At 43.3% G+C, this 72,089-nt stretch overlaps 3 protein-coding genes across 3 annotated transcripts in view; 2 read left to right on the top strand and 1 right to left on the bottom strand.

Annotated features, from left to right (window-relative positions):
* Positions 1-14,886: 14,886 nt before the first annotated feature.
* LOC142099221 (peroxiredoxin-6-like) lies at positions 14,887-29,322 on the top strand. Its single transcript, XM_075182446.1, has 5 exons — positions 14,887-15,017; positions 16,601-16,757; positions 19,947-20,093; positions 22,050-22,196; positions 28,881-29,322. The coding sequence occupies exons 1-5, from the start codon at positions 14,932-14,934 to the stop codon at positions 29,022-29,024; spliced, it is 681 nt and encodes a 226-aa protein (XP_075038547.1). The 5' UTR covers positions 14,887-14,931; the 3' UTR covers positions 29,025-29,322.
* Positions 29,323-60,684: 31,362 nt separating this feature from the next.
* Positions 60,685-67,960, top strand: LOC142099220 (peroxiredoxin-6-like). Its single transcript, XM_075182445.1, has 5 exons — positions 60,685-60,819; positions 64,172-64,328; positions 65,901-66,047; positions 66,147-66,293; positions 67,291-67,960. The coding sequence occupies exons 1-5, from the start codon at positions 60,728-60,730 to the stop codon at positions 67,420-67,422; spliced, it is 675 nt and encodes a 224-aa protein (XP_075038546.1). The 5' UTR covers positions 60,685-60,727; the 3' UTR covers positions 67,423-67,960.
* A 1,426-nt stretch (positions 67,961-69,386) lies between these two features.
* The window catches only part of ANKRD45 (ankyrin repeat domain 45), a 66,694-nt gene continuing 63,991 nt past the window's right edge, over positions 69,387-72,089 (bottom strand). The window contains exons 5-6 of the mRNA XM_075182444.1: positions 70,676-70,814; positions 69,387-69,593 (exon numbers count right to left, since the gene is read on the bottom strand). Of these exons, the coding sequence (XP_075038545.1) occupies positions 69,565-69,593; positions 70,676-70,814 (168 nt within the window). The 3' untranslated portion in view covers positions 69,387-69,564. The remainder of the gene's footprint in view (positions 69,594-70,675; positions 70,815-72,089) is intronic.

The following is a 72,089-nucleotide window of genomic DNA, read 5'->3' as shown; positions in this document are numbered from 1 at the left end:
ACGGCCACCATACAGTACGGGAAAGGATTTCCACTGTTTTGAAGACTCCAGGATGTCCACCAGTCTGATTATTGTGTGCTTCAGCAAGGACCGCCTTCCTTAGATGAACTGGGACAAACAAGCATCCTACCGGAGTATTATCAGGAGCTAATCTCTGAAACCTTTGTAAGGTACAGCTCAGACATTTTTAGAACCTGGACGGAAGGTGATTATAAAGCTAAAACGGGTGAAGAACAGTGACCAACGAGCCTGTCGAGGGTTTAATTGTTTGGCCGACTGTATATACTGCAGATTCTTATGATCCGTAATAACGGAGATCTGGTATGCAGCGCCTTCCAACCAATGTCGCCATTCCTCAAAGGCCCATTTAATTGCTAACAGTTCTCGATTTCCAACATAGTTGGTTTCCGCTGAAGAGAACTGACGGGAAAAATAGGCACATGAATGTAAGCGGTGAGTATGGGGATCTTTTTGTGACAAGATGGCCCCGGCACCGACGTCAGAGGAAATGTATCAAGCTGCGATTTTGACACTCATGTTCAAAATCGCTGGTCATCTCTGGCGATTTTGGGCGATGTAAACACTCCCGAGGTTAGCTAACTCTCCTGTGTTTGGCAAACTCTCCTGTGTTGTAACAGTGAGTTGTCAACACATCACTGTTACACTGCCCTGTCATACAGCTGCCGGAGCTCCGGGAGCTGTCAAAATGTAAAAGAATAGATAAAAGTTTAAAAAAAAAAAAAGCGTGAGGTCCCCCCACTATTTATGCTTAACCCTAGTGCTGCCTGACTAGTGCTGGTCCCGTGAAAATCGGGGAAGAATTTTGCGTGGGGTCCCCCCGATTTTCACTTTACCAGCGCTAGGCAAACCAGCCAGGGTTGACGGCACTATAGCAGGGGGACGCGCGGCAGGGGTCCCCTGCCATAATGACTAACCAACCCTAGACTGTTCAGCGCTGGGCTGGATTCCCTAGGGAGTGGGTCCGCTGAAAAAAACGAGCGGGCCCCCCCCCCTAGAAAGAACCAGCCCAGTGCTGATAGCACTAGGGCTCTTCCTACTACCCCTGGGCTGTGGGTAGTAGGGTAATACGGCGATAAAGTATAAAAAAAACAAACGGACGCCATTTTTTTGTGGAACTACAAGTCCCAGCCAGCCAGGTTGCCCAAAACAGTGTGGCCATGCTGTTGCTTTCATAACTACAAGCACCAGCATACCCACGGCAGCCAGGGCATGTTGGCACTTGGAGAACCACAAGTGCTGACATCCCTGACTTGCTGGGACCTCTAGTTCCCCCCAAAAAAAGTTAAAAAAACAACAACACCCTAGTAAAAACCACATCTATTTATTAAAAATAAAAACCCCACAATAAATACACTAACCACGCTCATTTTAACCACATCTATTTAATAAAATAAAAAAAAAAACCTCACCAAAGATGTCTTCTTTCTTCTTCCAAAGTGTCCTTGCTTGCCCCAGTCCCTTAATATTTATACCTCCAATAGTCCATGCTTGCCCCAGTCCCAGCAAATGTGTACTTCCAAAATGGCTTGAAGAAATTCAGCATCACTTCGGCCAGAAGGGCCCCATATTTGTAACATCTCGACTCTGTGTTCTTGATTGTAGTAAAATAAAACAAATCTTGAGGCGCCGCAAACACCTCCTATTAGGTAGAAGTTCCGAACCGCAATGAACTTACGTTCATTGCGTAAGCTATAACTACAGTATAATGTGATTTTCCCACGCTAGTGGGGGAATCACCTAATACTGTACCTAGAGCTTACGCAAGTAACGTAGCTCATTGCGCATGCGCTATGTTACTTGCATTAGCTGTAATACAGTAAATACAGCTTAGTTCTGTTTCGGATATGGCATAAATCTAGCCAAACAGGCCTAGGGACCTAGGTTATAGCTCATATAGTCTATGTGGAGGCAATTGTTTAGCCTGACATTTAATAAAGAGGTCTACAAATTCATGATAAGCTAATGGAAGCTCCAGTGGAGCCTGGTTGGTGGCAGAAGGCTTTCTGGAAACATACATTTCTACACACAGTAAAGTTTATTTGTCTGGTTTCCCAGTTGATGCTGGGTTTATATGGAGAATGTACTATGTTGAAGACAAGAATCCTCTGATAGTTTTTAGCAGTGGTGCTGTGTCTCAGTAGTTACTGCTCCTGATGTGATGGGAGACCAATCAATAGTCTATAATTGAACAGAAGATGACTTTTGAATAATGGGAATCTTTTCTGCTTGGCAAAGGATTTCTCCATAAAATTTACCTCTGACCGCTGACCAGGGGCGGGCTGGGATGCCCCCGGGGCCGCTCAGAATCACGGCTGTTAGGGCCGCCCGCCCCCCCCCGGAAGTAATATAAATGTGACGTCCGTCGGCCCGCGCCTGCCGCTGACCGACTTTGCTGTGTGATTGAATCATAAAGCCCACTAAGCACTTTTTACCTTTGCAATCTGGCTGCACCAATATGCAACATGTAGCACTTAAGCTCAAGTATAAAGCTCCCATTGTCCTATAGATTGTAAGCTTGTGAACAGGGCATTTTTGCCTCTCTATCTGTCTGTATTACCCAGTATTGGTTAATTACTGTGTTTGTTTCCAATTGTCAAGCACTATGGAAAATGTTGGTGCTATATAAACTTAGGTTGATGATGAATCCATAATAGCTGGTTACATAATGATATTGTCCTGGACTTTAACCTGAAGAGACTGAGAAACATAGCACATTGGAATGCTAGGAAGATATTGTAGATCAAGAATTAATAAAGGAAAAGATCTAATAGGGGCATTTGGCAAAACAATGTTCCGCACTTGCACTGTTCAAACAGAAATTCTATCTACACACCTTCAGCATTCTGGGGTTTATTTCAGTATGGATGTGAAAGTAGCTTATGATGTAGCACAACTGTGAGGATCATCAAAGACTGCAGCACAGGCCTTATGGAAGTGGGGTAGTGAAGTTAGAATAGCATCTTCACATTCCAGATAGTGGACTGCTGTCACAAACTGATTCAGCCTTGGTGTCATCTGAAGCGGTAAACAACAGATGTTGGTCTGATTGTATTTAATTACAGTTGGATGGAAAATGCGACATTTGCATCTATTAATAAAATTACTAAACAGAAATAAATATAAACCAGGCACTAATAGATATAACTAATGAATGGTGCTGTTGGATCTAAACTGTCTGTTCACCTGTAAGTGTCAGTTTATCAGTTTATGAGCTCATCAGCCGGAGAGTGTAAAAGACACTACGTGTGCAATTAGCTCTGATTTATTAGTTACAAGTTCATATCTATATAGCACAAAATCACGTATTTCAGAAAACTACGCCCCAAAAGGTTTTAACCACTCATGCTTCCTTTACACAGATCTTGCTTCATTCTCACATTTTCACACAGAAATCCCCCCCAGGGAGGTTGGTATATCTCCCGTCTGCCATATCGAAGGTCATGGGCATAGTTTTTTGCAAACAGCGAGATAATAATGAATAACTCCTACAAACTAGTTGTATAAAGCTGTCTTTGAGCTATAAGAGAATAAAATGGCTATAAGGCAACAAGATGGCATCAGTTTAACAAAATCACATTTCTCAGTGCCTAACAAATCTGCAGCTCTCTGAATAACAGGCACTGTAGCCTGTTACTGATATCCAAAAAATGAAAAATAATAAAGATATGAGAGTGCTGACAAATGAATAAAAACAACAATAAATGATTTACCTCTAAAGAAACCACCTACTGAAAGGCACAGAAAAAAATGTCAGCTGACACCAGCATACTCAATAAAATCATACCTCCCGTACGTTCACCATAGATCCTCTAGAGTTATTCTAACACCAAACGGCTTTGCCAATACATTCAACTACTACAGACATAGTTCCCGCTTTTGCATCGGGATGTTACTTTTCGGAGCTGTATTAACAGGAGCGTGACAATACGCTGCAGATACGGAGGTCCACATCACATTTCAATTATGCTGGGGATCTGTCCCTTTATCAGTGGAGGAATCAAATTGCAGCTAAGTACCACTGTTACCATCATGTTCAAATTGGGAAACATTTTTATAAAACTGTTTTCACCCACCATCTGATTGCCTTAGTGCTAATTTATATGAACTAATTATCCCAGAATTGGACAGACTGTGGACAATAGGCTTATTTATATACTGTATACATGCAAATTATTGATGTTTATATGCTTTTAAAGAGTTATTTATCAATTGTCGGGTGTTATATGATGTTATACACAATATGAACAATATGAATTATTGATTTTATTATTATTTTAATAAATCTGTTATTTTCATTCATTTGTCAGTGCTCTCATAACTTTATTATTTTTATTAATAAAATTGACAATGCCCTAGTCTCTCTGGTGTATAAGACACTTCATTATATTATATTATGCACAAATAGAGTAATGTGACTTTTGCATTTATAACTAACACTGTCAAGTCACATCACTTCACTATCGTAAGGCCAGGGTTAGAACAGTGCATCTCTGTGCCCCATTGCAACATTTATGTAGGGTCCCAGCAATGGTGATCCAGCCTCCTCTCAATAGAGAAGAATGTGGGCCTCTTATGAGCATGCTTGGCCCAGTCTATTGAAAGCAGTGCAGGAGCATCATGTCAAAGGGTAGCAGAAGGGATGCGCGTTGCTGCGCAGCGGCGGCCCCATCAAAAGTGGCGTGGCCACATGGTGGTGGGGCCAACATGGGCTGTGGCTGTGCTTCATTACACATGACATTATGGGGGGAATTCAATTAGCTGCGAAATGTCTCTGGAACATCCGTTAGACACTTCATGGCGGAGATTTCGTCAGAAAATTCTACAGCAATTGAAGGCAATGTGTGCAGTGCGTTGTCTGCGCACCACATTGCCGGCAATTGAATTCCACACAATATATTAAAATAGTGTTGCTCTCACCTACCTGTTATTCCAGCTTTCATAACCTGTTACTGGATTCTTGTATGTATCCTGGAATGTTGGGACCTGTTTAGAAAATTTCATGAAATATGGAAAATAATTAGTGAACACAGAACATAGCACAGATCACGCAGTATATAATTTTATAACAAGCAAAATATGTGTGCTAAAAATAATCACAGATATCTATATGTTAGGAAATGGTCAGATAATAAAACACAATTGTAGCTGTATAAGCGAAATGGTTACCTCTAGGGGCTCCGCTCCCCTAAACAAAGATAAATACACAATAAAAATTAAGAGGCACTCAAAAACCCTTAAACATAAATTCAATAATGATAAGAAAAAATTACCTAAAATTTTAAACTTCAAACTGATTTATTCATAAATTACAAATATGGGAGAGATTCAATTGCCGGTGATGTGGCACGTGGACATTGGACTGCGCACACTGCCGGCAGTTACATCTCCACTGCGAAGTGTCCCGTGGATGTTCCTGATACAACTAATTGAATCTCCCCCATTTGCAAATATATTGAAAGCCACCCGCCACTTCACAGCGCTTACCAAGAGGTACCCCATGTACAAATAGAAATAGCAACTTATCTGCTGGTTATAGCAGTGTGCTGGGGGATTTTTCTCTCTATTTGTTCCTTGTTGGATAACCCCACCCTTTCAAGCACCTGCTATGAACCTATAAATTGATTGAGCAACTTCCACTTCTGTATTGTTTGTTTGAGAGGCATGCCATGGTGTCAGTAGCTGATGGGGAGTGCTGGTGCTATATTGCCATTTGGAGAAGTTTGGGGTACCTCTTGGTAAGGTAGCTCTCAATTTAAAAACACATATATGTATAGCTAAAAAATAGGGACTCTCATTGTTTAGCGTTAGGAACACCCTATTAGCCGAACACCGTGAAGTGGCGGGTGGCTTGCCATACATTTGCAAATGTGTGCAAGTGAGATTTCTGCATTTTTATGTGCAAATAAAAATAGCAACTCCTTTGCTGTTTATAGCAGTGTGCTGCCATGTGCATAATAATGTCATTATTTATGTGTCTAGACAAAGCAAAATTTCAATTAGTTGAAATGATTTAGTAAGTGAGGAAATGTATAAAATAGCCGCTTTGTAAAACAGATCTATAGCATTTTTCTGTAGTTTTTTTGCTGATTTCAAAACCACTAGATTTATCAGAACGAAACCACTTAAAGTTTTACAAATTTCCACGTTACAAATCAATATCCAGATTTTTTGTATGTAAAAATACAAAGAGGACATATCTATGTGTGGGGGCTTGATACTACATAGCATACAGGGAATGGAGGTGTTTTATTTTTAGTAATTAGTGATGTTTACCCTAAACCAAATGTGATATAGGAGTTTCAAAACCGCCTCAGATCAATGCACATTGCCAGTGGTGTGAGCTTACACCTTCCAAACCGCTGAATAGTAAATCTAGTGGCTTGGATGGAAAAATTACCGGCGATATGCGGCAGCTGTGAACCTGCCACAAAACCTGCACAATGATAATTCTCCCCCAAGTAGTCATTAATGCCGTATCTGAGGTTGAGTTAACACATAGGTCATTTATGCATACTTGCCAACTCTCCCGGAATGTCCGGGAGACTCCCGCATTTCGCGAGAGTCTCACGGACTCCCGCATCTGCCCACTTCCTAGTGAAGTGGGCAGAATTAGGTCCAAAATGCCGCAATTCACCGGGAATCGCGGCGTTTGCGTCATTACGTCACAGGGGGGTCCAAAATGACGCGAATGTTGGAGCCCTGCCCCCCATCACGCCCACCTCTGGCAGGCTCCCGGAAGCCAACTTTCCAAAGTTGGTAAGTATGCGTTTATGCAGCTAAAAATCTGCACCACACTGCAAAGTCAAAAAATGGTTTTAAAAAATATATATAAATCTTCCCCTTAAATTATTTTAATATCTGGGGGTAAATGTATTAAGCTCCGGGTTCTTCAACACCCGCGAGTTCGGCATCTTCGGCGTTTAAATTTAAAGCAGCGCTGCCTTGTAAAGGGAAGTTTCCCCTTACAAGGCAGCGCCGCTTTAAATTTAAACGGCGAAGACGCCGAACTCGCGGGTGTTGAAGAACCCGGAGCTTAATACATTTACCCCCTGATGTTTCACAAATTGCTTTTCTTAGTCTCATTTCATGGCATGATCTTTAGGACTGTGTCATCTTTCACCCCTCCACCAACACACAAATTTGTTCATATTGCACCTGCATTACTCCACTCACCTCTATTTAACACCCATGAACTGTTATCCTATTTATTATCTCTAACAAGTACAGCCTCCACCTGTCGCCAGAAAATAAAAGGCCACACATCTTACAATCCCCTTGCCTATCTTTCTCTCACTCTGCTTCTATTAGCTGGTGATATATCACCTAATCCAGGTCCCCCACACTCCTCACACACACATACATCAGAACACTACCGTTCTATAGCAAACCTCAAACACATCACCTGTCTCCCCTCTCTTCCCAAGTCCTTTAAATGTGCCCTTTGGAATGCACGCTCTGTATGTAACAAACTTACCTCCGTTCATGATCTCTTCCTCTCAAAAAACCTCAACCTTCTGGCAATAACAGAAACATGGCTCATGCAATCAGACACTGCCTCACCTGCAGCACTTTCACATGGTGGCCTCCATCTCACCCACACCTCCAGACCTGAAGGCAGACAAGGAGGTGGGGTTGGACTACTTCTCTCCCCACAGTGCACATACACAGTTCTACCAAATGTCCCATCACTCACGTTCACATCTTTTGAAGTACATGCTATTCGCATTTTTAATCCACTCTCTCTACGTGTTGCGGTGATCTATCGTCCCCCTGGAACACACCAACAATTTATTGAGGATTTCTCTGCATGGCTCCCTCACTTCTTATCTTCAGACATCCCCACCATCATCATGGGTGATTTCAACATCCCCATTGATAACCCACCTTCCAAAGCTGCTTCCAAACTACTCTCTCTAACATCCTCACTTGACCTCTCCCAGTGGATTGAATCATCTACTCATAAGGATGGCCACTGCCTTGATCTTGTTTTTTCTAGACTATGCTCAGTTTCTAATTTTATTAATACACCCTTCCCCCTCTCGGATCATCACCTTATCAGCTACACTCTCACCCCCACTGCTCTAACCTCTCTACTGTCTAACTCAACCAAGCCTCCTCATACTCGTAGAAATCTTAATTCTATTAATCTTCAACAATTTTCCACCTCTCTCCAACACCTTCTCTCCCCTATCTCTACATTCTCATCCCCTGAGATGGCAGTACCTCATTTTCACCTAACCTTAGCAACGGCCCTTGATCAAGTGGCTCCAGCGACACTTCATACTACACGTCGACTTCGATGTCAACCGTGGCACACCAAAGCAACACGAAATCTTCAAAAACTGTCCCGTAAAGCAGAACGTCACTGGCGTAAATCTCGAAGCTCTAATGACTTCTTCACATATACTTCTGTCTACCACTCCTATCAAAATGCTCTGGACACTGCAAAACAAACATACTTCCAATCTCTTATCTATGCTCAGGCTTCTAACCCCAAACGCCTTTTCAATACATTTAATCATCTTCTCAATCCTCCCACCCCGAAACCTCCATCTACTATCAGTGCTCAGGATCTTGCTTCCTACTTCAAGGACAAGATTGACAAGATCAGACTAGAAATGGTATCTTCTTCCTCAACAAGCCATCAGCTCATTTCCTTCCCACTACCCTCTGACACCCTTTCTTCATTTGACCCCACAAATGAAGAGGAAATTTCTACGCTCTTCTTATCTTCCTACTCTACCTCCTGTCCTCTTGATCCTATTCCCTCGCAAATTGGTAGATCCCTGTCTTCTGTGCTCATTTCACCTCTAACTCAAATCTGTAATCTCTCACTCTCTACTGGCATCTTTCCATCACTATACAAGCATGCAGTGATTACTCCTATTCTAAAAAAACAAAACTCCGACCCAAACTCTCTCTCAAATTACCGTCCCATCTCTCAGCTCCCTTGCCCCTCCAAGCTTCTAGAGAGACTTGCCTACACTCGCCTCACACGCTTTCTTTCCGCAAACAACCTGTTGGATCCTCTTCAGTCTGGCTTTCGTTCTCAACACTCCACAGAGACTGCGCTGACCAAGGTTGTTAATGATCTGATCACTGCCAAGACTGAACGCCATTACTCTCTCCTAATTCTCCTTGATCTCTCGGCTGCATTTGACACCGTTGACCACTCTCTTCTCATACAAACGCTGCAATCCCTAGGTCTTCAAGACACAGTTCTATCCTGGTTCTCATCTTACCTCTCTAATCGCTCTTTCACTGTTAATTTCTCTGGAGCCACCTCTGCTCCGCTTCCCCTATCAGTTGGAGTACCACAAGGCTCGGTGCTAGGTCCTCTGCTGTTCTCTATCTATACCGCTTCTCTTGGAAATCTAATAAGTTCCTTTGGCTTTCAGTATCATCTCTATGCGGATGATACCCAAATCTATCTATCCTCTCCTGATATCTCGACATCTGTGTTTTTCCGTGTAACTGACTGTCTTTCTGCCATTTCATCTTGGATGTCCTCTCGTCAACTCAAACTTAATCTTTCTAAAACAGAGTTAATAATATTCCCACCCGCCAACAAGAGCATACCTGACATTTCTATCTCTGTTGATAACATGACCATAAATCCCACCCCACAAGCTCGCTGCCTAGGTGTAATCCTTGATTCACGCCTATCCTTTGTTCCCCACATTGACTCTATATCTAAATCATGTTACATACATCTAAAGAACATTTCCAGAATCCGCACATATCTCACACAAGACACTGCTAAAACCTTAATTCATGCACTAATCATCTCCCGCATTGACTATTGCAATTCCCTCCTTACTGGTCTTCCCAAAAACAGACTCAAACCCCTAAAATCTATTTTGCATGCTTCGGCAAGACTGATTTTCCTTGCAAATAGCTATTCCTCTGTTGAATCACTCTGTATGTCTCTACACTGGCTGCCTGTCTTCTACCGAATCCAATATAAAATACTTTTACTAACCTACAAGGCCATCAACAAAGCTGCACCAACATACATCTCCTCTCTTGTCTCAAAATATCTCCCAATTCGGCAACTCCGTTCTGCAAAAGATCTGCGTCTCTCATCCACCCTCATTACATCCTCCCATTCCCGGTTACAGGACTTTTTTCGGGCTGCACCCACTCTATGGAACTCTCTCCCTCACACAATAAGACTCTCCTCTGTTCTACAAACTTTCAAGCGTTCTCTGAAAACCTACCTATTCAGACAAGCTTATAATATTCCTCAACCACCATCTTAACCTCACTACCTTTAGCCTGTTACACAATTTCACACAAGACAACTACCCCCGGACCAACATTGTTGTGTGACAGGATCATTTAGCTTATGAGTCATCTTACCTTTGCAGTCTGGCTGGGCCAAGATGCAAAAGGTATACTTAACCTCATGTGTCAATCTCCCATTGTCCCAAAGATTGTAAGCTTGCGAGCAGGGCCGTCTCACCTCTTTGTCTGTTTTACCCAGTTTGTTTATTAGTTTATTACGTTTGTCCCCAATTGTAAAGCGCTACGGAATATGTTGGCGCTATATATATAAATTGATGATGATGATGATGATGTGCAAAGCAAAATCTAATTATATGAATCTGGTTCTTAATCTGACACATAATTGTGATTATATTGCTACCCATGAGCCATGGGCCTCTCTTCTCAGCTACAACCATCAAAAAAATTAGCTCTTATTTAAAAAACATAATTTCGCTACACAAATAAAAATAAAAAAAAATAATTGTGTACCGCCACAACAGCTTTTACTTGACTGTACTATACTATACATTCATAGATGTTCGTTTTATAATGTTTCTCTTTCAGAAAATAGGTATACAGTATATTCACTTGTCAGAACATGTTTGTTTTCGGGTGTGTTTTATATTTAAAATATTACTCCTATGCTTTTTTTTTTAATAAATTTATCGTCTGCAATATCTGTAAGGTGTTGGGTGTTTCTTTAACACCCTTTGCTAATTTATTATATATCTGGATTTAATTATGTCAATTATTCTAATCCTGTGTGTGAAAGCATATTGACATGTCGTCATTTTTATTGTTCATTGAGGTAATCAAACTAAAGATAACATAAATCAGATGCTATATTTTGGATTTTTTCACCAATCCAGTCAATAACTCTGGTCGGATTCTGCAGTTCAAAATCATGTGGATTCTGATACAGCCTGATAGACTCCACCATCCAGTCCTCACACTTCTCACTGTCCATGATTTTGAACTGCAGAATCCGACCAGAGTTAATGAGTGGATTGGTGAAAAAAGTATCTTTGTAGCGTGATATAATGGTACCAAGACTGATGAAATTCTCGAGCTGCTCTTCCCACAAAAGTTACACGTAAAAGAAAACCAGATCACGAATGGAGAGAAACAACCAGGATATATAAGGAAGCTGTATCCATGTCCAGAGTACAGTCATCAGGATCGGTGACAGATTGTCACGGTTCTGCAGATTAGATTCTTGATCTGCCCAATTTAGCACTACTCCTAGCAAGGCACGGAGTCTAACGAACGGACGGTGATCACCAGGAACCGCCGCAAGGTAGTTTGGTCTTAGCTGCGTCCTACTAGGAGTATCAGGCGAGATCTTATAGGAGAATGTGAAGGGAGGAACTTAGCAGATAACAGGTAACGGCAGGAGAGACGAAGCTCAAGCTCTGTAGACAATTGGGAAACTAGGAACGGGGAAGTGTGAGCTCTGTAGACAAGCGGTACAGCGGGGTGATGGAGCGTAAGCTCTGTAGACGAGCAGTACAGTGGAGTGATGGAGTGTGAGCTCTGTAGACAAGCAGTACAGTGGAGTGGTGGAGCGTGAGCTCTGCAGACAAGTAGTACAGCAGAGTGGTGGAGTGTGAGAGCTCTGTAGACAAGCAATACAGCGGAGTGCTGGAGCGTGAGCTCTGTAGACAAGCAGTACAGCGGAGTGGTGGAGCGTGAGCTCTGAAGACCAATGGAATGCGGGGGAGGAAATGGAGCCACATCTGATACCAGACAGGTAACACGATCAACAGGCACTGAGCTGCAGGGGGAAGTGCCTTTTAAAGTTTGGAGCCGAGATTGGTTGTCCAATAGGAAGCATGCAGAGGACATAGAGGATCGAGTCCACACATGTGCAGACCCGAGAACAGGACACCGACGGCCGGAGCAGGAGGTCAGCGGGAAGCAGGTAAGTGTGTCGGACCACGGTTGTACAAACCGAAGGTCCGCCGTGTGACACAGATAAGCTTCTCATATTCTGATTGTTGGCACGCTCAACACCTGTCACTCACCGGACCGTGAGTGCCTCTTCTCCCGTTATTAGGAACCGTGGACGTCCGCCATCCTGATGGTCTGCGCATGCGCAGCCTCTATGAACCCTTCAGACCTGTTGCTTTTAGTTAATTGGCTGATCAGGTAACACTCCCTATTTAAAGCACCTGTGGTCATTACCTCGTTGCCTGATCTTGGAGTCTCATTCCCTGTGAGTCTCTGAAGGTGTTCCTGTGTTTCTCCTCGTGTCTTCAGTTCCAGCTGATTCCTCGCTATTGCATTGCCGGTTTCCAGACCGCTTCAACTCTCCTGTGTTTCATCGTGTCTTCAGTTCCAGCTGATACCTCGCTATTGCATTGCTGGTTTCCAGACCTCTTCAACTCTCCTGTGTTTCATCGTGTCTTCAGTTCCAGCTGATTCCTCGCTATTGCATTGCCGGTTTCCAGACCGCTTCAACTCTCCTGTGTTTCATCGTGTCTTCAGTTCCAGCTGATTCCTGACTATTGCATTGCCGGTTTCCAGACCGCTTCAACTCTCCTGTGTTTCATCGTGTCTTCAGTCCCAGCTGATTCCTGACTATTGCATTGCCGGTTTCCAGACCGCTTCAACTCTCCTGTGTTTCATCGTGTCTTCGGTTCCTGCTGATTTCCGCAAGAATCATCATTGCTCCACTCGTGTCAAGTTCTCTGCCTGTGTGCTACACAGACACGGATTACCGCTACCACTCTCCTGTGGTCTCTACTCATGTCGGCGTTCAGCCGCTCAGCTATCCCTGTGTTTCTCTTGTGACAGCCTGCTCAACTGAATTGCGGTATGCTTACCTTCTATTGACTTTACTAGTTTATTGCATATCCGCTTGGACTGTGTCCTGCTCATCTACGGAGTCCTCTATCTTGAGAAGATATAGATGCTATTTGTCTCATTTGGCCTGGATCTCAGTAGTGACTTTGTATCTCTCAAGCAGCGCTTGTCATTTGCTATTGTATTGGATATACCATTTGGGATCAAGTTCCTTGTGCTCTCCGTGTTACCTTCAATGTTCCACTCATCTACACTAGTGCCTATCCTCACCTATAGCAGTGGTACAACTTGCTGAACGCAGACCACTGACTCCCAGTTTCCTATTGGCACCAGTTACAAGTTTCCTCACTATAAGCAGTGGTACAACTTGCTGTACGCAGACCACTGACTTCCCCGTTACCTACTTGCACCTGGAACCAGTCCCATCACTACAAGCAGTGGTACAACTTGCTGTACGCAGACCACTGACTTCACTACCTCCTATCTATTCCTGGACAACTCCTCTCACTATAGCAGTGGTACAACTTGCTGTACGCAGACCACTGACTTTCCTCACGTCTTTACGTCCATCAAGATCCTCGTGTTCATATTGTCTAATCCATAACCAGTTGCTGCTAGTCATAGACTTTACTTTAGCATCCTCTCACCATCTGCTGATTCTCCTGTTCCGCTAGTCACACACACACACATATATATATATATATATATATATATATATATGTGTGTGTGTGTGTGTGTGTGTGTGTGTGTGTATATATATATATATATGTATAGAGTAGGTAAGGTACAGGATTAGGTGCACAGTAGTGTAATATTTGGATAAATAACCCAAGTTCAGTGGAAATATATATAGTCCAAAGTAGTTCAAAATTCTGGACGGTCCTCTAGGACCACAGGCATGAATCCAGTGAAGGAGAGATATGGTGTTAGCAGTATGCTGCTGATGTATGACTGGAGAACAGGCATGCAGATTTGCTGATTGCACTACTCTTTTGGAGAGAATGCTGGCTATGTATTACTGAGAGAACAGCCGTACAGTTAAGCCGTGTTCCAGTTTCTGTATAAGATATATCTATGCAGATAAGCAATATTTTATTTTTCTGGTGTGTATTTGTACGGTGATGGGCTATCACTAACACACTACTTTTACTGATCTCCTGCTCGTTTTCTGTCTTTTCATGTCTACAAAACTGGATTAATTCCTATGGTCCTAGAGGACCGTCCAGAATATTGAACTACTTTGGACTATATATATTTCCACTGACCTTTGGTTATTTATCCAAATATCACACCACTGTGCGCCTAATCCTGTACCTTACCTACTCTATTATCTTGGACTTACCTACCATTTCTAAGGAAGGCTGCCTCCATACGTGGAAGAGGTGTTTAATGTGGACTTTTTTCTGTATATCATACTTATAGAATACTGTTGTGACCGCCACTGTTTATTACCTATATTGCTATATATATGTATATATATATATATATATATATATATATATATATATATATATATATATAATGATGTAGTGTGCTCGTATCAAGCTACTTAGAGATGTCACCGAAGCAGGCTGTATGTACTGTGATGTTTTAATCAGTTAGCAATTCATGCTAAGATGGCAGACTGCCAGTTTTTTATAACCCAATTTCCACACACTCCAATTAAATAACTAATGTCACAACTTTAAATTGTATATCTGTGAATTAATATGGCACACCTGGTTCCTCCTCTTCTATTCACCAGTTATAATAAGCTGCAAACTAATACTTATACTCTATCCATATCTTACTGCACCTAAAATAGTTACCTAGCTGTTGGCTGAGACATCATTCAACATGCTGATGCTGGGAGACGAGGTTCCTGACTTTAAAGCTGATACAACAGAAGGCATCATTAATTTCCATGAATACACTAAAGACAGGTAAACTATTTACCGTGAAAAATGTATTATTTTAAATTTGGTTTACTTTTTCAATTCTGTGGGAAATTGTTGTTACTTAATCAGTTTGAGTTGGTTATACTGCTATATTTTTAAAACAGAATCCCTTGTGGCAGGATGCATAATCAGTTAATAAAGGTCTATCTTCACTTAGTTTTGGTAACAAACAGGAAAGTTGTAGGAATTGGTTCCTGCTTATTGTATTAACTCAATCTGGAACTGTATATGCGTAAAATAAAAATTTTAATTTAAAGATTACCATAAGAATTTTAAAGGTTCTGAAGGGTAGATTTACTAAGCTGTAGTTTTTGCGGTTTTCAGTCTCAAACTACAGGATTTACTATCATTTGTTTAGGAGACAGAAGACTAAAACTGCACCTGATATGTGGTGGGTTACAAACACCTAAACCACATGCAGTGGTTTAGTGCTAAGCAACACGACACCCGGACCGAACAGGCTGCTATGGAGCGTTCAGGGACAACGCTTGACACATTTAACTATTTGTTACGCCAACACCCACTGGCAGGTTTATTTTCCTATGGGAGGGGGCCCACATTTTTTTCCCTAGGGAAATGTGCCCTGTGCAGAACAGGCTATGGCTGTGTGACAGTATACATGTAAACAGAACACATATTTTAAACACAGATTTAACATAAATACATAAAGTGGAAGTGATAAATGTAAACATAGCAACCAAGCATGTGTATTTCCACACACCTCTATACATCAGTCTTCAAAAAGCCTTAAAAACGGATAGTTTGGGAAGTAAACACAGAGCCCACAAATTATATCTTATTAATCACTACTTCTCTATTGACATCCTTGCCTAAAGACCATTCTCTTCTGAAAAATTATTATGTGACCCTCTAAAAGTGCTGTATTCAATGTTGATCACCAAATAGCCTATTGAAAGCAAAGGAAAAACGTTTCTCATAAATGGGTCCACTGAGCCCTCCCCTTTTGTGGGATTTATATTTCAATATTTATCCAAACCTCCTGCCATACCTTTAGGACCTTAATTATAAGCTCATGGTTAAATCATTAACTTTAAACACAATTAAAATTACACTTTTGAAGTAACATATTTTCACAAATTACACATATTCTTTTGTATTTAAATATCCTTTTGGCTCTCAACTCTCCCACCCTTGAGATGTAAGGATTTTATTATTATTATTATATTATTATTTCTTGCGCCTCTGTAAGTCTTGTCTATATAAGCATGCTTAGGGAATCCTAAATTCAATCCTGGGCTTTCCTTCAGAAGGATGCAGTGGTGCGTAGCTAGCAATATGATTACAGTTTTCGACTTGACGTGCTTGTGTAGGGAGCCCCGGGTGATCCCTGTTTTAAAATCTTACATATTTGGAAAACATGTTTTATTTAAATGAAAAAGCTTTATCTTCTTCTTATAAAGAATTGCACATGTAAAAACAATCAGGCTCAGTAATTCAAAAATTAGAGGTTTCTCAACGGGAAAAAGCACATATATATCAAAGCTATACATGATATAAAATAACCAAATAAAATATAATAAAAACCTATTAATTTATTTAATTTTTAGCTGGAAAGTTATCTTGTCTCATCCTGGTGTCTTTACTCCTGTGTGTACCACCGAGCTTGCATATGTGGCCAAGAATATTGCACAGTATAATGAGAGGAAGGTGAAGGTTATTGCAATTTCCTTTGATACTATAGAGAGATACAAGGAATGGCTTCAGGTAAGTTAAAAATAAATATCACTGAATTGTTAAAAAAGAAACAATTGAGGGAGCGTTTTGTGGTTCAGGTTTGTGACTGGTATCTAACGTCCGTAACTTATCCAGGAAACAAATTAGAAGCTATATCAGGACAGTATGTGTGACTAAGCCTCCATCCAGTGCCATGCCAGTAACATCTATATCAGTGCTGCTGTATTCCTCCCCTATGTTCTCAATTCCAGTCAGTGTGACTCTGATTATGCCAATAGGGATGGAATATGCCTGTGGGAACCCAATGTACATCCATCAGACCACTTACAGAACACACAAACTTTATCAGATCATTATGTGATGTGCCACAAACACATGTACATATGTACACTTTGTCATCACCTTCACATCACCCAACTTCTGATAAAGTATATATATCAATTATATATACATATATATATATATATATATATATATATATATATATATATATATATATATTTGGTATCTAATATATATAAGCCTAGCGGCATGTGTTAGTCTGTGTGTGAAAAAAAAAAACAACAAGCTGCAGCGCCACCTGCTGGGCGGAGTTATACACTGACCTACTAAATTCTTAGCATTATCTAATATATAAAAGTAAAAGCCTAGCGGCGTGTGTTAGTGTGTGTGTGTGTGGAAGAAACTATTTTCTCAGAAAGGGCTCATCCAATTGACCTAAAATTTGGTATACTGACATTATTTGATAAAAAAATTAGAATAGTGAAGTCAGTTAACTTCCATCATCTCCTCTTCCCCCCGTGGGAGGGGTAGTAAAGGCTAAATTTACGAGTTGAGGGCTCAAACTCATTTTCGTGAGGTAATTTTACCTCATGAACACACATTAAAAAGGGCGCTTGCGTCGGGAAGTAACGCTCTTCCCCTGAGGAGGCCTGGGCTAGGCCCAAATGCATGACAAGAACCTTTTTAAGACCTTAAGTAGCTTGATTTGACTAGAATGCATGAGTATCATGCACGGGTTAACTTGTAAATATATATGTTAGAAGCTGGCAAATAAATTCTATGGGTTTAGATGTTGGCTAGTGCAAATTCTGTGAAAAAAACACAGAGAAGAATACTAAACCAAAATCTGAATAAAAAGAGTAATTAATGAGTTGTTCCTATTGTAACCACCAGATGTGCTTACATTGTCACAAACCTATGGGAGAAAAACAAGTTTAAACGACATAGAGGTGTACCACCACCAATTATGTGAAATAAATGGTGGGCACATTCAGAACCAATACCTAATTTATGTATCCTCTTTCTAACATATAGGTTTAATACACTATTGTATTTCATAGCTAAATGCACCTTTACATGATTGATAGCAGGAAAAGTTTACTGAACCAGTGCCAGCACTTTAGTATGTGCTAAAGAGTAGTAATCAATGGCAGATGGACCCTTTTACAAACCAGGTATGGTCTGTATGCTGTTCAGCTTCTGAATCTTGCAGGGAATGTAATTAATAAATAAAATAGCTTATAGTGCTGGAGGGTTGTGATGCAGGGCCTGCTTGAGTGGTCTTACTGGCTGTGTGGGGATGAGGTAGTGCTAACATCCCATGCTTTTAGAGGTGGTCTTCTTGGCCATATCTACAGTAGTGGGGGCAAAGAAATTGAACAGCCATAAGCAATTTATGTCTCTTAACTGTTAAGTCTACACTTCTTAACCCAAAGATTGCAACTTAATAACTTCAATGCTGACAAACTCCTGTATATAAAATAAATGTTGGTTCAGACAACAAAGTGGCTGCCTTCGCTGCTTATAGACAACAGGGGGTAAATGTATCAAGCTGCGATTTTGCAACTCCAGCGATTTTCTCGGGAGAGTTGAAACTCGCCGATGTATGAAGCTGAGTTTTCATACAAAATCGCCAGAGTTCTGCTTCTGTCAAAATCGCTACTTGCAAAATCGCCAGAGATCAAACTCACCACTGTTTGCCACTGCAGCTATACAAGTCTCCAATGTATGAAGCTGCGAGTTAGCAAACTCAGGAGAGTTTGCTTCAAAACACGCCAGATACAACACGCTGCTTGATAGCAGCGTGTTGTATCAACACATCACTGTTACACTGCCCTGGCAGTGTTAAAAAGTGAATGAACAGATAACAGTAAAAAAAAAAAAAAGCGTGAGGTCCCCCCACTATTTATGCTTAAAAAGAGGGTGGTTAGTGTCTTTATTGGGGGGTTTTTATTTTTAATAAATATGTGTGGTTTGTATGAGGGTGTTGTTGTTTTGTTAACTTTTTTCTTTGTGGAACTACAGGGCCCAGCAAGCTAGGAATGTCAGGGCATGTTGGCACTTGTGGTTCTCCAAGTGCCAACATGCCCTGGCTGCCGTGGGTATGCTGGTGCTTGTAGTTATACAAGCAGCAGCATGGCCACAGTTTTTAGGGCAACCTGGCTGGCTGGGACTTGTAGTTCCACAAACAAAATTGGTGTCAGTTTATTTTTTTCTACTATTTACCGCCGTAATATCCTACTACCCACAGCCCAGGGGTAGTAGGAAGAGCCCTAGTGCTATCAGCGCTGGGCTGGTTCTTTCTAGGGGGGGGGGCCCGCTCGTTTTTTCAGCGGACCCCACTCCCTAGGGAATCCAGCCCAGCGCTGAACAGTCTAGGGTTGGTTAGTCATTATGGCAGGGGGACCCCTGCCGCGTGTCCCCCTGCTATAGTGCCGCCAACCCTGGCTGGTTTGCCTAGTGCTGGTAAAGTGAAAATCGGGGGGACCCCACGCAAAATGTTTCCCCGATTTTCACGGGACCAGCACTACTCAGGCAGCACTAGGGTTAAGCATAAATAACGGGGGGACCCCACGCTTTTTTTAAAAAAAACTTTTATCTATTCTTTTACTTTTTACCAGGGCCAGTGTAACAGTGATGTGTTGACAGCTCACTGTTACAACACAGGCGAGTTTACCAAACACAGGAGAGTTTGCTAAACTCGTCAGTGTTTACATCGCTCAAAATCGCCAGAGATGACCAGCGATTTTGAACATGAGTCTCAAAATCGCAGCTTGATACATTTCCAGTTTTTTTTAAAAAAAATTGCGGGAAAACACCCGCGATTTGCCACGATTTCAACACGCTGGCAAACTCGCAGTTTGATACATTTACCCCTAGGTGTACTTTTAAGGTTATGTTTTCTGACATTTTATTAAATATTTTATTTCCATAAAGGACATTAATGTACTCAATAAAGAAGATCCTTCAAAACCCCTGCCTTTTCTTTCAATTGCTGATAAATCTCGGGATATTGGAGTAATGCTTGGCTTGATCAGAGCAAGTGAGAAGACTCAGCAAGGATTAGCACTCACTGCTCGTCATGTAAGTAGTTCTTTTAAACCACAAGAGACTCCTGTTAAGCATTATGTAGAATGACTGCAAAGTTTATACCTAATGCGTTGGCAGAATGAATGAACCCTTATGTAATTTGTATTTAATATACAACCTGTAGGGCAAGGACAAGTTCAGAACATCTACGGGAACCGACTAATGTATTTTAGATACCTTATAAAATGGTTCACATAATAATTTTCATTATGTACAATGTTTTATTTAATTCAACCTTTAGGGAAACATGGCATAATTTGTGAATATATCTGCTCAAACTCTAGTGATTACTTAACATGAATGCAGCAAACTAGCTGAAGTAACTAATTAACACTCTATATAGTGTTGTTTTCTTAGCTGGTTTTAAAATGACTGATGCGATGAAACAAAACAACAAACATTGAAAACTTTGTGCAACAGCTTTGTCATGGACATTGTGTATCTTTAAAACCATTAGAATGATTTAATAAAATGTTGCTACAGCATGTTCACAAAAGTGCTGTAACTTATAGATACCAATAAATCATCTTTTATTTTCTATTGTGCCTTCAAAGAGGATCAACAGGAATCTGATTGGTTGTAATGGGTTACATCACTTTTGTAAAACATGTACACTTTTAGTAAATAGATCCCTATTATTGAAAGCATAAGGATGACTTGTCCCAGGGGCAGTGTTATACTGGGAAATATTTCCAGCCAGAAAAAGAGTGATAGAATTTCTAGTGAAATGTTCCATGTTCCATGTGTAGCATTTCTGATTTGTTAGGTTTACCCCAAAACCCCTTCCCTCTCCTGGAGAGAGCACTGAATTACCAGCACCCGTTAACCGCCTCACTGCTGTGGGACATAAATCCCAACATTCCAGCAGTTGGGTCAGAATGGGGAATGTCCAGATTAAATCATGTAGAGAGGTATGTCATAGCATTTGCTACAAAATTAAATATTTTTAACTACACCTTTTTAATTTTTTAATGTTCTGTTTTTTTTACTAGTAAATATTATGACATTTATATTCATATTCTCTAAGCCCAAAAGAACATTTTTTCCACTGGACATAGATTCTTAAGTAAATCAAATGAAATTATATCATGATGTCTTTATATTACTGACATGTATTTACAAATTTTAAAAATATACCTAACTGATCTTGTTAATCATATAATTGCAAATTTAATTGTAAAAAATTACTGTGAATCATGTTAAAATATAAATATTTGAGCAATCCATGTTTAAAATCTAATTATGTGATTGTAACATATATTTTTATTGAAAATACTGTGAATTGATGTTGTTGGTTAATGTTCTACTATGTTTACTCTTTAGTTCCTGGCTATGACGTCCATGGCACATCACACACTTTCATGTGTCTCACATGATGCACATTTGTCTTCTTAGCATTGCAGGCATATGTTATCACGTGGATGAATTTCATAGTCCTACGCCATGGACGTTGTTTTTGTCACTATGTTAGGCTATGTTGTGATGACGTGCTGGCACAGCATGTGCCGTGACAACATTTAGCGGGAACATTTTTTATAAATAGTGGACTTGAATGTATACATGTTTATGACATCATTTGTTCTGAAATGTTGACTTCTAATGGGATATCTGTCCCATTAAATAAAGAAAAAAAATTGCATTTATTTTTTTACACTGATTTCTACTTTTAAGTGAGAAAAATGTATTTTAGTTCTACCAAACCTTTTGTATTGTTGTAAATGAGAGTGTAGCATCATAGAAGCATTAAAGACATCCAAACATAGATAAGCTTAAATAGAAAATATAGGCAGTGCAGACCCGCATTCTTTGTGATTTGTTATTGAGTGCCCTTAGTGGCCAAATTTCTTAATGTGGGTAACAGTAAATTAATTCCTTATTCCATCACATTGCATAGATCAGATAGTACTTTAAAGCTAATTGCATAACAATTTGGCATTCCCTGTTCTGTAGGTTTTCATTATCGGACCAGATAACAAGCTGAAGTGCTGTCTTATATATCCAGCTGCAACAGGAAGGGACATGGATGAGATTATAAGAGCTATTGACTCTATTCAGCTTACCTATAACATGGGCGTATCAACCGCAGCAAACTGGAAGGTAATTACTGATATTTAGCACTTGGAAGACTTTATATCATAATAGACCACTAAAATAAAGAAATGCATGCACATTTTGAGTTTGTTTATAAAACACCACTGTACAACAAAACATTTTGTTAAACAGAAACTACAATATATCTAGAATAATGTTCTTTATTTTCATCAGTGATCTAGAGGAATATTGAGTTACATAATATTTTTACATAGGAGCAGGGAGATGTAAAAAACCCATAGTGTATACACTGTCTACTGCATTACATTATCAGATCACCAGTGCCACATGTTTATACGTTCATTAGTTCATTGTTATTATTATTATCTTTTATTTATAAACATATTATGCAGAGCACAACCTTGAGGGGACCATGATACAAATTAATTACATACAATGAAACAGAAGGTAAAGATGGCCCTTTCCAAATGAGCTTACAATCTTAAAGTAGTTCATAATGTATAAAATAAATGTTTTTTTATAAATTATTATTATTACCATTTATTTATATAGCGTCACTAATTCCGCAGCGCTGTACAGAGAACTCACTCATAGCAGTCCCTGCCCCATTGTGGCTTACAGTCTAAATTCCCTAACATACACACACAGACAGACAGACACAGACACACAGACTAGGGTCAATTTGTTGGCAGCCAATTAACCTAGCAGTATGTTTTAGGAGTGTGGGAGGAAACCGGAGCACCCAGAGGAAACCCACGCAACGGGGAGAACATACAAACTCCTCACAGATAAGGCCATGGTCGGGAATTGAACTCATGACCCCAGTGGTGTAAGGCAGAAGTGCTAACCACTTAGCCATTGTGCTATATATGTTTGCAAGTTGGATGAAAGTGTCTGACAGATGTGTCTGTTGTCAAGTGAACATATCTGCGACACATTCAGAAATGGACGCGTCTTTAACTCTGAATACTGCGTACATATGCATACATCTTGCATCTTTTTCATTTACAAGTTAAGCTTACACTCTGCTTCTGGATCAGAGTGTTTATGCTTAAATAAGGCTGCTTAGCTAGATAACTGAATAACTGGGTTTCAAAGGGGTTGAATGTTTTTCCATCCAATGTGTTTTGACATGATGGTGTGTCACCATTACTGACTGGATGGGGCATATTCAATTGAAGGCGTTACATGTAAAAGTAACGAGGCGTGTGCACTATTACCATCATTACAGTAATTGTGCACACAAATACCGTTATTACGGTACCTTTAACGCTGGATTTCAGCTCGCAGCTCAGGGAGAAATCCAGTTTAGATTTACCGTTATAACGGTAATATATTTAATGCCGTGGGAAACGGCAACAATTGAATTTGCCCCGATGTGTCACAGTAATTTATGTGTTATAGGTGACAAAGAAAATATAGTCACTTTGAGACATTTAAAATATTGTATGATCAAAGTTCCTTTTCTTATATTACAACTAAATTAATTAGAGAGCAATCTGCATTCCGTGTAGATATACCGCACCCCGAGCCTATAATATGATATACATGTAGGCTTTATAACAGAGCTATATATCTTTACGAGGACATGTTGAAATGCATACAACATTCTTAATCTTTAGTCTACATTGTAAAAATAGGTATGTGTAGTACATGATAAAATCTGCTTGCACTACAAATACAAAGACGCATAATTAAGAAAACGATATATAGAGAACAAAGGCCTGTGGATGTATATTTCTCACACATTACGGACTCTTGGCACTACAGAACATTTAGTGTAACATCGCGAGAACCAAGGTCAAAGTAATGTATAGCTGTGTTTTTGTTACCCACAAACATACTTATTTTTATTGCATTGTGAGGACCCATGTCTGGAACATGGCATATAGAGACACCCCTTTTCTAATGCCCTGTCGACAGAACAATCATAGGGGTATGTGTAAGAGCAGTTTGTCACCAGAGTTACCACATGAGACTTTGCATAATTTACTGACATGGACTGCAGGATGGGGAAAGTGTCATGCATTTTCACTGTCTAAGGACATCCACATTTCTGCATACAAAAATTAATAAATAATACCAATGGTAGGGAAAGTTTAGTGTTTTCTGGCCGTCTGAGGACATCCACATGCCCGCTTACACCTTGCCATGGAGGTTACAGCCCTGTTCCACCACTGCGCATCATTTCAACAAGTTTGATCCTTCTTTAAAGCTGTTATGCAGTTCTTTATGTAGAATTTCACCGCCGACCAGTTCTGATCTTTCAGTATGGATGGTTCAGCCATGAGGCACGCAACACAGTCTCGCTTTCCGGGCGCCTGGTATTTCTGTATAAACCTCATCAGGGGGTAAATGTATCAATCTGCGGGTTCTTCAACACCCGCGTGTTCAGCCTCTTCCGCGATTAAATTTCAAGCGGCGCTGCATTGTAAAGGGAAGTTAACCCTTTACAATGCAGCGCCGCTTGAAATTTAATCGCGGAAGAGGCTGAACACGCGGATGTTGAAGAACCCGCAGATTGATACATATAACCCCAGGTGTTTCTCCACAGTCTGGACCTCCTCTCTGCCCCACGATTTCCGCAGCACTTCTTTGCAACCTGAATGGAAGTAGAGTAGTTCATTATGGCTCTGCAAAATACAGAGAAGGCAAAGTTATTCTGCCTAGCAAAACTGTGTGCTACCCCTTCCTACGGAAGCTATGGCTGGGCATTGGTCCTGTGTTGCCAGGTCCATATATTGCCTTTCTTCTGATGTGGAAGTGTTGACCAAATGCTTGGCCACTTGTCCCTCTGTCACAGGGATTGATCATCATCCAACATGTCACTCTGTAGCTGGACCGGTTCTGAAAAGAAACAGATATGTAAATGACCGAGGTAAAAGTCAAAAGCATACATCAGACACCAGTTTTCTTACTTACCGTCCAGATCAATGTGCATCTAGTCCAAATTCTTGTCTTTGAATTCAGTCAGTCTGCCACTCTCGAGAGCCATTAACAGTCTGCTGATCTTGGCGAGTTGGAGGGTATCTTCTGGGAGGCGGTTATACTGCCTATGCATTCTGATGTCGTGCCCAAGGAATTCTGCCAACTGATCCAGTTCTGTGTCGTTTAGGTTGAGGACCTTCGAAAGAGTAGCACCGTGCTTTCGAAGCTTTATGGAAGACAGCGTGTGGGATGCTTGGCCCCACACTCCGGGCAAACAGTCATATGCAATCGAAGCCTCTGAAATGTGACAAAGCAGCTGGGCTGGCGAACATGTAGACATTTTGACTATCCATTCCACATTTCTCACACTTTTCTGCAAAAAGTTCCATTGTAGCTTGCATGGCTGGTGTCTATGCAAGTGAAGTGCCGGCAGAGCTTCCTCTCAACCTCGGAATGCGCTAGGGACACATCTTTGTGGAGATCCGAAGTATCTCTTGAGGAAAAGTTAGCCAGCAACATTTTTGAAACTTCCCCTTCCCTTCTTTGATTGAACAAGATCAACTGTGCCAGGGTAACTTTTGCAAGTAGTGGTAAACGTCCATAGCAGTGTTCACACATGAACTATTAGAATCATCCGAAATTAACAGCACACGGTTTTGAGCAATATCCAGTCAGGTCCGCTTCTGAATCCTGGCTGTGTTCTTCCTGGGACAAATCTCCAACTTGGCGCTGATCTCTCTGCAAGACGGCTTCAATCAATTGCTCCTTGCTTTTGCCACTAGTGGGAATTCCTCCCTCCTCACATTGTGCCATCAACCCCTCCTTTGTCATGCATTTATATGCTGCAGCCATCTCCTCAGTAACCTTGCAAAATAAAAGATAGGATAGAAAAAATGAGAGAAGGGAAGGGAACTGATTTGCACGTATGTTTTAAAAAATAATAATAAGTTTTGTCCTTGTAAAACTATTGTATTCCTCGCAAGGTTACAATCAGTTTATAAGTGCAAGAGTTAATTGCTTAAACCATGCACTTAATTCTCTAAGAAATTAAATGACCAAACCACTATGCCATCAATTTGTCACGAACACGATCATCATCATTTATTTATATAGCTCCAACATATTCCGTAGCGCTTTACAATTGGGGACAAACATAGTAAACTAATAAACAAATTAGGTAAAATGGACAGAGAGGTAAGAAGGCCCTGCTCGCAAGCTTATAATCTATGGGACAATGGGAGTTTAACACATGAGGTTAAGTCTACATTTTGCATTTCGGCCCAGTCAGACTGCAAAGGTAAAAGTGACTCATAAGCTAAATGATCCTGTCACACAACAATGTTGGTCAAGGGGTAGTTGTCTTGTGTGAAATTGTTTAACGGGTGGTAATAGGGTAATGTAATGAGGTTAGGAGGGTGGTTGAGGAATATTATAAGCTTGTCTGAAGAGGTGGGTTTTCAGAGAACGCTTGAAAGTTTGTAGACCAGAGGAGAGTCTTATTTTGCGAGGGAGAGAATTCCATAGAGTGGATGCCGCCCTAAAAAAGTCCTGTAACCAGGAATGGGAGGATGTAATAAGTGTGGATGAGAGACGCAGATCTTGTGCAGAACAGAGTTGGCGAGTTGGGAGATATTTTGAGACAAGAGAGGAGATGTATGTTGGTGCAGCTTTGTTGATGGCCTTGCAGGTTAGTAAAAGTATTTTGTATTGGATTCGGTAGAAAACAGGCAACCAGTGTAGAGACACACAGTGTAGAGTGATTCAACAGAGGAATAACAATTTGCAAGGAACATCAATCTTGCCGCAGCGTGCAAAATAGATTGTAGGGGGTTTGAGTCTGTTTTGGGGAAGACCAGTAAGGAGGGAATTGCAATAGTAGCGGCGTAGTGGTTAGCACTTCTGCCTCACAGAGCTGGGGTCATGAGTTCAATTCCTGACCATGGCCTTATCTGTGTCTAGTTTGTATGTTCTTCAAAAATTTACCCTAGTCTGTTTGTCTGGCTGTGTTTGTGTATGTTAAGGAATTTAGACTATATACAAGGGAAGAAAAGGTAAATGGGAAAAGGGGAAAAAACTTCGCACAAGGTATCAACCGTCCTCACAGGTCAGTTAATCATATTTAATATATCTCGTGAGGGGGTGCTAAGGTCAAAGAACATGATAATATACAGAGAAAGAGAGAGTTATGACCAATAAGCACTCCAGGTAGAAGTATCATATTACATTAATACACAAAAACTTTATTAGTATTCATTAAAAATATAAATGAGTGTTCAACCAAAATGATGCACAAGCAAAATATTAAAATTTAAAGTGTTGAAACAGATAGAATTAAAAATAGAACACCTCGGTTGTAGGGCTGACTAAAGTAAAAGATGTCCCAATGTCTGCAATAACTGGAAAAGTACCCTATTATTAAATAGTGTTCTGGCAACAAATTATTGGTCCAAGAGAAGGGAGACCATCCACATAGGTCCCCAAATTGTAATGTTTGGATCTCTATGCACTAACAGATTCTACCTATAGAGGTCTTAGGCACTTGTGTACAATGAAACAATGTAACACAGTGTAAAGGACAGGTAGTAGCAAGACCAAGAATTGACCTCTAGGTGGCGGTGTAAATTAGTATGTTTGGAACTTTTCTTAGCATACTTAGGGGTATATACTTTAATATTTAAGATATATGAATAATATATTAAGTGAATATTAGCCCTTTAATTGCTAATTGTTAGTAAATTAGGTCATTATACAGAGAATGATATTATCTCAAAATACTGCTTCTCAAATGGATATGTGCTAGTTGTTAATCCATTAAATCATTATGCAGGGAATGATATTTATTTGATCACTACTTTTATTGATTTTAAGGGGCATGTTCAATAGTCGTCAGAAATGCAGAAAATCTTGCGCTCGGTGCAATATTACCGTTATTGTGGTAATAGTGCACGTAAAAAACATTATTACGGTAGTTTTCTCGCTGGATTTCAGCTCGCAGCTCCCTGAGCCGTGAGCTGAAATCCAGCTAACTATTACTGTAATAACGGTAGTAGTTTTAACGCCGCGGAAAATGGCGACAATTGAATATGCCCCTAAGTGGCATATTTTAACAGTGAATTATTCTTGTCTATATAAAATATAGCCAAGTCAGCACATGGACTACTTGAGCCAGACACCATGCTAAGCGGTTCCTAAAAGTTTATTCTGGTGTCAAAACTCCATCCGAGGCAAGGATATAGTTCACCGCAGGGACCCTTGAAGCTGCCACAGACAAACGTGCTATCTTCTAACACTGGGATGTACAGAGCTATCGAATACACACACAACAGACTCTCTAACTTCACATTTTACACTTTAGTAGCTCAATTTATCAATGGATTCATTTGAAATACCATAATTACACTGCAGTTATGATTTAGGCTTTAGTCCCCACAAATATATGATGGGTTAACCCTTATAAATAACTGAAAATTCTCTATGTTCACGACACAAACATTTAGGGTTTCTATTAAATTGCATTCAAGTCAATGCAGAAGCATTTAGATGCTGTTTATTTGCATTTTGGAGGCTTACAAAATGCCCTTTTTAATTGTAAGTCCTAGAAGATTACCTGTAGTATAAACACTGAGCTGCCTGATACACAACCATTTTCTTAAAACATTTTTATGATGTTTCTGATAATTTCATGTTTGTAAACACACCTAGTTGATGATAAATAATTGATAATGACAAATTTATTTTATGTTGGCAACATTTTACACAGCAATGTACTATGATGATAACAACATGTCTTTGTATTCACAGAAAGGTGAGAAAGTCATTGTTCCTGAAAACATGCCACCTGAAAAGGTTCAGAAATACATAAAAAACAGAAAAGTTGTAAATTTGCCTTCTGGAAAATCTTACTTACAGTATGGTGAACTGATAAAGCACTCTATTAAAGCATAATGATACCATGTGAATGGTGGCTGTAATTGTTTCAAAAATGTTCTCTGCTGTCAGCCAGGTATATGTATTGGAAATCTTCATAAGGGTGTGGATCATATGAAAAAGTTATAATTCAGTTATATTTTGTTGAAAATATGTCAAACAAACCTATATACATGGAATGCCATTGTCTTCAATTAGATATGTATATTTGATCTGCATTTGTCTTCATAGATGTAGAATTAGGATTTTAAAGAGGGGTTTTGGTAAAATGAACTGTTATATTTGCCAACAATTAAATAATAATTATCAGGTGTAATTTTGTTTCTTAGTAACTATATAAACTGCATATTGTTGAATTCTCTTCTTCATTGCACAAAACCTCTCTTACCGTTTGGCATAACAATCTAAACAATACATTAATAAACACACTGACAACCATTTGAATTTTGGAAAAATAGGTCACAGTTTATTGAATTAAATAGAAAGATGGTGGTGGCTAAAGCAAATTGTAAGTCAGCTAACAACTAATCAGCGATAGCACCATATGAATTAATTGCTGACTGCAAAGCTTTCCTGCCAACTGTACTTCGGGAAAAAATAATATGGTTAAGACATCACACATAAAAGCAGGGAGCAAGGGAGAGAGGGGATTTGTTCAGCAAAAGAGACTCAGCAACCCAGTGCCGTAACTAGACATTTTAGTGCCCTGGGCGAGACAGGGCACCGGCACCCCCCATCTAAGCGGGAGTGGCATTTGACAAGTGGATGTGGCCAACCTAATGTGTGGGTGTGACTAGCACTTTACTGAAAGAATTCTGTTACACATATTTGCAAATACATGATTATATATATGTATGTATGTATGTATATAGATATATGTATATATATGTACAAGTTAACCCGTGCATGATACTCATGCATTCTAGTCAAATCAAGCTACTTAAGGTCTTAAAAAGGTTCTTGTCATGCATTTGGGCCTAGCCCAGGCCTCCTCAGGGGAAGAGCGTTACTTCCCGACGCAAGCGCCCTTTTAAATGTGTGTTCATGAGATCAATTGGATGAGCCCTTTCTGAGAAAATAGTTTTTTCCACACACACACACACACTAACACACATGTGTGTTCATGAGGTAAAATTACCTCACGAAAATGAGTTTGAGTCCTCAACTCGTAAATTTAGCCTTTACTACCCCTCCCACGGGGGGAAGGGGGGATGATGGAAGTTAACTGACTTCACTATTCTATTTTTTTTGTCAAATAATGTCAGTATACCAAATTTCAGATCAATTGGATGAGCCCTTTCTGAGAAAATAGTTTTTTTCCACACACACACACACACACACACACACACTAACACACGCCGCTAGGCTTTTACTTGTATATATTAGATAATGCTAAGAATTTAGTAGGTCAGTGTATAACTCTACCCAGCAGGTGGCGCTGCAGCTTGTTTTTTTCCACACACAGACTAACACACGCCGCTAGGCTTTTATATTATAGATGTGTAATATATATATATATATATATTATATAAATAAATACACATACAGTGGTGGGATTGAAATAAATTAACAACCGGCTCTCTGCCCAAATGACCATTCAAAGTATGTAAAAAATATATAGCGAAAGGTATTCTAATATTTCATGCACTTAATACTCAAATAAGAACGTGTCCGTCTGTATTTATTTTACATAAACTGTACTGGGGCGAGGGAGAGAGAGAGAGAGAGAGAGAGAGAGAGACTGAGACTAGTCTCCATTTCCACTTGAGTAGGGAAATCTGTGGCTCCATGATCTCCTCCCAACAGGCCCTGGGATACATAGGCATTTCTTTTACGGAACATCTGACATAAAAATAGAGTAAAGGGAGTAGACACCTAAACATTTTCCACATTACTTGGCAGGACAACTATTTGTACATACAAGTGACCAACTCATGTTACTTAGTAACTAGTGGCGTTAGTCACTAGTACATGGGGGACCCACCTGACCTGTAGCCGTAGAACACATTTATCTAGTTAAAGCGAGCAGACTTCCATGACAGAGACTCCATTTACACTAAGGTTTATCAGAGCAATAGAAATAAATAAATCAGGCACATACACAGTACAAAAATCAAATGTTTCATTCTCCCAATTTTGGAAAATGTTATTTAGCACTTTCTGCTGTGAAATGTATTACAAAAACATAATTCATCAGAGAGAGAGAGTGTTAACTTACGAGAGCGATGATTCTTCATTCCTTAAGTTCCACTGACAGGAAGTTCGGCATTTGGAACGCAAGATTGCGTTCCAAATGCCGAACTTCCTGTCAGAGTGATGCATGCATTCCACTGTGGAACTTAAGGGATGAAGGTACAGAGGCAGGTAGCGGGCGGCTGCTGCACCCCCTTGGCCTTGCACCCTGGGCGACGGCACCGCCCGCACCTGCCTCGTTACGGCTCTGCAGCAACCACTGGGGGAAGAATATATGGTCCCTCCCCTCGTGTATACATTTGGCTAGAGGATGTCAGCAGTCTTAACCCCTAATTGGTACGTGAATAACTCATGCACAAACATATGCGTTTAAGTGTGTTTGGCTTATGGTCTCACTTGTCATAAACTGCATACTGTTGATTGCTATTCTTCATTGCACAAAACCTCTCTTACAATTTAGCCTTAAACTCTAAACCATACTTAAATAAAGACACTGACAACCATTTGAATTTTGGCAAAATAGTTCACAGTTTATTGAATTAAATAGAAAGATGGTGGCGGCAAAAGCAAATTGCAAGTCAGCTAACAACTAATAGCAAAACCAAACAGTGTATGGCCACAGGCACTAACCACTGGTCCCTGGACATAATCCTTTACGATTGGCTGGTGCTAAATCTGGTGTCATAGAGACTAGTCCCCCGCCAGACTAACAGTGATGTGCCCACACAAAGCAGGTCAAGGCGTAACGCACAAATAGAGACCAAGAGCCAGGGTGTTTCAAAGAGAGCAGTGTCATGCGGCCAATCAGCGATAGCACCGTATGAATTAGGCACTGACTGCAAAGCTTTTCTGCCATACCGAAGTCCTTTAACGGATGAAGAACCCACAACCAAGTGACCCCTAGGCACCAATAATGTTGCTCCAAAAACAGACAAATCCCATCCTCTGTGAGATGAACCCCATCCATTCTATATAACGGGACCGTATCCAGCGTAATTAATGGTTGGGCAATGAGTAACTCCCCCAAGGGACCTGGCGATGTTGACAGTAGAACAGTTGACTTTCTTAAGGAGAGTCCAGATGATATGGGTAGGCATGCTGGCCCTCCAGGCTTGCCTAGGAATAACATTAGACCAGCAAAGGTGAACCGTTGGCCATGACGCCTGTATGGTATGCAGATCCTCCCTAATGGAGATTAAGAAAATCAAACCATCCCCAGTGAGGTGAATCCCATCTTGTCTAAACAAGGGATCCCATTCCACTGTAATTAAGGGACGTTTAGATACCAACGTCCTCGGGAGTCCTAACGACCATGGCCCTCAACACAGTTATTTTTATTTAGTTCTTATCGTGGAGACTCTTCACACTAATATCCCCCGTTACACCTGAAAGGTGAAACCAATCATGCCTGATGAATGACATGTTCACTGAATCAAGGGTATTCCATCATCACTTCCCGGAGCTCCTAAACGAATGGCCAGCGGACCAGGCAGATTGTAGCCATTGCCACATGCATGCCAGGAGGCCCTTGAGCCCAAACTTTTTAGACTAACATGGTCATAGACCCGGCCAGCACATCCTGGTAAAACCAACCAAGGAATCTCCACCGGGTGGTGAAAGGATGACCTCACATGGGTCGTATAGTGCCTGAACGCCCAGACACAAATAAATAATCAACCACTGGTATCTGTGTCATCCGTCAGCACACTTGCAAGCAAAATGTCAAATGTTGTCTGGATGGACAAATATACAACATACACCAACAAAGAGTCGTTGGGAACAAGAGGGTGGGAAGGGGTGAAGGTTCAGTAACCCATATGAAGGTTAAAAAACCTACAAAACCTCAGACACACGTAGCCAATTAGGAATTTGTCTGAGAAAAAAAATAGGGAAACATGCTCTCGCTTAAAGCAACAAGCCGCAAAGCCCTGGGTTACCGAAGAAGGGGGTAGGGGGAGAGAGAACGAGTTTACAGCTATTGTCTCATCATTCTAAAGCATGTTTTAGATGCCTCTGACGTCCATAGTCTCAGGGAAAAGCCCTCCTGGGCTGCAGTAGTAGCTGCCCTTGTCCGAAAGGAATGGACCCAATAGAGAGCCGAGTCTAGACCCTCAAAAGGAATGGGTGCCATAGAGGCCGAGCCAGACCCACGTACTCCAAAGAACACTGGAACGGTGTAGTCAACCAAAATTTAGTGAGAGGGGACCTGTTGGCGAGAACCAACCAGAGTTCTCCCCCGTGGGAACTAACACCAGCAAATTGTGTACACAAAGCCAGTAGGCCTGATATATATCTAGAAGGCACCGTGGGTCCCGGTTGGCATGTAGATCACTACAAAAAAGAAAAAAATTAAACATTGCAGTCATTATGATAGGTCCTAGAAGCTGTCACCCTGATAACTTCCAGAGAGATGTCATTGCCCACTAAAAAACACATCCCTACCCTGCTCCTCCATCTGTACAGCTGCCAAGAGCTGGATTAAGGCTTTGGGGGGCCCAGGGCACTAAAGTCCAGGGGGCCCTTATGGTCTAATATTAAGGGCATATTGTCATGATTCACAACAAAGAGAGAAACTGTATTGCATACAATGCAAAGTATTTTAACACAAATACTGTCAACAGTGTTTCCTTGGCATTTGCCAAAGATTAAAACATTATTTAGTTAAAATATATTTCTATTTGTTCTGTCTTAATGTTGGTTGTATCATTGCGATGTAAAAAGACTTTAAAGAGACCCTTTGAAACATCTTAAAGCAAGGGTTTATTCAAGCTGTTTCTTTCAAGTGAAATTAACTTATTCAGCCAGAATATGGAAGTTAGCAAAGGGTAGGGGGAGCTTACAGTATAAGCCCAGCTGAGGTAAGGTTGTTCAAGTATAAAATAACTGATTAAATAGGCTAATGAGGATGCAAGCAAGGGTGTATTAGAAATTAGAATTGTCATTAGACAGGGTCAAATTGACAGGAGGCGGGCTGTCACTGTGGTCGCTACAATCAGATATGGGCCTGACCAGCACGCAACTCCAAACACTTCCCCATCAAAAGCACTGGCAACTTTGCACTCACCACTGTTAGGTGCATGTGGCTTACCCTTAAAGCAGGCCAGCTTGAAGAGAGACATAACAGTTGGGGCAAAACCTTGAGTGAGCTAGACAGTCCCAACACAATGGATAAAGTTGGCAGTCTATCACACGCCGGGTCCATATCGGGTCCTGGCACACTTACCTGCTCCATGCAGGGTCCCCTCGGCGCTGAGTACTGCGGCCATCCAATGGTGGCGGCCATCTTGGATTTGGATCTGCGCATGTGCAGACATAATCTTCTTTTAAAACCTCCTCTTCTTTACTATTGGTGCCTTTCTCATTAGAAGGGTATCTAAGGCACTTGAATCTGCAGTCAGGTACCTGGTTTTTGTGTGTCAAGCTCTAATAGTGCACACACGTGGCTCCCTTTGCTACTGCTGCTTCAGCTTGCTGTTCCAGCAATTTCCTGGTTGCTGTTCAGGGCTACTCATCTTCGGATATCATTTCCACGTGTTCAGTCTGCTTTTCCAGTGATTCCTCAGTTGCTATTCAGTGCTACTCATCCTCAGATATCCCTTCCTCATGTTCAGCCTGCTGTTTGTCACGAACAAGGTAATAGGAAAGCCTTACCTGCTGGTATCTGCGCTGCTACGTAAGGAGGTGCGGAGTCTAACCACGCCCCAGGTTTTCACCAGGGAACCCCGCAAGGAGTTTTGGACTTAGACGCTGAGACGTGTCAGTCGCGGCCCTCTCAGGTAGCTACCAGCGAGGTTTGGTGAACAATCGTAGTCAAAACCGAGCAGGCAACAAGGTACAGAGCAGTCAGGCAGAAGAGTAGTCAGGGAGCCAGGGGTCAAAGCCAGGATATCAGACAGGAACCAGGGATAATCCGAAGAGAGTGGTCAGGCAGGCAGGGGTCAAAATCCAGAAAGGCTAGCAACTGTATATATATATATATATATATATATATATATATATATATATATATATATATATATATATATATATATATATATATATATATATATATCAGAGACAGGAGCCTAGAGACCAAGCTGGGAGACTAGATACGCTGGCACCCTAATGGTGCCAGAGCCTAGTTTAAATAGTAGGGCACTGGATACCATTGGTGGGAGTGGAGGACGGCGGTCAGCTGGTCTGACCGCCGACAGGAAGCGCCACTTAGCGTCTCGGTTGCCTAGCAACGGAGACGCAATGTTCGGGCCTCTTATACCAGAAGTGACGTCCCGTTGCTAGGCAACAGGACGAGTGGCTAGAGGAAAGGCGTCCGTCCCAGCACCAGGTAAGAGTGCGAGACGGCGCCTGACACTGTTCCAGTGATTCCTTAGTTTCTGTTCAGTGTTAATCATCCACAGACATCACTTCCTCATCTTCAGTCCTTTGTTACAGTGATTTCTCAGTTGTTGTTTGGGGTACCACTCACCCAAAGCTATCTCTTTTTCAAGGCTGTTCACCTCTCTGCGGTTTATTTCGCTGCAGAGTTTCTTCTACTCCTGTCTTCTTCATACGGGTCTAGTCTAACTCTCTCCCTGAGGGCCATGACCTGCGGGACAGTGGATGCAAAGCCCATATTTCCTTACGGGTCTTCTTGGTGAAGACAACCTGTCCTGTTAGACTCCGCGCCTCTGGGTCGAGTAGTGCCAAGTAAGACATACCTGGGGATCCTATATTACAGTTTCGGATCGTGACACAGTCAGTCTGTTCTCCTACCTGTTCGTACAGCTTCAATACCTGCTGGTGTTTTAGGCTCAGTTACTGTTTGTCCGGATGCTGGGCTCTGTATGGAAAAGGTATATATGCTGGTTACTTTTTGGAAAGCCAATCAACTAATAAATACTCTAAGCCCCCAACATTAAATCAATAGCATTCCCATTTAACAAACAGGCCTATTTTCTTTAATGACTCCTACATTATGTTGAAGTAAAAATTAACAAAAAAATATATATATATATTTATACAAATATAAACTTATATATGACTAATACAGAACTAATCTAATTTTATGTGTCTGTGCTTTTAAGAGGAAAAGTACTGACTTTTACTCTACATATTACACAATAGAATAGAACAACAAGAAACAGGTTTTTAGTAAATTTCCATTGTTTCACAATGGCCGGACAAGGCCAAGAACACTGTTGCTCCAAATAAGGTCAAGAAGACCCTTCCAAAAGACCCCTCCAAGAACAGGTCACCTTAATGAAGATTAATAATAGAGACGTAGAATATCAGCAGTGATCTAAGCTGGAAAGGTGTGGTTCTGGCAATGTTGAGTAACATTTTCTATAAAAGAATGGCTTAATCAAATATAGATTGTCAATTGGCATTTGAGACCCCGAGCGTATGTCTGCTTCATCCAGTATGGCTGTATCTATGCATAATATCTTTTAATAAAGAATAAAAATATTATATTTTGGAAACCTGCTCATCTCATTTATTATTTAAAGAGAAGAATAGAAAAATCTTATACAATTATTAGCACTCCCATTACATCAATAAAAACAAACAGTAATACCCTCAACATTACATAAATCAACAATTACCCCCAAATTACAGCAGTACACTCCACATACAATTCTCTTTCTACACAGTATACCAATATCACATCAACCCTATACCAATAGCATCCTCTCCATGCACCAATAGCACCCCTTCACTACACCAATGCCTCCCTCTCTCGACACAGTTCATCACAGTTCCCATCACCTGTGAGCAGTTCTAAGCTGCGTCGGTGATCACAGAACAGGAAGTGAAATCCTCTGCAGCTGACACAACACAGGGAGTCATAATAGATTTTGTAAACAAAAATAAAGACACGGACACCGATTTAAGTTTGGAATGAAAAGGTCCTTTTATTTTTGTTATTATTATTATTTTTAAATTATTTTATTTATTTAATTTTATTTTATTTCTATCAAAACTATCAAAAGTTTCTATCAACAATTTGGACCTTTTTTTTTTATATAGGTGGCGAAGAGCAGGGCAGCCAGCTAAAACCAATATAAACCAATAAGGTGGAAGATCGTCTCCTTTCCACCAACCCAGGTTAAAACCTTATCTATTGGCCGGTACTATTGACTATAAATTAACTCAATACCCTCTGGACTCAAACTGGTTAAGCCCTTTCAATGCAAAACCTGATACTCCTTACTAGAGCATCAACAAGTCTGATAACGACGAGGGAACCAAGGCTACATCGCCAACACTTAAGTACCGTATGTTTAACAACCATCTGACTGCCATGCTCTCCCACCACAGCCGTGTGTTCTATGGACCGCGCGGCCCGCCACCTAAAGAAAAAACTAACCCCCTCAACGCTGAAAAAATACTTTCTATGAACAAAACCGTTCCTTCCGCCGACAAATGAACCCCATCCGCTCTGAAAAGATGTCTCTTGTCTACCGTTAACTCGGGATGACTTATAACTACCCCTTGCATGCTTTTAACGTTCTGTCTCGCGTATCCGTTTATCTTTTTAACCACCCTTATCAACGCGGCTGGGGGAATAGATGACCTCCAGGACAAACGCGGTATTATGTTGGACCAACAAACCTTCATTGAAGGCCATCGGTCATGTATGTGCGCTAGACCCTCACGAATGTTTATTATTAGATTACCTCTACCCACGTCATTCCCCCCCAAATGAATCACGACTATATCGGGGGTACCGCGCTCCTCTATTTCCTTACCTAACGTGGGAATCAACTCCGCCCATACCATGCCCCTTTTACCCAACCACCGGATGTCAACTGGGTGCTTGAAAGCGGACCACCTATCCGCTATTCTGTGTTTCGCTGCCCAAAAGATAAACGAATGCCCCACGACCCATATTCGCGTCGTCTTCACCGTAAAACCTAGAACAAGATAAATAGTCAGATCATACCCATATCTGGGCACCGTAACGACCACCAACCAAAGGAACCGTATTCCAATCTGTTATTAGCTTGCTGAAATAGCGCCTCCATACTAGAGGGGCCACCCCAGTTCAAAACCTCCTTCATTAGCTTACATTCATACCCTCTACGAGCGCCATTTGTTCAAAATTTTATTTATTTTCTTTTAATTTTCTTTTATTTAATTTTAACTCTTAAACAACCCAGAAAAGGAAAATTGGTAACCCACATGAAGGTAAAGAACCCCTTATAACCCTGGGAGGCACACACACTAATCAGGCCTTGCCAAGGAAACAAGAGAAGATTAGAAAAGATAAGATGAATGCGATAGATAATACTGGAAGACATGAGGAGATGCAAGACTGTGTATAAGAGCCCCCTTCAAAGGCTCATTTGTCAGGCCGTATGTATTTCTTATAGGACTGCGACTTCCATCTCCCCAGCGCTTGAATCTCAGTGACGGGTGCACCTCTAACGGCAGCGGCCGTGGCGGCCCCTATCCTGAAGGAATGTGTACCATAGTCCCCTGGGTTCAGACCCATCTCCCCTAGGGCCCGTTATAACAAGGCGTTAAACTGAAATTTGTTAATGGGGTATTATCCATATGAATTAACCACAAACCCTCCCCTGGGGGCCAGAGACTAGCAAATTTATTGGCCAACATGACTGGGCATATAGATGTTCCTTGTTGCTCCACAATTGCTACCCAATGGCCTCTGCCTAACTGATCCGTTTTTGACCTAACTATCTTACAGCGAATCACCTTAGGTTGGAAAACCACATTTCTAGACAGAAAAGCTCCACCTATGTCGTTCTTAGATCTGGCTACTAGCTCGCTAATTCGAAAAGCACAGTGATACGCTACTGAGAAAGCTAAACCAAAAAGCAAAGCCTCATACTCATCCATAGCTAAATTATGTAAGACCTCAATCAACCTAGCCAGAATTTGGCCGTCAATAGGGCGGCGAGTGTCATTCTTTAACGGCTGTATTCTGGACCAACCTTTCAAAGCCTTAGCTATGATAAATGACTTCGTGGGATCCTGCGTACCATTTAGTCTAGTCATAAATGAAATACCGGCTAACAGGGACCCCATCCTAGCTTTAGAAACCCCCTTGTTATAAAGATTCCACATAAAGCCCGTAATAGAGGGAATCTTACCTGAAATGCTGTTGTTGACAGAAGCCTGGTAACACAACCAACGGTCCCATGCCCCTTGATAACACGTTCTCGTTGCCGGAGCCAAGGACGCTTCCGCTAGCCACCTTATCCCTATCGGATCATCTGCCAAACACAAGGGGGACACTGTAAGCCAGTTAAACGGGCATGTGGGGCCAGAGATCTAAAACGTTGCCATTCAAACCGAGAAAAAGCGTCCGCTATCTGGTTATCCACGCCAGGAACATGTCGTGCACGAAAATTAATGTCAAACTCTAGACATCTCAACACCAAGACCCGCAACAAGTTAATTGCCGGGCGTGATGAGGCGCTCTGCTTGTTGATAGCCTGGACCACACCTAGGTTGTCACACCAAAAAAACACGCTCCTGCCGCGCAACCGGCCAGACCACAACTCCAAAGACACGACTATGGGGAACAACTCTAACAAGTTCCTGTCACGGATCTCAAACAGAAGTACAGCTAGGAGTCATGGATAGGTGAAAACACTCTGTGTTTATTTGCAGAGAGGTATTAACAACAGGTAATAAGGAGCAGTGATAAATACCAGGTTCCAGCTGATGCAGAAAGTAGCATGAATGTCCAGAAACAATCAGGTAAGGACAACAGGAAATTACATCAGGATTGGACAACAGGAAAGGACAACACAGGATGGGACAACAATAACCAGCAATGACTGCTGGGAGGAACAGGTATATATAAGGGGAATGAGACACACCCAGGTGCATGAGATAATTAGTGAACATACAGGTTAACTCCTTAAGCACAAGAATAATGCACAATAGCAGCACCTCTGGTGAAAAGAGGTACTGCTGGAACACAAAATAGAAATACAAATAATAGAATGACAAAAAGGCAGGAGCTGCCATGCAAAGCAGCATGTAATGCATACGCTGTAGGCAGATCATGACAGTACCCCCTCCCTTAAGGGCGGATTCCAGATGCCCAATTACCAAAAATGTCTGAATTCATCGGAATCATAGTCCAGAATTGGGGGCCCGGCAGAAAAGTCCTCGTCCATGGGTGGACGGGCAAAGGAGACTATGCCAGCTGACAGTTCAAGCTCTGTAGACCTTGCTCTCTTCTTTCGCTTTTTCTTTTTGCGAGAATTCCCTGGAACAGCAGTTTGAACCAATTGGGTGGAGCACAATGAAATCTCTAGGCCAGGTGAGATGGGTGGACCTGCTGACAATACAGAGGCCCCGTAACATGGCATAGCGGGAGGTGTTGGTGAAAACTTGTCGATCACTGCCTCGACAAATAGTTGTAAGTCAGAAAGAATGGGGTGATCAGACTCAACAAAAGGGTTTGCCCATTCCATAGCCTCTCCTCTAAAATGTGTTAACAAAAACAAAACTTGCCTCTTTGGGTCACTGGCAAGGCTAGGTACTGAGGGGAAATAAGTAGCACAAAACCTCAGTAGAGCACTAAATTGAGAAAGGTGCCCCTCAAAGGTAGATGACAGCTCACACTTGGCACCCTTGGCAATGGATGGTTCGGACTTGGCAGCAGGCTTGACAGCAGACCCGGACTGGGCGGCTGGCTTGGCAGCAGGCCCGGACTGGGCGGCTGGCTTGGGAGCAGGCCCGGACTGGGCGGCTGGCTTGGGAGCAGGCCCGGACTGGGCGGCTGGCTTGGGAGCAGGCCCGGACTGGGCGGCTGGCTTGGGAGCAGGCCCGGACTGGGCGGCAGGCTTTCCAGCGGGCCCGGACTGGGCGGCAGGCTTTCCAGCGGGCCCGGACTGGGCGGCAGGCTTTCCAGCGGGCCCGGACTGGGCGGCAGGCTTTCCAGCGGGCCCGGACTGGGCGGCAGGCTTTCCAGCGGGCCCGGACTGGGCGGCAGGCTTGGCAGCGGGCCCGGACTGGGCGGAAGGCTTGGCAGCGGGCCCGGACTGGGCGGAAGGCTTGGCAGCGGGCCCGGACTGGGCGGAAGGCTTGGCAGCTGGCCCGGACTGGGCGGCAGACTTGCCAGCACTTTGAGAAGCCTGAGGGCAAACAGCACTTTGAGAAGCCTGAGGGCAGACAGCACTTTGAGAAGCCTGAGGGCAGACAGCACTTTGAGAAGCCTGAGGGCAGACAGCACCAAGTGGGAACTCGGGCTGAACCGCATGGACTGGCAACTCGGGCTGGACCGCATGGACTGGCAACTCGGGCTGGACCGCATGGACTGGCAACTCGGGCTGGACCGCATGGACTGGCAACTCGGGCTAGACCGCATGGACTGGCAACTCGGGCTGGACCGCATGGACTGGCAACTCTTCTGGAGCAGACCGTAAGGGCAGCGCCCCCTCTGGAGCAGACTGGAAGGGCAGCGCCCCCTCTGGAGCAGACTGGAAGGGCAGCGCCCCCTCTGGAGCAGACTGGAAGGGCAGCGCCCCCTCTGGAGCAGACTGGAAGGGCAGCGCCCCCTCTGGAGCAGACTGGAAGGGCAGCGCCCCCTTTGGAGCAGACTGGAAGGGCAGCGCCCCCTCTGGAGCAGACTGGAAGGGCAGCTCCCCCTCTGGAGCAGACTGGAAGGGCAGCTCCCCCTCTGGAGCAGACTGGAAGGGCAGCTCCCCCTCTGGAGCAGACTGGAAGGGCAGCGCCCCCTCTGGAGCAGACTGGAAGGGCAGCGCCCCCTCTGGAGCAGACTGGAAGGGCAGCGCCCCCTCTGGAGCAGACTGGAAGGGCAGCGCTCCCTCTGGAGCAGACTGGAAGGGCAGCGCCCCCTCTGGAGCAGACTGGAGCTCAGGAACAGAGACAGCGGCTGAAGACTCGGAACCGGACACAGTGGCAGGAGACTCGCAACCGGACACAGTGGCAGGAGACTCGCAACCGGACACAGTGGCAGGAGACTCGCAACCGGACACAGTGGCAGGAGACTCGCAACCGGACACAGTGGCAGGAGACTCGCAACCGGACACAGTGGCAGGAGACTCGCAACCGGACACAGTGGCAGGAGACTCGCAACCGGACACAGTGGCAGCAGGCTCCAAGCTGGAGGCAGATGATGTGACCTCAGAGCTGGAGGCAGATGATGTGACCTCAGAGCTGGAGGCAGATGATGTGACCTCAGAGCTGGAGGCAGATGATGTGACCTCAGAGCTGGAGGCAGATGATGTGACCTCAGAGCTGGAGGCAGATGATGTGACCTCAGAGCTGGAGGCAGATGATGTGACCTCAGAGCTGGAGGCAGATGATGTGACCTCGGCACGGGAGACAGAGGCTGGCACCTCGGCACGGGAGACAGAGGCTGGCACCTCGGCACGGGAGACAGAGGCTGGCACCTCGGCACGGGAGACAGAGGCTGGCACCTCGGCACGGGAGACAGAGGCTGGCACCTCGGCACGGGAGACAGAGGCTGGCACCTCGGCACGGGAGACAGAGGCTGGCACCTCGGCACGGGAGACAGAGGCTGGCACCTCGGCACGGGAGACAGAGGCTGGCACCTCGGCACGGGAGACAGAGGCTGGCACCTCGGCACGGGAGACAGAGGGAGTGGGTGCCTCAGGACAGGCGGCTGGAGCTGGCAGATTGGGTCTCTTCGCAGAGAACAGGAATGCTGGAGCATAAACAGATTTGGAGTGCCGAGAGGAAACAACAGGAGATTGTTCAATAAGCTGACGTGGTCTACGGACAGGACAGTCCTGCAAGAAATGTGCATTGCTGGCACAGTAGAGACACAGTTTGTTGGTTATTCTGCGCTGTCGCTCCACTTCGGTCAGATGGGGGCGTGGCCCACTTGTGAACCGGGCATTAGTTAAACTGCAGTTGTTAGTTAAATGCAAATTTGACATGGTATTATAGCAAGGTGTTGGCGGCACGGATTCAGCAGCAGACAGAGTTGGCTGGGTCAAATCAACAGTATTAGATTTCAGTGAAACAGTCTCTGATAGTCTCCTAAGTGGGTCCAAAAGCAAAGTGGAAAATTTAGCCAGCTGGGAGCGTAGCAATATAATGTCCATTTGTAAGGTTTGTAGCAGTGGTAATTCCATGATTGGTAAAACAGACATGTTGCAAAAGACAAATGAAAACTTGATTGCAGCAAAAAAGTCCCAGAATAAAACAAAACTTTCACCTGACTCCAAAGCTGTTTTTTGGGTTGGTTATACTGTCACGGATCTCAAACAGAAGTACAGCTAGGAGTCATGGATAGGTGAAAACACTCTGTGTTTATTTGCAGAGAGGTATTAACAACAGGTAATAAGCAGCAGTGATAAATACCAGGTTCCAGCTGATGCAGAAAGTAGCATGAATGTCCAGAAACAATCAGCTAAGGACAACAGGAAATTACATCAGGATTGGACAACAGGAAAGGACAACACAGGATGGGACAACAATAACCAGCAATGACTGCTGGGAGGAACAGGTATATATAAGGGGAATGAGACACACCCAGGTGCATGAGATAATTAGTGAACATACAGGTTAACTCCTTAAGCACAAGAATAATGCACAATAGCAGCACCTCTGGTGAAAAGAGGTACTGCTGGAACACAAAATAGAAATACAAATAATAGAATGACAAAAAGGCAGGAGCTGCCATGCAAAGCAGCATGTAATGCATACGCTGTAGGCAGATCATGACAGTACCCCCTCCCTTAAGGGTGGATTCCAGATGCCCAATTACCAAAAATGTCTGAATTCATCGGAATCATAGTCCAGAATTGGGGGCCCGGCAGAAAAGTCCTCGTCCATGGGTGGACGGGCAAAGGAGACTATGCCAGCTGACAGTTCAAGCTCTGTAGACCTTGCTCTCTTCTTTCGCTTTTTCTTTTTGCGAGAATTCCCTGGAACAGCAGTTTGAACCAATTGGGTGGAGCACAATGAAATCTCTAGGCCAGGTGAGATGGGTGGACCTGCTGACAATACAGAGGCCCCGTAACATGGCATAGCGGGAGGTGTTGGTGAAAACTTGTCGATCACTGCCTCGACAAATAGTTGTAAGTCAGAAAGAATGGGGTGATCAGACTCAACAAAAGGGTTTGCCCATTCCATAGCCTCTCCTCTAAAATGTGTTAACAAAAACAAAACTTGCCTCTTTGGGTCACTGGCAAGGCTAGGTACTGAGGGGAAATAAGTAGCACAAAACCTCAGTAGAGCACTAAATTGAGAAAGGTGCCCCTCAAAGGTAGATGACAGCTCACACTTGGCACCCTTGGCAATGGATGGTTCGGACTTGGCAGCAGGCTTGACAGCAGACCCGGACTGGGCGGCTGGCTTGGCAGCAGGCCCGGACTGGGCGGCTGGCTTGGGAGCAGGCCCGGACTGGGCGGCTGGCTTGGGAGCAGGCCCGGACTGGGCGGCTGGCTTGGGAGCAGGCCCGGACTGGGCGGCTGGCTTGGGAGCAGGCCCGGACTGGGCGGCAGGCTTTCCAGCGGGCCCGGACTGGGCGGCAGGCTTTCCAGCGGGCCCGGACTGGGCGGCAGGCTTTCCAGCGGGCCCGGACTGGGCGGCAGGCTTTCCAGCGGGCCCGGACTGGGCGGCAGGCTTGGCAGCGGGCCCGGACTGGGCGGAAGGCTTGGCAGCGGGCCCGGACTGGGCGGAAGGCTTGGCAGCGGGCCCGGACTGGGCGGAAGGCTTGGCAGCTGGCCCGGACTGGGCGGCAGACTTGCCAGCACTTTGAGAAGCCTGAGGGCAAACAGCACTTTGAGAAGCCTGAGGGCAGACAGCACTTTGAGAAGCCTGAGGGCAGACAGCACTTTGAGAAGCCTGAGGGCAGACAGCACCAAGTGGGAACTCGGGCTGAACCGCATGGACTGGCAACTCGGGCTGGACCGCATGGACTGGCAACTCGGGCTGGACCGCATGGACTGGCAACTCGGGCTGGACCGCATGGACTGGCAACTCGGGCTAGACCGCATGGACTGGCAACTCGGGCTGGACCGCATGGACTGGCAACTCGGGCTGGACCGCATGGACTGGCAACTCTTCTGGAGCAGACCGTAAGGGCAGCGCCCCCTCTGGAGAAGACCGGAAGGACAGGACCCCTCTGGAGAAGTCTTTAAGGGCAGCGCCCCCTCTGGAGCAGACTGGAAGGGCAGCGCCCCCTCTGGAGCAGACTGGAAGGGCAGCGCCCCCTCTGGAGCAGACTGGAAGGGCAGCTCCCCCTCTGGAGCAGACTGGAAGGGCAGCTCCCCCTCTGGAGCAGACTGGAAGGGCAGCTCCCCCTCTGGAGCAGACTGGAAGGGCAGCTCCCCCTCTGGAGCAGACTGGAAGGGCAGCTCCCCCTCTGGAGCAGACTGGAAGGGCAGCGCCCCCTCTGGAGCAGACTGGAAGGGCAGCGCCCCCTCTGGAGCAGACTGGAAGGGCAGCGCCCCCTCTGGAGCAGACTGGAAGGGCAGCGCCCCCTCTGGAGCAGACTGGAAGGGCAGCGCCCCCTCTGGAGCAGACTGGAGCTCAGGAACAGAGACAGCGGCTGAAGACTCGGAACCGGACACAGTGGCAGGAGACTCGCAACCGGACACAGTGGCAGGAGACTCGCAACCGGACACAGTGGCAGGAGACTCGCAACCGGACACAGTGGCAGGAGACTCGCAACCGGACACAGTGGCAGGAGACTCGCAACCGGACACAGTGGCAGGAGACTCGCAACCGGACACAGTGGCAGGAGACTCGCAACCGGACACAGTGGCAGCAGGCTCCAAGCTGGAGGCAGATGATGTGACCTCAGAGCTGGAGGCAGATGATGTGACCTCAGAGCTGGAGGCAGATGATGTGACCTCAGAGCTGGAGGCAGATGATGTGACCTCAGAGCTGGAGGCAGATGATGTGACCTCAGAGCTGGAGGCAGATGATGTGACCTCAGAGCTGGAGGCAGATGATGTGACCTCGGCACGGGAGACAGAGGCTGGCACCTCGGCACGGGAGACAGAGGCTGGCACCTCGGCACGGGAGACAGAGGCTGGCACCTCGGCACGGGAGACAGAGGCTGGCACCTCGGCACGGGAGACAGAGGCTGGCACCTCGGCACGGGAGACAGAGGCTGGCACCTCGGCACGGGAGACAGAGGCTGGCACCTCGGCACGGGAGACAGAGGCTGGCACCTCGGCACGGGAGACAGAGGCTGGCACCTCGGCACGGGAGACAGAGGCTGGCACCTCGGCACGGGAGACAGAGGGAGTGGGTGCCTCAGGACAGGCGGCTGGAGCTGGCAGATTGGGTCTCTTCGCAGAGAACAGGAATGCTGGAGCATAAACAGATTTGGAGTGCCGAGAGGAAACAACAGGAGATTGTTCAATAAGCTGACGTGGTCTACGGACAGGACAGTCCTGCAAGAAATGTGCATTGCTGGCACAGTAGAGACACAGTTTGTTGGTTATTCTGCGCTGTCGCTCCACTTCGGTCAGATGGGGGCGTGGCCCACTTGTGAACTGGGCATTAGTTAAACTGCAGTTGTTAGTTAAATGCAAATTTGACATGGTATTATAGCAAGGTGTTGGCGGCACGGATTCAGCAGCAGACAGAGTTGGCTGGGTCAAATCAATAGTATTAGATTTCAGTGAAACAGTCTCTGATAGTCTCCTAAGTGGGTCCAAAAGCAAAGTGGAAAATTTAGCCAGCTGGGAGCGTAGCAATATAATGTCCATTTGTAAGGTTTGTAGCAGTGGTAATTCCATGATTGGTAAAACAGACATGTTGCAAAAGACAAATGAAAACTTGATTGCAGCAAAAAAGTCCCAGAATAAAACAAAACTTTCACCTGACTCCAAAGCTGTTTTTTGGGTTGGTTATACTGTCACGGATCTCAAACAGAAGTACAGCTAGGAGTCATGGATAGGTGAAAACACTCTGTGTTTATTTGCAGAGAGGTATTAACAACAGGTAATAAGCAGCAGTGATAAATACCAGGTTCCAGCTGATGCAGAAAGTAGCATGAATGTCCAGAAACAATCAGCTAAGGACAACAGGAAATTACATCAGGATTGGACAACAGGAAAGGACAACACAGGATGGGACAACAATAACCAGCAATGACTGCTGGGAGGAACAGGTATATATAAGGGGAATGAGACACACCCAGGTGCATGAGATAATTAGTGAACATACAGGTTAACTCCTTAAGCACAAGAATAATGCACAATAGCAGCACCTCTGGTGAAAAGAGGTACTGCTGGAACACAAAATAGAAATACAAATAATAGAATGACAAAAAGGCAGGAGCTGCCATGCAAAGCAGCATGTAATGCATACGCTGTAGGCAGATCATGATAGTTCCGAACCAAACCCTCAGATTCCCATGACTGCGGCCAAGGCGCGGCGCACCACTCCCCCTGAAAAAACGCACCGAAACCTTTCGAGCCTGATGCGCTCTGTATGTAGGTCCAAAGATGTACTGGATACTGAAGGAGCTGGCCATACACGTATACTGTTGAAAACTGCTAGGAACCGGCTCCATATACACAAATCCTCCCTAATTTCTGCAGACAGCCGAACAGGTGAATGGGGACTACGCAAACCTGCCGTCGCCAGTTGTAATTTCCTACAAAATACCCGACCCATAGGTATTACTCGGCAAGCAAAATTAAACGAGTCTAACAAAGATTGCACTTTCCGCAAGGAGCAAGACGGTGACGCCATCACTTCTTCGATGAGGGACTGCAACTTAACAATTTTATCAGCGGGTAAGCGACAACAACCTTCAATCGTGTCAATCTCTATGCCTAAAAAAGCTAAGCATGTGGCCGGCCCTCTGTTTTATCTGCCGCTACCGGTACACCCATCACCCTAAATAGCGCTTGCGCTGCATACAGTGTGTCCTTACAACAAGTGGAGTTAGCTGGGCCTATAAACAGGAAGTCATCCAGATAATGCGCTATGCCGTAGTGTCCCTTCCCCGCCCCAACACACCAGTGAAGGAAGGAACTAAAAGCCTCAAAGTATGCGCATGAAACTGAACAACCCATTGGCAGGCATCTATCCACATAGTACTCGTCTCGGATTTTCAACCCCATAAATTTAAAGCCCTCGGGATGCAAAGGGAGGAGCCAAAATGCGGGTTCTATGTCCAATTTAGCCATTCTTGCTCCCTTGCCAAACCCTCTCACCATGGTTAAAGCATCATCAAAGGACTGATATACTACTGAGCTGATTTTTGGGTCGATCGCATCATTCACTGACCTGCCCGCTGGGTGAGATAGATGCTGAATTAATCTAAATTTACCCGTGGTCTTTTTTGGCACTATTCCGACCTTGGAAATGACTAAACCTTGAATGGGGGGGATGAAAAAGGACCCAACATGCGACCCAGGCCTATGTCCTTTCCAACTTTCTCCATCAGAATGTCAGGGTGTACATACGCGGAGCGAAGGTTCCTGGCGACGGAACCCGCCACCCCACTATCAATGGGGAGGCGAAAACCGTGGCGAAAACTCTCCCTAAGGAAAGAGGCCGGCACCGCATCCGGGTAAAGCGCCAGCCATCTACAGAGGATTGGGAAGTTAATGGGAGAATCGGCCTTAGACAGCACCCCCTGGCCCTCCCCGACCCCTACCGATGCCAACGGTACCCCTAGGGCAATCATTGAGAGGATGATTTCCCCTACAATTGGAGCAAACATGTTTGTATCGGCACCCCTCCCGCAGGAGGAATTGTTAAATGCAAAGCACCGGTTCCTTGATGACTGGGGAGACCCTCATCTCCCCCGAACTGAAACCTAGTTAACTGCGGGGGGCCGTATCCCATTTGCACCCCCCCCATTTGGGCTCTATTCAACCTCATCCAGATTTCAACATCTTTAAAGGCCAGTGGCATATAACGTTGGCCATGCACCTTCTCACGAAAAAGCTTATCATACAACCTCCAGGTCCCTGGACGCTCACAACTATGCATCTCATTAATCAAATGTAGGTACTTCCAGACATCTATAATTGCGTCTGGTCTTGTCTCCAAATAACAGGCCGAAAAAACACAATATCCCGTTAACCAGTTGGAAAAATTTCTATACACGTCCTCACCAACTCCCCCCGTGCACATGCCGCCGCCAACTCTCTTTCCGTGTCCTTTGTTAACTCGAATATATCCACATAGTAGCCCCGCTTGATCTTATCTCTGACGCTGCGCCTTACTCCAATCTTCAGCGCTGTGTTCTCACACTTAACCAGCGGGCCTCCTGACTGTGCTAGGGAAGAAGCCCCTAACCTATCCCTGTGTTTCCTCTTGCCACCCCCAAAATGATCGTTAAGTATTTTTACTAGCTTGCGCTGCCCCTGTCTAGGAGAAGACGAAGTGGACTCATCACTCGTAGTTGCCATGGTTGTACTCGACAAAGAAGAATTACATACAGTGGAAAACTCATACTCACCATCCGCTCCCTGTGCCTCCAGTCGGACCGCTCCCGTTCCTCCCTCATTGTCCGCTCCACTCTGCTGAGCACCTTGCTGCACCCCTGCGTGCTCCAACTTCTCCCCCCGCTGCTCGAGATGCGCTAGCCGGTTGTCGTCTGCTGCCGCTGCCATTGAAGACAACTGCACCTGCGGAACTGGATGAGAAAACCCGTTAGCGTTTGCAGGAGGCAGATCGTACAGGGTGTGAGGCGGGACCCCCGCTGGGGCAACCACCGAGGATGCCCCCCCGTGATGACCCCTGAAACCAGCGAGCGGGGGGTCACCCCGGCTTCTGTCACTTTGCTGCTCTAAGGGGGGTGGGGGCTGAGGATCCTTACCAGAAACAACAGCCGTATTATAAGAGGAAGGTCTAGGATAGGCGTGCATATATTGGCCCGATAAGAAAGGGTAGGGGGCCGCCCAACTACTACCTCCCTCTGTCATGGTCCTGAAATCCCTGGGGGGGTATGGCAGGGACCCGTAGGTGGCCGGACCAGAGGCAGGGGCCTGACGCTGATACGTCCCCTTGTTCCCAGGGGAAAAGGAAACCAGGGCTGGGCCCAGTAACCCCGGGGCCTGACTGGATGAGATGGCCGCCCCAGCCTGGGTAATGGATTCTAAGGAAAAGAGCAGGGGGGAGACACCCGAGGGAGGAATATCCCTGGACTGAGGCAAAGGGAGGGGGGGGGGAGGTTACTGGAAGACCTGCGGTGCATGGCAGGTAAAAGGGGTAATATGTCTTGTTGAGCCATGATATGTGCACGGGGACTAGAAAGGTCTAAAGGAGATGGATGGGAAGGAACAAAGGAAGGGAAGCTGCCTAACTCCCCTACCCCAATATGTTGAGACACCGGGGGAAGTGGATGAAAAATAACGGGGCCCAACCCCCTGTATGGGAACCCACGGCGCTGAGCCCTACCCATAGTGGGAGAACCACCCGCAGACCCCCCACTAACCACAGGGGACCTCTGCCCGACCTGCTCATCTACATCCAGGGAGGGGGAAAAGGACACTGCGCCCCGGGGAAGCCTTGCAGCCGCGGGGACAGGGGAAGGAGATCCCCTTCCCTGCGCTGGGACTGTACGCCTCTGCCGCCTGCCTGCTCCGGACACGAGCGGCATCGCTGCCCACTCCGGAGCCCTGACTCATCTCACGTGACGCGGCCCAGCCCCGCGAGATCCCCTCGCGGCGGCCGGCCCACGTGATCTGCGCCCGACCACAGCTCTCTCAGCGAGCGTGTCAGCGCCGGGAAGACCCGGTACCTTAGCCCGCCCCCGGGCAGAGTAAGGGGGGATAACAGGAAGGGTAGGTAGGGGAGAAGGAGCGGACAACGCCGCACGTGGAGGGGGAGAACCCACCAGCCTAGCGAGGATGGACCTTGAGCGCCTGGGACGGGACAAAGCCATGGGAGCAGTAAATAGACAGCGGAGAAAATAGGGGGAAAAGCTAAGACAGGTTAAAGAGAGGAGAGACCATAGAGTAAATATAGAAGCAGGCACAACAACAATAAAAAGTATGAGAGAGGACAATAAAGAAAACAACAAAAACAAAAACAAAAATACAAACTACAACACGGGACAGCGATACTCAGCCTGCTGCTGCTTGGTATCCGGATCCAGGAACAGGAAGCTCTCTCCTCCTCCACTGCTGGATATATTCTTTCCACGACCACTCCCACCTCATCCCAATTGGCTGATTCCATCACAGACTTAACCCCTAATGGTAAGTAACATTATTAGCTCACAACACATGTTTTTAAACTCCTTCGGCTTAATGGCCTCTCTCATACTTCTTCTCTCTAGACCAGCGGTTCTCAAACTGTGTGCCATGACTCCCTGGAGTGCTGCGGCAATCACACATGGGTGCCGGGTCGGTGTTAAGCTGGGTAAGAAAGGCGGGGGACTACTTGGTAACTATTTTGACTTAGGGGCGCCTTGACAAAATTATGAAGACCCTAAGGGTGCCTCGAACTGAGAAAGTTTGGGATCCACTGAAGTCTAGACTCAAAACAGAACAGAAAATACCCGGTTACATTAAACAATATGCAAGATGTAAATCTTATCTTCTGTTCAGGAGTCCAGTGACTAGAAAATCCTTGTGATTTCTTTATCTCATCTACTGTTTTCGTTGCATTGATGCTCACTAGTAGAGAGAAAGCCGGGCCAGGAGCAGAGATGCTGCAGCTATAAAACAGTTTAAGCGACCGGTACCTGGCAGGAGGAAAACAGGGGCAAACACAGGATTTCTACAGGGTGGTTTCCACAACACCCCATCAGAGTGACCATAACCAGCATGCAAGGGACGAGGCTATCATTTTTATACACTTCTGGCTGCTCTCCATCCCTTCTAATATATGGTCATACATATATATATATATATATATATATATATATATATATATATATATATATATATATAAAAAATATACACTGCTACCAAGGATGGACTACCTAAACATAAATAATACAAATATATTCCAGTGCACATAGACAGGCTAACATATTTCACTACTAAAGTATCATCATCACCATTTATTTATATAGCGCCACTGATTCCGCAGCGCTGAATATAACTAGTAAGAGTTTGCTCCCATATATGGACTCTCTTTCTGGTGATGAATATATTTTAGACAGACTGAAAGCATACAAAGTAATTATTATAATAATAATTATAGTTAGAGTATGTCACACAATCCAATTACTATTTCCAAAACACTTTGCTTAAGATCATCCAAGATGTCAAATAGATCAAATAGCAAATTTTGTGTAAATGCTACATTAAACCAGTTCTTGCTGCATTTCCAGCCTGGTCCTAAAACTTAAGAGTGGAAATAAATCAGTGCAAAATATTTTTAACATTGATATTGTTACCCTAGAGCTACCACATTTCACACTACAGAACATGGACATTGTCCTCTCCCAACCATTGCTAAAATAATCCCAGATTTCATAACTTCCAATTATAATCGAATTATTGTTTATGTCAAACTCTGTATTTATGCCATTACATTACGGAGTACACTGCAAATGTGGTAATTTTGCCAAACTAAGTAGCCACTGGGTGGGCTCCAAAATTCTTTTTAACACATCTATAGTCCATTCTTTACAACTTGTTGGGCTTATTAAGTTCAACTGAAATTGAGTGGGCAATATAATTAGAATATGCTGGGACTCGTACCACAATAGCTGGAGAGCCACATGCAGTTAAGACATTACCTGTAGTAGACAATCTCCCCTTAGAGCCCTTCCTATAAAAAGCAAATACAAAGTGCAGTTGGGGACCAGACAATTTAGACATTACCAATTGACCAAAAGGCAGTTTAAACGACTGGTGACTAAAAAAGCCGAGCAGTGATTAATAGGACCAGGGGCGGAATGGGAACTTAAAGTGGCCCTGGAAAAAATTATTGAAGTGGCCTCATGTGGGCGTGACAAAAACAATGGTAGGTGGGGCTAACACAAAAGTAGCCAGGATTTAGAAGATTTGGTTGTAGTAGCATTCACGAAAACCTAGATGTGATGTCTTAAGACACAGAGGGGCATATTCAATTAGCTTTTAGATTCGCGGTAACGCGCCGGAACAGCCGCGAAACTTAATACACGGTACCGCAATAACGTGGATTTTCGTTCGCATCCCATAGGGTTGCGAACGAAAATCCGCGTTAATGCGGTACCGTAATACCCGCAAGAACGCGCACTTTTCGCGGCAACGCGCGTTACCGCGAATCAAAAAGCTAATTGAATATGCCCCAGTGTGTTGATGTATGCTGTGTGTGTTTGGTGGAAGTGACATCACTGCCATCCACTTGCCATTCAGGAAGTGCTGGCTGATGGGAAATACCTGGCAGCCATCTTCAGTTCTCAGTATATACCACACAGTAAAGACATGTTTTCACAACTCTCCAGCCTCTGCTTTTGATTTGAACTCAGACAATTCTATATGGTGTCAGAAGGTTGGCTGTGATGGCACAAGGTCTCTGACACACAGATCCACTTGTTTTTGACAACGCCATCGCGGACGTATGGCTCAAATTTAAGAAGGAATGGCATGTATACTGCTGTGCTGGACTCTCAGACAAATCAAAAAAGGTACAGATATACACCCTGCTCAATTTAGCTGATGCTGAAGCTGTAGATAAAGCTGACATTTTTGTCTATTCAGAGGGGGAGGATCAGGAGGACCCAGACGCAGTAATAAAAAATGTGATAAGATATGCTTACCAGTGAAAAATGTCATAATTGACAGACATGCATTTAACACTGCTGTGCAGAGCCCCTCGGAAAGCATATGCTGCTGAAACCATTAGCAAGGAAATGTGAATGTAGTGACCTATCAGGGACAGAATAGTGTGTGGGAGTTATGGTGATATCACTTGTACGCATCTCCATATGCATGTTACATGAGGAGTCCTGCAAAAGTGCAATCAAGTTGAAAAAAAGAGTCTGATATATGTGACCTGCAGCAACACAAGCAGCAACAAACACACTGTGTGAATTGCGACGGTCGCCATTCCTATGAATGTCACAAATGTGCTACTTTCAATAAACGCTGCAATGCCTTTGGTAAACAAAATCACTTTGCTCGCTAGCGCAGGTGCAAGCTCAAAGATGATGACAGACAACACTACAGTGCACGTTCCAGCAGCCCGTTGCACCAAGTCCATACAGTTACATACAGGACTCCATACGAGTCCATACATACACCGCCAGAAAACAATCCTGACTGGTCTGCACTGTGAGACTGTTAACCTCAGGGCTGAAAAGAGTGAAATATTTACTACCATAGTTGATAAGGAGACAAATAATGCTCTCAAAATTAAAATTGACACTGGCACCAAATGCAATGTCTCATCACATGAACTCCTCCAGCGCACAAACTCCAAGACACATATTGACTGTTCTCAGACAGTGAATCTAGTTGTTTACGGTGGCCAGATAATCAAGACTGTGGGTATGGCCACGTTTCAGTCCACAGGTGTCCTGTTGCAGTTTCATATTGTGGATAGTAATGTCAAACCTTTGCTAGGTATGCCGGACAGTATAAAACTAGGGTTTATAACGTTAAGTGCTGATGTGCACGTGCTGCAAAAGGACATTCCAGAACTAAGAGACTTTGCTGATCTGTTCGATTGTAAGACCATTAGAAAACTCCCTGTCACATATCACATGCGTCTTGATGAGACTGTTCCACCTACAGTATGTGCTCCCAGGAAGGTGCCTTTGGCTATGAAAGATAAGGTGATAGTGGAAATAATTCGTATGACAGCATTAGGTATCATTGCTCCAGTGGTAAAAGCCACTCCATGGGAGTCGGCTACAGTTAAAAAAGATGGTTCAGTACGCATCTGCATTGACCCTGTACATCTGAATAAAGCTCTGATGAGACCGCATCACCCCCTCAGAACCATGGAGCAAGTCATTGCTGACATGCCAAATGCAAAGATATTGACCACTCTGGATGACAAGTGTGGGTTCTGGCAGATCACATTGGACATCCTTACTCACTACATTTATGACACCTCTGGGCAGACATGCATTCCTCCGAATGCCCTATGGCATCTGTAGTAGCAGTGAAGTGTTCAACGCATCATGGAACACCTCTGTGAGGGATACCCTTGTGAAATCATCATTGATGACATCCTCGTGTGGGGTTGAACCAAGGAGAAACCTGGCATGCGCCTCCGCAAAGTCCTCCACAGGATTCATGAAATCAACATGCAGTTAAACCCTGACAAGTGTCGTTTCAGAGTTACTGAGGTCCCATATGTTGGCCACCTTCTAACCTCAGAGGGTGTCAAGCCGGATCCAGCCAAGACACAGGCCATCCAGCAAATGCCCAACCCAACAGATAAGCTGAGTTTGCAGCGATTTCTAGGTATGACAAATTACCTTTCAAAATTTCTGCCTCACTACAGTGACTGTTTTTTCATGTAACACACAAATATCAACTTTAAATTTCAGTGTACAAATAAGCTATCAAATATTTGTGTGTTACATGAAAAAACAGGCAGTATTTAACTTATGTGTAAAACAGAACACTTATTTGCACCCCTTCCATTGTAACATGGTTTTTGTCCAGGAGACTGAAATGAGTATCCTCTTCATTTGAGATCCTTAATGAATCAGGCCCCTTGTTCCTACGTTCCTTGTATCAATATACTAAGACTGTTCTGTTGATCATTCAGTCATCATTAAATTGCTGATTGTACTTTTCATCCTGCATCTGTTTTCTATCCGCTGTCTGGGTGTAGAACTTAAATCACCAGTGTGCCTACGTTACACCAGTCACTATCACTCCCCTGGGACCCTGCCCAACACCCCTGGTAGGGACCGCGACCTGCGGGCGAACGTCGCTAAATTCAAGTCACCTTGCGGTGACCGCTGGTGAAGACCTTTCGCCCGTTAGACTCCGCACCCTGCTCAGGGTAACATCTGTTGGGCGGATCCAAGAGTCCAGAATACCAAACCGTGACAGGTGGGCGTGAGGGGATGGGGCTCCGTGAATCCTGCTATTTTGGCCCCGCCCCCTGTGATGTAATTACAGAAACGCATCATTTTAGCACAGGGGTGTGAGCCAAAATGATGCTATTCCCTGAGAATCGCATCATGGAGGCTTCAAATGATGCTGGAGAATTGTCAGCTATTCCGGAGTCTCCCGGGCATTCCAGGAGAGTTGGCAAGTATGACTAACACATCCTTCCAATATTCCCTTCATGGAAACATATCTGACTTTGTTTAATACGTTTAACTATTACAAAACATAGTGCAGCATATAAGCACCTCCCTGACGTCATGAGATACAAAGCTCTCTCTTTAATATATAAAAATGTGTACTGTGTGTTTAAACAAAAATGCATTAAAAATAATCCTTATAATAAATGGCTATCTAGTACGATCACCACAAAGGTGAAATGCTTCAAGCATCTGTAAGAAAACAATTCTTTTGTAACAATTGTGTATGAGCCCTAAATGTGCGCAGTGATTGGGGGTGTTTGAATTAATAACAATGCAGGGAGGGTTGGCAGACTATGGCATAAGTGAAGGGCAGAGCTATTCCAAGGGTTTGCTGGTGATGTAGTAAGTGCAAAGAAGGAAGGATTAATGATATTATCAGTGCACTGGGGGCCTGGCCATATGTTCAACAAAGTGATCTCAGAATGCAACCAGAGCAAGGTAGAAGGCAGGCAATGGAATCAATACAACAACCACTAAAGTATCACCAGAGCTGAAATAAAGCTCTGGGGGGCCCAGGCACATAAGACAGGGGTTATCATTTTAGATACATATTAGACAAATACACAGGCAAAACTGTGTGCACTACTGTTAAGTTCATGCAGCTCTGCCTTCACGAGCAGTACAATGTCCTTGTTGTCGGACTATATCCTGACTAAGCGAGACAGTCACCCAAATTCGGGACTTCCCCACCAGCTTCAGGACAGTTGGCAGACTCTCCTGTTCTCTCCTACCTGTTCTTGTCACTTTCACCACCTGTGGCTGCTGGTTTCTTTAGATCAGTTGCTACTTGTCTGGTCCCTATTTGAAAAAAAAAATGGTTACATGAAATTTAGAAAACTCCAACCATCCCCGGCATTAAATCAGTAGTACCCACATTTAATAAACTGGCCTCTCTCCAGCCCCATCATTAAAATAATAGTACTCACATTTGATAAATAGATCTTTTTCCCTCCAACCAGCCCTGACATTAAATTAATAATATACACATTTAATAAACAGACCTATTTCTCTCCAACCAACCCCAACATTAAAGTAATAGTATTCCCGTTTAATAAATAAACCTATTTCCCTCCCTCCAAACAGCCCCAGCAATAAATTAATAGCATCTACGTTTACTATAACCATTTCCCACAACCATCCCTGGCATTACAAAAATAGTATTCACATTTAATAAATAGCCCTCCTTCCCAAACTCAACATTCAATTAATAGCCCCAAACCACCCCAGCATTAAAGTAAAGGTCCTGTCACCTCATCTTAATTTAATAGACCCCAGAATTAAATAGCCCTACCAATAAATTACATTTCCCCACCACCCCACAAATAAAATAGCACCCATTAAATTAATAGCCTACCTCCCACCCATGTACTATTAAGAAAACTCCCTCCCTTCCCTAATATCACACAATATATTAAGGCCACCCCTATTCCCTCACATATTATAGCAGCCACCCTCCTCTGCCCTACTTCACACATATCAACCCCCTTCTCTACCCTCCTTCACACATATCAGCTCTCTTCTCTGCCCTCCTTCACACATATCAACCCCCTATATGCGCAACTTCACACATATCAATCCCCCCCACTGCCCTCCTTCACACATATCAACCCTCCATCTGCCCTCCTTCATACATATCAGCCCACTTCTCTGCCCTCCTTCACACATATCAACCCCATATCTGCTCTCCTTCACACATATCAACCCCCTATCTGCCCTCCTTCACACATATTAGCCCTCTTCTCTGCACTCCTTCACACATATTAGCGCCTCTTTGGCCTCCTTCACACATATCAGTCCCTTCTCCAATGGGTAAATCCGACCAGAATAGGGGTCCAAATTAAATATTATCCAACATGTTTCCACTCATTACTGGAGTCTTTTTCAAAGCAAAAATATTTTTGAGAAGGGACTGTTTGTAACATCTGAAAAATCCATATCTCCTTTGCACGCCTTTGAATTCCGGTAGAGGTACCATCCCTTATAAAAGGGTGTTTTTAAACTTTTAATGTATGCAAAATCTATGTTTTAATTGTTGATTAAAATGTTAGTACACTAAAAAACTTTCCATTTCTTTTATACATCGCCATGATGGGAGTGGACATTTGACTATCCTTACATGCTCACATTTGGATTTTGGGACAAATCAGAGAATGTATACAATGCAAGTACGAAAGAATACCTCTTGTAAACATATTATTGAAAAAAGTTTTTAGCACATTACACTTGTTTGAAGAGTGTGATCATCCTTTTCATTTGTATGAATTGGAGGAATAATTATTCATCTCTGTTGGGAACACTGTGGTCTTCTCTTGTGGTGGAGCACAGTTTAATTTTTAATATAATACTACACCATATTTAGTCATAATTTTGCGTTCTATGGGGGGTATTCAATTGACGGCGGGATCGCCGAAAACCCAGCGCTCGAAAAATATTACCGTTAATACGGTAATCCTGCGCGTAAATACGGTAATTTACTCGCTGGATTTCAGCTCGCAGCTCAGGGAGCTGCGAGCTGAAATCCAGCGAGATATTACCGTATTAACGGCAATATTTTTTGAGCGCAGGGTTTTCGGCGATCCCGCGGTCAATTGAATATGCCCCTATATGTATAATTAATTCACATACATCACGAGAACATATAAGAGAACAATCCTTATTCATCTTCTGTGTATCCATGAGACCCCTTAAAATGTTGGGACGCAGGCCATGACTAGTGGCGGGCGGAACCAGGGGGGGGGGGCGATGGGGCGATCGCCCCCCCCCTAGCAGACACTTGCTGCCGACGGCTGCACAGTATGTGCAGGTCCGTCCAGCCGTGACAGGCAGGGACAGTGTGCTGCCCGGCTGCTCTGACTGTGTTTAAAACACAATCAGAGCAGCCGGGCAGCACACTGTCCCTGCCTGTCACGGCTGGACGAACCTGCACATAGTGTGCAGCCGTCGGCAGCCTAAGATTTTAGAAAGGGGCGGGGCCTAAATCGCCCCCCCCCCCCCCCCCCCTAAATCGCCCCGGGTACAGTACTTTTCTAGATCCGCCCCTGTCCATGACCAGTGGAACTTTGAATTAAAATGTTTGGGGTATATTACTATATATGGTTTGAGTGGCTTTAATTTAAGGATTCACCACCATATTCTCAGTGGAATAAATGAACCCTTCTAGCCCCCCCCCCCCCCTCCCTCCTCTCAGCTTTGCCTTTCCTTCCCACTTTGTCCCTCCTTGTCTTTCCCCCATCCCTACATGCTGTATTATTGAATACTAAATGGTACTTTATTTCATATGCTGGACTATTGTCCCACCTTGTACAATGGCGCACGCAGGGGGGGTTTCCGAGTCTCTAGAAACCCCCCCCCCCCCGCGCTAAGTGGCCACTGTCCTATACAGCAGACGCTTCTTAGACAGCGCCGCGGCTGCTATATAGGACAGCGCTGGCGAAACGGAGCTTCTCTCTCTGTTTTTTTTTTTTTTTTGGGTCGGCAGTCCCCCCCCGACAATCCTCCGTGCGCCGCTGTTGTATGTGTATTTGTATCTCTCTGTAATATTTTTAATACCTTTAATGCATCGTTCAATGCAAAGCAGAGATGTTTGTAAAGGCTGTTTAAATTTTCAATAAAAAAGAGATTTGACAAAAAAAAAAAATGTTTGGGGTAAAAGCAATTTCCATAAAAGTTACAATTTCAAGATTTATGTAATGCACATAAAACATATTTAATCCATTCTTTGTGATATCAGGTTAAAAATCCATGTCATCTAAAAAACCAGTATGCAATTTACTTAATTGTTATTCCCAGAGCCGTAACTTAGAATTCTAGCATCTGGGGCGAGAAAGACAAATGCTGCCCCCTTAGCACTCAATTTTAACCAAATGTACTTAAAATAATCCTAAATTGCGCCCCCCTTCAGCGCTGCGCCGTTGGCGGTCGCCCCTGTTGCAAACCCTAGTTACGGCCCTGTTCCTGGAAAGGTAGCACAAACATTATTGTGGTCATGCAGAGGTTATATCTCCTGCAGGTATACTATTACGGTGCATTTTCCTCTGATAAATGACTTTCTGGACATCAAGGATATTTGGCAACTCTCAATTTGCGCTTCAAATTACGTTAGTAACCCTCCTTACTTAAGCATCAAAATCACTGACGTCAGCCAATGAATTACTAATGCTCAGGATTGTCCCACACACAATTGCGTAGCAACCACCAGCCTTCCGCCGCTCACAGATTATCGTTATAACTCCGCCCTTTTCCGCATAACCACGCCCATCCACCGCCCGTCTATGCAGGGCCTCGCCCACACATGGCCGCCACGCCCACTACAGTCCCTCTTTAATCCAGACAGCGCTCTTGCATACGTACAGCAGTTTGTGGTCTTCTGACAGCAGCAGTCATGCCCGGGTTATTGCTTGGTGACATGTTCCCGGATTTCGAGGCCGAGACTACATTCGGCAAGATCAGATTCCATGAGTTCCTCGGAGACACGTGAGTTCTTATAAGTTACTACTTGACACGTTTGTTTCACCGTTATTGTCTATTGCGAGACTGTGGGGATGTAATCTTGTTATTCCGCGATCTTTATATTCGCAGGTGGCCTTCTAGTTACTATAGAGCTAAGAGTCTATATACTGTTATCCCGCACCTGTCTGACCTTTTACTTACACTCCATATGTAGCATCAAAATCGGTCTTCATATCGTATTATGTTAAGCACAAAAGCTTGTAACTATTTGACCTCGCATTGTACTATGGTTCATGCGCACAATCAAGTTCAAGTGTTAACTGGCTAATTTCTACTTCCTGGTTTATACTGTTTGCTTTTAGTGCTTTTAGTTTAAACTATCTAGAACAGTCTTTATCAGAGCAGTGACGTTTATTGCTTAATAAGGGAGATTTGAGCCAAACCCAAACTGTTCATGTTTCAATGTCTTTATAGCAAGCTTAATTCTTTTGAGACTGGGAGAAAGATCTCGATTTCATCATGGAAGCTTGTTTCAAAAAATTAGAATTATAATTGGTCACATTTATATGACTGTGGATTAACCAATGTACTTAATAAACTATCCTGCTGTGAATGCTTTATACACATACCCAACATGCATTTAAGTGAAATAATTATGCTAAATTCAGTAAGTAACTTTAATTGTTTACATCATGTGACAGTTCTCAAATAACTAGTAACCAAAGTAATTACATTTGGACAGTTATATTTTTACTATTTGTGGTATATCGCATGTAATGTGCCATGTGTTATAACCAAGTTAAAATTGTTTGTTTTGTGAGCCGAGCACATATCTATGTAATTATTGTGATGATCACACAATTCACTGCTGTTTGTTGAAATATTACAAGAGTGTATGCTCCCATGATCATATTTTATAGTACCAAAACATATTTCATCCATTTATTTGGCTTTCTCAACTTCCTAAAAATTATGATCTATGATAGAATGATGTCTGACAAACGGGTAAGTGTGTACACACACATGACCTGCAGTGTAGAATGAAGATCAGAGCTCTGAAGGTAAATTGTATAGGTGAGTACGCATGAATTGGCATGCTAATCTGGACTCGGTTCTTACAGAAATATCATTTGAAGTAAGATTGCACAGGTGTGTACCCAGCTTAGTATCTGGTCTAGAAATCACTGTTCCTTTTGACACAGATGCACCACACACACGTAGCCTACATTCCCAAAAAAAATGACACTGGTTCCCCTTTGATTAAGTCAAGTAATGCCAAAATATTGGCTAATAAAATGGATCTATGGCATAGATCCAGGGTTTCCCAAACCCAGTCCTTGGGGTTCCCCCAACAGTGCAGGTTTTCTGGATCACATGTGACATAATTAGTACCACCTGTGGATCTGTTACAAAGTGTCAGTCAGTAATGAATACACCTGTGCTCCAGCAAGGAGATATGGAAAACCTGCACTGTTAGGGAGCCATGAGGACTGGGTTTGGGGAAACCCTGATCTATGCATTAAAAAACTGGCAGTTTTATTGTTTGCAAATACCTGGCTAACTGCTGTAGTAGGTGTGCCCAGCTATCTTCGTTTCTCAAGTACTACTAAAAATGTGTTTGGTTTTTTTTTTGTTTTTTTTTTTTGGAATGGACCTCCTAAACACAAATTAACATCCAGCAGTAGATATGATGCAAAAGAATATGATTAAAGGTCCCATGTTTGGCATCCTGGGTGATTCCTCAGGATGGCACACAGTAGTAATAGTCCTCTACTTGAATGTTACCAAACAAAATGTCAAAAATGAAACCTACTTGGGGGGGATAAGGTTATACCAGTCAAATTATGAGACATTGAAGAGGTTAAAAACGCTATTCCCTCTCTGGTTATCAGAAGTTTGTCATTGTCCCATGCATAGCATACATGACAAACTGATTATATATTGACTGGTATATTGCATGCTGTCTAACTTGCAAACTGGACATCAACCCTTCCCTGTTTGTGTTCCTATGTGCCCCTAAACATCCACAGACTATTATGAGCTATTTAATTTTGTGACATAATACTTTACATGTACACTTTCTACAAAAATACTTGGTCAACCCTTGGTTTATTATTAAACTTGAGTAATAGACACCAGGGAACCTTGATGAACTTTACTTTATATCATGCTTTAAAAGGCAGAAAACTTAGAGCTGCATAACTATTAGAAATCTAAAGGAATAGAGAAAAAAACATTATGGGGCATGTAGTTGTTTGTTTGTTTGTTTTTTAAAAAAAGATTCTGATCACAGCAAAACAACTTTAAGTTTATTACCATTTATTTATATAGTGCCGCTAATTCCGCAGCGCTGTGGTTAAAAGGCCTTTTTGGAGTTCAAGCAATAATTTAACCATTTTATTGTGATCCTAGAATGTATTAATGCTAATAACTTAATTGTTTGCCATAGACTTGTTGTTATTGTAACAAATTATGTTGTGAAGACAATTATATGCAGTGTAGTTTGTTGCCTGGTTATGTTCAAAAATTATTCTTGCAGTGAGTACATGCAATATACTTTAAAGACTACACCTCCTTGACCCACCTCTCCCCCCCCCCCCCCCCCTTTTTTTTTTTTTTTTTTTTTTTTTTTTCCCATGACCTATTTTCATAGCAATGTTTCTATAGTAATTTGGCTCCTCTCTGAAAACAAGACATTTGTTGCTGTGGGATTAGGACAAGTCTCTTGCTAAATGTTCCAAGAAGTTGACTGTCACTTTGTCTTCCTTGATTGCAAAAACAAAATATGTAATCTTATTCAGTTAGACTATGTAAACTGTGCCTGAAATGGCTTACAGTGCAGATATGTATGAGAAAAATGATTAGTTGTAAAATGGCATCATAGAAAGTGTTAAGTGGGCAAGAAGAAGAATCCTACACACCACCAAACAAGGCTTCTTGTATAGCCTCTCTATATGCATATAGAGGTCGCTTCGATTCAGTCACTCACTGCTGCCACACGCAACCCTTCATTTTAAAGGGAGACTATAGATATATAATTCTATGGGTTTTTTTTCTTTTTTTTTTTTTTGCTCCCCAATTAACAGCAGTATGAATAGTCTTATGCTTTTCCTGAACAACGCTAAGTTCTGGATTCTCCAGGCAACATTGATACTAGATCTTGGCTTTTGCAATGATCTTAACTGGTTTCGCTATGTTAACATCTGTAGTGCTTGGGTATGTCTGGATCACACGAATTTTGTCATTTTTATAATGTTTCTGTAATTATAGTTACTGTATCTGTAAAGGTCTAGCAGTTAAACAGCCTGGGCAGATATAACTTGTGTATCAGCTGAAAGTTACCTGTATTTAACATGCTGCACATCTTTCTTTTCAGATGGGGAGTCCTTTTTTCACATCCGAGGGATTATACACCAGTGTGCACCACAGAGCTGGGACGGGCAGTAAAACTAGCGCCAGAATTTAAGAAACGCAATGTTCGTATGATAGCCCTATCCATAGACTCTGTGCCTGACCATCTTGGCTGGAGCAAGGTAAATATTTGGCTTTCAGTAGTGTATTGGCAAAGCAGGAATAATAGTTTGAATTAGAAACTAGGAGGCACCAGATATGAGAGGACGGTAGGCAGTGGCCTGTGAAAGTGTATTTTTCACAGGTCCTTGCATTAGAATGTTTGTACAGTTGTATTATAACACAGGAAGTCATGTTATCTTTGGGTTTCCCATGTTGAGATGCTCAACTAAATGTGTATAAATTAAATAAGTGATGGCACAAGGTTACCCATGTAAAGTAGGTGTGAATGTTTAACTATAATTTTTATTATTATTAAGAGCTGCTTATATAGTATGCTGCAAAGAACTGCGGTCTTATGAGCTATTTTTTTTAGTCCACAATATAGTTGACCATGTTTGATATTTGTAACATGCACAGTGACCAGAATATCTGATTCCAGAGTTCACTGTGCTTCCTGCATTCACACTGTATAAGATGCAGAATAATTATTCCTGGTACTGTAATGTGAACAGTTGCGGTGTGCTGGCCTAGAATCAATGATCCCTAGGTCACTGAATATGTTCTGACTTCTGAAGATAAAAACGTAGCTTTGATTAAAATCAACCAAGCACTTGATTCTTATTGGCATGGGCCCACTGAAAAATCATCCATCCATGTGATCGATTTGTTTGATTTAAAAATTTTGGAATGGAGGGGGCACTCAAGTAGTTTGGAGGCAAACAAGAGCTTTTAGGTAGTACTTGGAGTAGCAGGGTTGAGAGAGGGATTTTGAGAATTGGTGAGTGGAGGAAACTGTTTAGAGCAGTGTTTCCCAAACCCAGTCCTCCGGGACCACCAACAGTGCAGGTTTTCCAGGTCACAAGTAAAACAATTACTACCACTTGTAGATCTTTCAAAATGAGTTGGGTCAGTAATGAATACACCTGTGCTCCAGCAAAGATATGGAAAACATACATTGTTAGGGGTCCCTGAGGACTGGGTTTGGGAGATACTGGCTTAAACCAAAAACCGTGTAATACACAAAAGCAATATATCTAATGTGTTTTAGTATTCATCTGATCACTTTAGATACATAGGTGGGTTGGGTTCTCTTGCATCACACTTTGCCAGTGGAGATCCGGAGCTTGTGTTACTACTTGTAGTCTTACTAAGCATAAATGGTTTAAGCAGACTACATACTAGTGTATTCAAAGCAATGGGCATTGCCATTGATGTCAGAGAAAATGTGACTTTGTCTGATCAGATTCCTTATGAACAGAGTTCAAGTGGAGAGTATAGTTGTTTGTAATGGAAATGGGTGGGAATACATTAAAACAACCCTTAGGTCCATTTTAATAAAGCAACACAATTCCCTACTTATCGAAGTATCCCTCTTTTAATCTAACCTAATGGCGACCGCTGCAGACTCCAGCCAGAGCTATAGTGATGAAGCAAGTGCCGTATACAAGAATATTCTGTGCACACTTGCTGTTACAGCAAATGGCGAGCATCCACATACTCCTTTCACCATCCATTCACTATGAAGAGGGCAGTGAAGTATATAGTTATAGTAAACATAACTTGCTCTGTATAAAATGGATTATCTCTTGCAGGACATAAATGCATACAACTGTGATGAACCCAAAGAAACTCTACCCTTCCCGATTATTGCAGATCCCAAACGGGATCTTGCTGTGAAACTAGGTATGCTGGATCCTGATGAGAAGGACAATGAAGGGATGCCAGTCACTGCACGATGTGTGAGTATCTGAGATGCATGAGCCACTAAATGTACATGTTTTTTGTTAATTTAAGACCACACGGTAAGATATTTAATGAATAATCTTTTTTTGTCTCAGGTGTTCATTATTGGCCCAGATAAGAAAATGAAGTTGTCAATATTGTATCCAGCAACCACCGGTAGAAATTTCGATGAGATCTTAAGGGTAGTGGACTCCCTCCAGTTGACGTCGACCCACAACGTTGCAACTCCTGTCGACTGGAAGGTGTGATACTGGCAATTCTAGATTGGTGGATATTGGCCCAAAATGAAATAGAAAATACTGGTGGGGAATGGGAGGAACTAAGGAATGTTTTTGGCTTTGTCTTTTTGCAAATCTCTAGACGAAAACCTTGGCACTCCCAAGAATATGCACATACAATAAATAAAATCTTCACCTGCAAACTATTCTTTGGGTTAAGATGAGCAATTGTCACATTACTCATAACTTGCATACTGTTCCACTTGAATCTATGGATCATAAAAAAGAGAAGAACTTACTTGTTAAAGGAGTTCTTCACTTTGGGGAAACCCTTTCTTAAGTCCTCCCCCCTCACATGTAGCACATACTAGGAACCAGCTCTCCAATTTGGACAATTCCTCTGTAAAATTTGCAATGCGTGGCAGGAATGACTTAAGTAGGGGGTATAAAAGTGGGAAGACCCTATTTAGTCATTGCAGTTTCTTGTTCTGGTGGTACATTTTTGTAAACATATCTGTGTGGAAACTTTTTTTTTTTTTCTTTCCGTCTAATCCAGGGTTTCCCAAACCCAGTCCTCAGGGCTCCCTAACAGTGCAGATTTTCCATATCTCCTTGCTGGAGCACAGGTGTATTCATTACTGACTGACACATTGTAACAGATCCACAGGTGGTCCTAATTATGTCACATGGGATCCAGAAAACCTGCACTGTTAGGGAGCCCTGAGGACTGGGTTTGGGAAACCCTGGTCTAATCTTAAATTGTTCCATTGTGCTATAAATGGGTTTTGGTGTGGTGAAAGACACTGGGATATAAAGTTTTTGTTTTTCTTATAGTTTATGCCACATCATTTTAAACTGGTGATGAAGGTATAAACTACTTTATGAAAAGGTTAACTAACATAGCACTTCCCAAGCTGTGGCGCAGAAATTCCTTGTTTCCAGCTTCAATGTTGTGTAAGGTAACTGTCATTGTACTGGAATTTTAGTTGCTGATGCCTATTTATTTTTCTCCTCTAAATAGCTTGGTGACAGAGTAATGGTTCCACCAAATGTTCCTGAGGCAGAGGCTAGTAAAATCTTCACTTGTGGCGTTTTCACCAAAGATCTGCCTTCTGGTAAAAAATACCTGCGATACACTGCACAACCAAAATAAAGATTTAACAGCGATCCATTCTGCTTGATGGCAAGGAAGAAATAATTATACTTGGGTTTTACACACTAAATCTAATTAGTCACGTATTTTTGCTCTTCGTCATTGAATAACTAGAGGAATGTAAAGTGCATGCATCAAGTGGATCCTTTGAATATTCAGTCCTATCAAGATTACACTTCTAAACTTCCCTTCTGATGCTTCAGATATGAATGTTAATTCTATTCAGAACCAAATCTCTATTTTTACACTGGTTTATTGCGCTAGCAGTTGATACATTTCAGATGTATGGACTGAAATGCTTGACAAAGAAGATTGCCAAGATCCTAACATTAGACAGCCATATCCCAGCAACTGTGCCTTTCTGACCAAAACCAATGCATTGATGATCATATATAACTTTTTTTATTTTTTTTGCATTGGCTGTCGGGTGCTAATTCTTGGACTTATCTGCATGAGCCTTTGTAAACGGGTTTAATTTTTTGAACATCTGGACTCCAGTGGGAGAATTTTTGCTGAATAAATCATCCATGTAAATTCATACTGTGCTGTGTGCTCATTTTTTATGGTAGCAGTGACCGATGTGATCTGTACAAAATAGTAGGAACATATTCTCCTTGGTATAAGCCCCTGTTAACTTTCTTGTACTTGATGTATTGCTTTGGGATCATGGCTGTTGCCTAACTCCAGTTGCAGGACTGTGCTGATTAACAGGAGCAGAGATCTTTAACCACTGAGTAAGAGACGAAAAATTCAAGTGATACAACTATACAGTTAAGCGCTGCATTAAAAAACCAAAAAAAAAAACCACTTCCTGATGGCATTCTGCTATGGTTCCCTCATGGCGGTCAGTGCCGTCATCGACATTTATTTATATAGTGCCAGCAGATTCCATAGGGCTTTACAATTGGGAACAAACAGTAATAAAACAAAACTGGGTAATACATACAGGCAGAGAGGCAAGAGGGCTCTGCTTACAATCTATGGGACAATGGTTTGATACACAAGGGTAAGTGCTGCATCGTATTGAATACTTGTCCAGCTAGAATGCAAAGGCTAAAAAGTATTTAGTGGGCTGTATGCTCGGTTGTACAACTGTTGGTCAGGGGGGGTGGGGTTGGGTTGTGTTAGCTGTGTAGAGGGCGATAATGGGGTAACCTAGGGAGATTAAGAGGGTTGTAGAAGAATATTATAAGCTTGTCTGAAGAGGTGGGTTTTTTCAGAGAACGTTTGAAGACGACTAGAGGAGAGTCTTGTGCGATGGAGTGAATTCCATAAGGTGGGTGCAGCCCAAAAAAAGTCCTGCAACTGAGAATGGGAGGAAGTTATGAGAGTGGAAGAGGTGTGGATCTTTTGCAGAACGGAGATGTCTGTGTTGGGAGATATTTTGAGAGAAGTGGAGATGTATGTCTGCCATTTTTTTTTATGGCCTTGTATGTTAGTAGAAGTTTATATTGGCTTCATTGAAAAACAGGGAACCAATGTAGAGACTGACAGCATGGCCCAGCAGGCATAAAACTATTTGCAAGGAAAAACAATCTAGTGGTTGTGTGCAAAATAGATTGTAGGGACCAGAGTCTGATTTTTGGGAAGACCAGTAAGGAGGGAATTACAATAGTCTATGTGGGAGATGAGTGCATGAATTAAAGTTTTTGCAGTGTCTTGTGTGAGATGTCATCAGATTGGTTCATAAATATCCTTAGTCTGTATAGGAACCATACTGCATGACCAAGTGGTAGCTGTAGAATGCTTTCTAGTGGATAGGGAGTATGTTGTATGTCTGCCCTCAATTCTACTTGTGTAGATAGAATTAACAATCATATGTTAATCTGTAGGGATGCAAAATATTAAACCACTAGATGCAGATCTCCTCTTTCAAGACCTGATAGTTTGCAGACCTGGATGACTGCACAGACTACCTTAGATACAAGGATTTTTGTGCTGTTTATTCACAAAGTTGACTGCAGTTCATGATAAAATCTTGGCAAGACTAACCATTTAATGAAGTTACCAAGGTACTTTTATCCATCTTCATACAGGAATTGATGAACATAGAAAATATATTTGCTTTATATGACATCTGTATATAAAAGCCACCATTCCATGTAATCTCAAGTCCATAAACTGAAATTGGCATCTATCATGTCAGTGTTTGGACTTTCCAGTCTCTGCCCCTAAATGGGGGGGGGGAAAGGGAAAAATATGCATTTGGTAAAACTATTCGGCAGTTGTGGTTTATTTTCAATAAATCGATAGCAGACAACCGAATAAGAAGGCTACAGGCTTCTAATCTTGAATTTACTTGCTCTCTATAATCAGAGTTCAAAGAAATAGGATAACGTTCCACATTTATCACACCATTCATTCCTCAGAACATGAATACACACTAGCAAAAACATGTGTACCTGCATGGGTTTTCAACAGGATTCTGATATGACTTTTACTTCACATTTTTCTAAAAAAAAAAACTAAGGCCTTCTAGTGATGCACATTCTAAGCACTGGAAGTTGCTGTATTTCAATCAATAGGATTCCATTAGTGATATTTGTGAGAAGAGTCAACTAGTCAGAGCTAAGGGCATCAGAGTTGGGACACACATAGTGCCTTTTGCGTACAGACAGAAGTTGCATGTATCAAGAACTCTAAATGAATCCCTAATGATCCATGTAAATGTGTTTAGATATGAGAATGTCGCTTGTATAATTACAGGTGCATGCGGCTCACCCCAGCAGTCCAGATTTACTGTAGCAAAAATGGATTGAGTCCATAGCCTACTGTTCCTGAAGTTCTTATTGAGAATATGGGTAGATTGCAAAGATATAGACATTGAGGTCACTTATTTTATAGTGCATATGGCATAATATATTCTCTTGTGTAAATCCCTTTACAGGGCACCAAACTGACTTTTACCATACTATTCTGCTGTTATGTAATATGCTATAAAACCTAAAAATAAAGTGATTGCTCCAGAAATTCAAAGTTGTAAAGGATATTACCTGTTTTATGTGCACTTCTATATTTAATGGAATGCTGACCGCTTTTGATCTGAGGGTGTGCACCTTTGATAGCTGGTACCTAGGTTTAGTTTACTGTACTTATGTGAGCCTTAGTGATTTTCTTAGTGTTCTTGGAGTATTGTGTGTGTATAATTGTAACCCATGCTATGGATTCATAATTTAAAAGAATACTGTTCTTTAAAAGTGACTGGCCATTGCAGCTTATTATATTATATTAGAAATCTATATATTTCTCTTACGTGGCGTATTCAGTTTTGTAAATATCGGCTGCATAGAGCCTTCTAGTTGTAGCTTCTGATCCACAAAGTCTTGTGTTGTTGGATTCTTTGCAGTCTCTAGCCATTCATTCTTTCCTTTGCAGGCATTGGTAGCCAGGTGCTAAGGGAAAGATAAAAAATAAACAACCTTTTATTAAATACCAGGTAACACTGCACCACCCTACCAAACTTAGCTTCCACTATCTTGTATTTAGTTCCACAAAGGTAATGTAGCGCTTCATAAGTAAATACTAGTGAGAGATCAAACTATGAGGAATAAGTAAACTAAGAAGGTGTCTGGCTATGATTTTTTTAAGAGGCTTCCCAACTATTGATAACTGGAGGCTGCCACTTGCTCGTATAGAAGATGCCTGATGCTGAATCACTAGTGGTTCTCTAGCTTCCTGTGTCTCATTTGGGCCTTTAAATAGCCACATTTTGTTAGAAAAATTGCTCCACGATTTGCTACTGCTTGTGCTAAACAAATGGACCTAAACTGACAGTTCTCTACTTCACTCCTACCAGAAGTGACCGTTACGGTACAACTTGAGACCCATCTATGCTGTGTGGTTTATTCTATTAAACTATTTTGCAACTTGCTCCTGTATTCTTTGTTGGGCATCGACTTTCTGCAATCCTGAACCAGTATTGTAAAAAGAGGACACCACAAAGTAAAAAATGTTTGATCTTGGTGTTAAGAATACATCATACTTGCCAACTTTTCCTAGTTGGCTTCAGGGAGATCCCGGGGGAGGTGGGTGTGCAGGGATGGGGCTTCACGAATGGCATCATTTTGGCCCCACCCCCAACTTATCTAATGCAGGGATGAGAACCGGGAGGTTGCCCTGCTCTGCCCGGAGGTCTCCCAGATATGTGGGAGTCTCCTGAATATTCCAGGAGAGTAGGCAACTATGCGTTAAAGAAAAGTAGCTAATGAATCTCTAGAGCCTGAAGTGTGTCTTACATTTCTGTCTCCATTACTGAAGTCATGTTGTCTTACCCAGGGCCTGATCAGCCAACAGGCTGACCAGGCTGCAGCCTGGGGCGCCGGGTCGGGGGGGGGCGCAGCAGCGCTGGGTAATAAAAAAAAAAAAGATTTTTTCTTTTTTTTCTTTTTTTTTTAAGATTTTTTTAATTTTTTTTTTTTTCGTTTAAAAACCCCGCCCGCGAAAATCTTTCCTAACGGGTCCCGGGCCGCCTGTGGTGTATGGAGTCCGCCTATGACTCCATAGTATATGTTGAAGGGGCTGTCAGCTGCTGCCGTCACTGCGGCCGCGGTGCGCTGTTCAGTGTGGTCACGTGAGATGTTAACATCTCACGAGACCACACTAATCAGACACACCGCGCCCGCAGTGAAAGAAAAGGACAAACACCGCCGACGGAGAACAACAGAGGA

This window comes from Mixophyes fleayi, chromosome 8 (assembly GCF_038048845.1).
Source record: "Mixophyes fleayi isolate aMixFle1 chromosome 8, aMixFle1.hap1, whole genome shotgun sequence".
Classification (NCBI taxonomy): Eukaryota; Metazoa; Chordata; class Amphibia; order Anura; family Limnodynastidae; genus Mixophyes; species Mixophyes fleayi.
The sequence above is the reverse complement of the archived record's forward strand: the minus strand, read 5'-3'. Positions and strand labels throughout refer to the sequence as shown.

What these genes read in the sequence shown, in the direction of transcription:
- LOC142099220 (XM_075182445.1), top strand. Translation starts at nt 60,728, where the DNA reads ATGCCCGGGTTATTGCTTGGTGACATGTTCCCGGATTTCGAGGCCGAG. An exon ending in CATGAGTTCCTCGGAGACAC is followed by an intron (nt 60,820 to 64,171) that starts GTGAGTTCTTAT and finishes CTTTCTTTTCAG; the next exon opens with ATGGGGAGTCCTTTTTTCAC. An exon ending in ACCATCTTGGCTGGAGCAAG is followed by an intron (nt 64,329 to 65,900) that starts GTAAATATTTGG and finishes TATCTCTTGCAG; the next exon opens with GACATAAATGCATACAACTG.
- LOC142099221 (XM_075182446.1), top strand. Translation starts at nt 14,932, where the DNA reads ATGCTGATGCTGGGAGACGAGGTTCCTGACTTTAAAGCTGATACAACA. An exon ending in CATGAATACACTAAAGACAG is followed by an intron (nt 15,018 to 16,600) that starts GTAAACTATTTA and finishes TTTAATTTTTAG; the next exon opens with CTGGAAAGTTATCTTGTCTC. An exon ending in CAACCGCAGCAAACTGGAAG is followed by an intron (nt 22,197 to 28,880) that starts GTAATTACTGAT and finishes TTGTATTCACAG; the next exon opens with AAAGGTGAGAAAGTCATTGT.